Consider the following 64556-nt stretch of genomic DNA (forward strand, 5'->3'; position numbering starts at 1 on the left):
GACAATGTCACAAAAAGGAAGGTCTGGCAACTAGGTTCTGATCTCCAGCGTGGAAGAGTTAGTCCCTGAACTTGCACCATTAGAAGTGGGTATTTTTAAGAAGTCGAGTTCTAGTCTCAATTAGCCCCCTACCTCTGAGGAAGATACCAAGGATCTAGCTGGGCCTATAATAGCCCAGGTCAGGGGAGGTGACTGAGGAGGCTCTAAATATAAGCTGATACAGAGCCTCTAGACACATTCTGATGGGGGTGGGGGATGATCATCAAATACATCCCTGCTGACCTCTTCCACGCTCTTGACTGGTAGAAGAGTTGAGAAATAAGACAAAGGAACCAGACAGGTGAAGACAGAACCTCAGCTTGATTACTGAAAACGCAAAATTAAACATGGGGCTTGAGCTATGGCCACATATGGCCCCTAATGTGCCGCCCCAACACTCCAGAAGGAGCAAGAGGTGGAGCAAAAGGCAGGAGTTACCCTTCCGGAACAGTTCTTTCCAGGGTGGGCAGCAGAGTTCATTCCATGGGGCCGGGAAGGAAACACAGATATTGGCCTTTCTGAAGCCGAGTTAATTTAGTGGACAACTTAACTGTGTATAAGGTGCCATGCTCAGCCTCACAGTGGTAAATGATGTTCGTGGAAGAAAACAGACAAGTACAATAAAACAGCATGACAAAAGCGGCATAGACACGGGTCTGGGAGCTGGAGGTAGAGGTATTCACCTCCAGCTGCAGTAGCTGAGGGTGGATGTGGTTAGAGAGCTCCCCCCACCCCCTGACTCTTCAAAGACACAGAGACCGCCTCAGGCCACGGAGATTGGAAACCACCTTCCTCTCTCTGGTTCTGTAGTATCGCCTCACCTTGCTATCACCTGGCCCAGGCTTCCATGGGAGATGCCCGGGACTGAAAGGGACCGATGCAGGGATGGGGAGGCAGAAAGCTCCAACTGCTCAGGCTCTTTCTCCGCTGATGGAAGGTCCCTGGTCTGGGGCTGCTCCCGGCTCTGAGTTGGTCTTTTTCTGAGCACAGAGAGCGTCACTGGGGGCTTCCTAGTAGTTGGCATTGAGTTTTCACCTGCTTCTCTCCACATGGCTAGAAAGAAGATAAGCTCTTTGCCCTTTCAGAGATAGAAAGGCACAGTGGAAAGAGAACAGAGTTTAGAGACAAATGACCTGAGTTCAAGTCCATCCTCAAGTTGGGTTACTGTGAGCAAGCCATTTATCCTTCCTTTGTATCTGAGCAAATGAGAAAAATAATAACATTGACTTTCAGGGGTGAGTGAGAATTTAATGAGATCATATTTATGAGAACTCTTCACAAACTATAAATGATCAGGAAATAGTAATTATTATTATTATTAAAGCATGGCTGGCTGGTTCCTCTGCTCCATGCCCCCTACCTGGGGATCTGTCCTTGATATCCAAACTACCTTCCCAACTAGCTGGGGCTCTGGGGAGATGGTGAAGCCCAGTGACCTAGGAATAACAAGACAACAGAAACCCCAGCTGGGGATTCCTCTCTGAGTTACGTGGTCTGTGTTGGCCTCGGGGCACGCAAGGACTCCAAGGGCATGTTCGTGTGCATGTGCATAAAGGTTACATAAACTGCACACAGTCTCCAGAAAATGCACACCTACAGGAACACAAACACATCAGCACAATGTGCCTGGCATGTAGCACAGAATACATGCCTAATGGATGCATAATAACTGGGAGTGAGCTGGGATAAAGGGGTAAGCAGGAGGCAAGAGATCCAGTCTTAAGTTCCCTTGCAGACCAACTAGTCGTAACCTCACCAGAGTCCCTTGCCCTCTCAGTTCCTTCTTTCTCATCTGGGAAAAGCAATAACACATTTGCCCTGCCAACCTCATAGGGCCACTGTAAGCATAAAATAAATTAGTTTCCCTTAGGACACAGAAGTCCATAGTCCTAGTTATACAATGCTACACTCTCGATGACGTGTAATAAACTTCTCAAGCGGTTTTTATGGATGTGTAGGAGCACTTCGAAAAGTTAAAAGTCTAGGCAGATAGAAAGCACTATTTTTGTCTATTATTGACATGCAGACACATAAGCCATGCAATACTGTGCCCACAGAGACAATTAAAAGACCTCATGTGCATAGAGTCAGAATAATTTTAATCCTTGATTTATGACACAGCCTCATTATTGGTCCAGGTATCTCTACTCTTATTTGGCTATCAGTTATTTTTAATAATGCAAGAAGGCACCTGTGAATCCCCTGCCCAAGATAAAGACTAGGGCTTTGACAGTGAAATAACTAGGTGGTTCCTCCATCTACCTCTGTTTCCCCAGCCAAAGATAACCATTATCTTGAATGCTGTGTTCACTATTCCCTTGCTTTCCTTTTATATAGTTTTATTTCATAAGGTATAGGTGTCTGGCCTTCATAAAAGATAAAGCTGATAGTGTCTTAGAAGGGAGGTGGATAAGAGTGACATTATTAATAAGATGAGGTTAAAATAAAGAAACATCTGGTGATGATTTCAGAGTATTCTCTACATTCTCATGGGGATGATGGTGATGATGATGACGGTGGTGGTAGTGGTGATTGGGTGTTTAGTGTGTGCTTACCCTCCATCTGTATCATCTCATTTAAATCTCATGAAAATCTGTGGCAGATTTCTAGTTATTTGAGCAAATACCCATTTCCCCCTCTTCGATAGTAAAGAGCTTTCAGTATTTAGCTAAGCGCATGCCTGCCCTGAGTCAAAATTACATTTCCCAGCCTCCATTATGGCAGGTAGTGTTCATGAGATTAAGTTCTAGCCAATGACTTATAAATGAAAGGGATCGAAGGGAAGTTGTAGGTCCTCCTCCCTCTTCTCCTGTTTTCACTCCCCTGATGGCTGGAATGAAAATTTAATGGCTGGGGCTTGAGGAGCCGTCTTGGGTCATGAAGTAGAGGCCATAGGGTGAGGAAAACAGAACAAAAGAATCAAAGCAGCCTATGCCCTGGTGAGCATGCATCCATCATATCAGCCCTAAACCACTGACCCAGTCTTTTATATAAAAGAGTAGTAAATGTCCTTCTTGTTACAGTCACCGATGTACTAGGTTTTCTGTCATTCACAACCAACCTTAACTCTTAGTTATCTCAACTATTATACAGCCCTATGAGTATGTACTGTTATTCTCATTTATTTGTTTTATAAGAGAGGAAACTGAGTCCTAGAGAAATTAAATAACTTTCCTAGGGTCACAGAGTTCGCAAAGGACAGAACCCAGGTCTTTCTGAGCTGAAGTCCATGGTCATATCCCCCAGTCTAAACCCTGAGCAAATATATACCCACACATCCTTCTTGTTTTCAGAAATGTAGTATCTGCCATTTCTGGGCAGGAATGACCCAAAGAGCTATGGGCGACCGTTTCCATTTTAGATAAACTTTAAACCTCCCACATCTCAGTTTCGTTCCACCTTCTAGTATAGGTCTGTGTTAATTTGCATAGCTGGGTTATATTATGGGATAAACCATGACTCCACGGCAGTCTCTCTTCTCCGAGCTTCCCCACCCTGCCTTCACACCATCAGGGAGTAAATACCTCCGATTTTACTATGATGTGATATTATAAATGGATGACAGAGGATAGGAATCTATGGAGGTGGGTTTCTTGGAAATGTTCAGATTGCATGCTCTTGATAAGATAGGATCATCCATAGGCTGCTAGATATGCATATGCACACAGATAAACTAGACTTTGTATCTAATGCTAGTATGGCAAAAAAAAAAAAAAAAGAATATTGCAGAAGGGAGCATGATTCACAGGAAAAGGTCTGTCCACTGAAAACTCACCCTTGGGAAGAAAAACAACTTGGGGCCTAGGGAGAGATAAGCAGTCTTCATGTCATAGGCTGGTAGTTCTTTGATAAAATGAGAGTCTTCAATGTGAGGATGACATATACATAAGAATCATTAGTCACAAAAATTTCTGAAATCTCTGAAAGTGCTAAGAGTTGATCCATGGAAAGACATTCTGCCTGAAGCAAGTGATGCCAACAATGTCCTATTGAAGGCTTCCCAGAGGGGAAGAAATGCTCTGCTCTCTTACCCCCCAATGCCCTTGTCTGTACCCCAAACTTTGACGGTTTAATGCTACAGCAGGGAGCAGCTACAGGGGAGGAGAGGAATGGGAATGGAGAGAGAAAGAAGGAAGTATCCAACAGGGAATAGAAACTTAGCCTCTGCACATCAACAGACACAACATGGTCCAAAGGGACTACAGATAGGGCTAATTAGGACTACAAAATACCTAATTATAATTCTGCAGCTTAGTATGGGAAATGGAGGGAAAAGAAGTAAATATTCTACCACACTCAAGACAGCCCAAGGTTGTTGTCCCTGTATTAAAAACTTTGCCCTCCAGTCAGTCTAACCTATACTGGGCATGTCAGTTGTGACTCGGATGCTCGTTCAGTCTGGAGACTGAATGGGGGAAGAGAGACAGGAAAAGGGATTTCCCATCCAGAAACACAACCAGAGTGTGCCAACCCAAAAGGGCATTTCATCTTTGCCTGGTGATCTTGTGTCCCTCGGATTTTTTTCCCTCCCTCCCTCACTTAAGATAAGTGAATGGAAGTGAGGGGGTGGGAAAGATGAAGAAGTGGTGTGTGAGCGTGTGTGCACGTCTGGAATGGGTGGTGTTTTTCTAAGGGCATAATGATCCTAGCTTCACATGAGAACATCATTTTCAGGCAGCAGAGCATGGTGGAATCAAATTCTGAGTTCAAATCCCACCTCCACCACTTTCCACTTAACGTATTAAGTACACCTCAGCACTCACATTCTATAAAGAAGGGGATGATGATTCCCTAAGTTAGATACACAGGCACCATTTTGAACTGTTCCTGGCACATAGGAATTGACCTCTATAAATGTGAGCTGTGTGATACTGCAATAAATATTCTCCTGCCAATTATCTCCTTCAATCCTCTCAACAAGGCTGCAAGTAGTATAATTTCTGCTCTTTTGATCACTGGAAACACTGATGCTCAGAAGGTTAAATAACCGGCCAGAGTCATCACACTAGAGTGGGAAGAGCTAGACCTCAGACTCATGCTGTTCCCACATATGTCAGAGTCTGTGTCCCTAAACGCTCTTGTACGTGGTCCAGCTACCTGACACCTGCCAGTTCACTTGGGAAGCCATCCCAGCCTGTGTGCATGGCTCAGGAGAAAGAAACACACTCTGCAACCTGCAATTTACTCTTATTCCCAAAAACTCTCCCTCTAAGCGAGGTAAAGACAATGAATAAAGTCATGGAATCATTCATGAGTTTGGGATCCTAGCAAGTATAAGCTTTTGAGGAAGGACCTAAATATATGAGGTATGTGTGGTATTGATACTATGTTTTGTTTTGGTTTTGCTCATTTCATGACAGAAGTAGGAGCTCATTTTTTCCCTACCTATCTTGTCAGATTGTGAAAGTTGTAATATTGTAGAGATCAAAAAGACCTATGGCAATCATCTAATTTGTCTCCTTCCTCCAGAGACCACAACTATAGTATCATAGAGGTAAGTAGGTGTGTGACCCTAAAAACTTTATACTCTCAGAACTTCCGGTGCCTCATTATAACCCTGAGAGTAAGTTTTTCCTTTTGTGTGACCCATATAGCACATGCTACAGGCAAGTCCCTATCATTCCTGGATGCTCACTCACTGGTGCCAGCAAGGCATCTCCCCATGGCACCAGACAGACAGCCAGAGGCCCCCTCCAGTAGAGCGGCAGGTGCAGGGGAAACTTGGATATGCTGCAAGACATGAGTTGGCATGTGGGTCAGCCTGACCTGCCTGCAGGTGCCCATCCCCCACCATCAACTTTGTGCTCCCCTATCAATAAACATGGGCTGGGCACCAATTAGTGCCAAGTACCAGGCCAGGCATGAGAATGCCCAGAGGCCCCTGACAGGCCTTGAGAAGTTTCATATGTATACAAATAGGGTGATGGTTATATATGCTCATAACATAAAACATATAATTTTACCTTTTTTAAAGATTTTATTTATTTATTTGAGAGAGAGAGAGAGAGCATGAAGGGGGGAGGGTCAGAGGGAGAAGCAGGCTCCCTGCCGAGCAGGGAGCCCGATGCAGGGCTCGATCCCGGGACTCCAGGATCATGACCTGAGCCGAAGGCGGTCGCTTAACCAACTGAACCACCCAGGCGCCCCCATAATTTTACCATTTTTAAGTGTACAGTTCCTTGGCATTAAGAAGCTTCACATGCAATCATCATCACCACCCATCTCCAGAACTTTGTCTTTGTTCTTTTGTGACTGGCTTATTTCCCTGAGCATAACGTCTTTGAGGTTCATCCATGTGGTAGACTGGGGGAGAATTTCCTTCTTTGTCGAAGGCTGTGGTGTATGTATACATCAACGAATGCACTTACCACCTTCTGTTTCTCCCTTACCCCCTCAGTGGACACTTGTTGGCTTCCATACTTTGGCCATTGTGAATAACGCTGCCATGAACATGCGTGTCCTAATGTCTGTTGGAGCCTCTGCTTTCCATTCTTTGAGGTCTAGTCCCAGAAGTGGAATTGCTGGATCATATGATGATTCTGTTTTCATTTTTTTAAAGAACTGCCTCCTGCACTGTTTCCATGGCAGCTACATCCTTCCACATCCCCACCAGCAGTGCCCAGGGTTCTTATTTTTCTCCATATAACTAACGCTCGTTAATTTCTAGGGCTTGTGGGTTTGGCTTTGGTGTTGGTAATAGCCCTCCTAACAGGTGTACCCTTGAAATGGTTTCAGTGTGGTGCTCCTGAGCTTGTGAACAGGACAGATTCATCCAGAAAGTCCTCACTGAGGACGTGACATTTGACTTAGGCATCTAAAGATGGGCAAGTGGGGCGCCCGAGTGGCTCAGTCATTAAGCGTCTGCCTTCGGCTCAGGTCATGATCCCAGGGTCCTGGGATCGAGCCCCACATCGGGCTCCCTGCTCTGCGGGAAGCCTGCTTCTCCCTCTGCCCCTCCCCCTGCTTGTGTTCCCTCTCTCGCTGTCTCTCTCTCTCTGTCAAATAAATAAATAAAATCTTAAAAAAAATAATAAAATAAAATAAAGATGGGCAAGAAAAATCTCTGGGCAGAAGAGGAAAACCGCATAGGAGAAAGAGGAACCAAGTCATTCAAGTCATTCGACTTGAATGGAAAAAAACAAGAAATCACAGGGCCCATTTAGAAGCAGCAGGTGGTTGGGGCACCTGGGTGGCTTAGTCTGTTAAGCATCTGACTCTTGATCTTAGCTCAGGTCTTGATCTCAGGGTTGTGAGTTCAAGCCCCGTGGGTTCAAGCCCAGCGTGGGGGTCTACTTTTAAAAAAGAGGAGAGGAAAGGAAAGGAAAGGAAAAGAAAAGAAAAGAAGCAGGGGGTCAGCATGGACTGGAATATAACATGTGCACAGGAAAGTGTCAACATGTGAGGTGGGAGGCAGATACAAAGGCTAGAAATTCCACTAAGGCTTTGGACGCGGGAAACTAGGGAGCCATTACTAATGTATGTAAAAGTGCTATGCAAATTTCAACACATTATATGAATGTAAGGATTGAGAACAAAAAGGAGAGAAATGTTTTTAAAGAAACAAATGCACTAAGACTAATACACAATACCTGGAAAATGGAAGTGGCCTCTGGCATCTGCCAGAGAAGACACTGGGTTAGCAGGGTGCTGGCACCGGCCCATCCGCTCCCCGTCGGCTCCCAGGTACCAAGGTAACAGGTAACAGGACAAATGGCCTGCTCCCCCCCCCCCCACTGAACTCCCCAGGTGGTGGAGGCGCTCTTCCAGGCCTGGAGGGGTCACAGGAGGGACGTCCTTCTTCCTCCTGGACCAGGGCACTTGGTAATGTTTCTCCTTCCAGTGCAACATTCCAAGTCATTCAAACACTCGGAAAATCTCAAACCTGAGCAGCCACCTGCCTCTGACAGCCCCTTCTAAGCCTGGAGTCGGATCCAAATCAGGTCTCCCTGATGCAGTTGTCTGTCTCACATCCTTACCATCCCTTCTGCCATGAGGACAGGATCGAGGGACTCTTCTCTATAACTCAACATACAGGAGATTAACAAACTCACGCTTTTTTTTTTTTTGGAACCTTTAATACATTCACATGGAACAAAATGCAAAAGCCCAAAAAGACATATAGTAAATTGCTCCCTCCCGTCCTAAGCCCTCGGCTACCCAGTTGTCTGTCCCAGTTTCTTGTGTAGCCTTCTAGAGGTATTGAAGGCAGTCCAACCTCCTACCTAGACACTAGCAGGGACTGCGTTTGGCCTCAATCCTGGCACAGCAGATCCTAAACTCCAAAGTCATGGTTTTCAGAGGAAAGCATGGGACCAGCCGTGCCACCTGCAGTCAGAAGGCCCCGGGTGGCTTGTGGGCCAGCCCAACCTCCACAGTAACCTTCCTCCTTGGGTTTCCAGGATCAAGCCGTCCTCCCTGGAGCGTGAGGCTTCTCCTGGCCTCAGTGAGGGAAGAAGAGTACAATTCCTCATGCAGGGGTCAGGGGATGACAGCCAAGGGGGGGAGTTGGGTATAGGAGTATGGAAGCGGATGGGACAAATCTTGACAAAGGAGAGACAGAGACAGGTGTCCCCTGGATGTGAGTGTGAGCCAGAATACCAGGACCTCAGTCTGCAGCGCCATTTGTCATGAAGGCCCCTGTAACTCAGAGTATGACTGCTAAAAGGGGCGTGTGAGTATCCTCCCCCTGGGCCTTCCCCAGACAGGTCAGGGCCAAGCAGAGGTGTTTCTTCAAGTCATACAGCTGCCTTACTGGGCCACAGAGCTCCCGCCTGCGTCACTCCCCAGGAATCCGGTTCTTGTTTACCATGAAGAAGTGTGGTTATTACAGAGCCTAGTGGCCCTCCTCCAGCTTCCCCAGAGAGTGTGTGGAGGAGCCCAGGGCCTGGGAAGGGAGAACTGCTGAGTAGAAAGACCAGCAGACTTCCTGTGGTTCTGCCCCTCCCAGGGCTCCCTCACCAAGACAAGTCAGAGAAGAGCTTGGCAGGACTCTGGGGGCCTTCCTTGGCAGAGACATCTGGGACCTATCTTCTACAAAGTTGGGAAAAGAAAGAGCAGGGGAGCTGAAGAAGTAAATGAAGGCCAACAGGTGAGGAGCAGGGTGAAGGACCCAGGAAGAATTGGAATCCATGTGACACCACCTACTGTGTGCTCTACCCTGTGTTAAGAAATAACAGCATCCTGGGGAGGGAGTGAAGCCTCGGAGGAGATTTAGGTTCTGCAAACTTTCCATCCCTAGTGACTTGCCCAATGCATGTCACAGAATACGACACTGATATTTTTGCTGGATGGATGGAATAGAGGATGGCAGATGGTGCACAGAGAAAGACAAAATCATGACAAAGGTTCCCATTTATTGAGTGCTTAGTATGTTCCTGATCAGGGTTCTAAGTGCTTCCCGCGTGTTAATTCGATCAATTCCCACAACAGGCCTGTAAGGTGGGTGTTACTAATATCCTTCCAGGGGCCCAGACAAGGAAATTGAGGCCCAGTGAATTTTAGAGACTTAAAGAAAGGGCTGGAATGAGGGTTTGAACACAGGAAGCTAGGACCCAACACTGTCTTCTTCGGTTCCACAGTCTCCGACAGGGAGCAGGACCAGCTGGAGAGGGACCATCCACAGAGAGACAACTGTCACAGCTGGGGTCTAGAGCTCTAGCCTAGAGTTTTCTGAGCCTATCAGTTACCCTGCTGGGACCTCGTTGACATCTCTACCCCTGGGGGGGCTCCACTGGGTCCGTATTAAATCTTAAGGAGACTAAGATGGTTAATGGTTTTCCCAAACCCAAATTCCAATAGTCTACTCATTTGGCTCAGGATCTTGGTACAAAAGCCATAAAATGACATGGGCCCTGGTACTAGCACAAGAGCCCAGCTTCCTGCTCACTCTGTCTCCGTTTTTGCTACCTCTCCTTGATGGATTTTCCTCATCTGTTCTCTCTGCAGTTTTCAGAACATTGTCCAAATGAGAAGGTATTTCTGAAACACCAGCTTGGTTCATTTCCTCCCCACATAGCTGTCTGCTCTTTTCTCCCCGGGAAGTTGAGCTAACAAGGTAGTAGGAAAATCAGGTCATTTTCACTATTTTTCAGAGTTTCCAGAGGCCATGGTGCTGCAAATGGAAATGTCAATGTGGGATAATTACCTTAGCCCTGATGCCCTCTTTTCTGACTACCATTTATCCACAATTGATTACTGAAAAAGACAAAGGACGTGAATAATCAGTTAAGGAGATGGAGTGTCAGGTGGCCAGGCCAGGAGAGAAAACAGGGTTCCCCTGAAGGGTGAAAGGGAAGAAAGGCCTCTGGCCCAGAGAGTGTCTCTGCCATGGGGACTAAACAGGCTGCAGGGAAAAGTGGAGGGCTCCGACCTGGCCTCAGCAGGCAAGGTGTATACAGAGGAACCAACTAATTGCTGGAGTTGTCCTTTAACATGTTCTGACAGCCATGGGAAGCTCTCTCTAGGAAATGAGGAAGGAGGTAGTAAGAAAGGCCTTGAGGATATCAACATGAAGGAGGAAGCTTCAACATTAGAATAAGGTTGAAAAATCACAAGTCCTGGAAACTAGTTATTTAGAGACAATCCTTGCAACACACACACACACACACACACACACACACACACACACACACACACGCTGGAGGTTGACAAAGCCTGAGGCAGGCCCACAGTTTTCTTTGGCTGACTTCTTCTATGCCTTTAGGTCTGGCAGAGGAGATGGGACTAGGCACTTCTCATTGACACTTTATTCAGTTTCACTTCCTGTTTCTCATACTGAAAGCATAATAATCATCATAATGATAATAATAATTCTGCAGACTTGCCTCTGCCTCCTATTTACCTAGGTAGGGCCTGCCAGAAGTGTGTGTGTAAGTGGGAGAGGGAGAGTACAGCTTATCAACTCCATCAATCAACAGCTGGGAATGGAGGCAGGCATGGGGATGGGGGTGGGGGATAGTAATTAGCAACGGAAATTATTAAACTCACTTTTTTTCCAGAAGGAGGAATCTAAGTGGGTTGGTAGCTCCCCAAATGGCTATTCTCACCATAGAGACATTTATAAATCTCTTCTCCCAAGGTCCTCCAGAAATAAATCTTCCTGAAACCTTTCCATTCTCCAATGAGCCCCAGTTAAGGAAATCCTTGTGAACCAAGGCCCAGAGAGTTTAAGCTGACCTCCTAGAGCCACACCGCAAGCAGGTCAGCAGGAAAGCTAGGACCAGCCCTGGCTGCTTCTGCATCCATTAAAAGCTTTAATCAAGAAGGGAATTTCCAGCTCTACAGGGAACTTGCAAAGTTGTTAGGAAAAACCACAACTATTTCAGCTAAGGAAGAAATGTGCAGTCCCGGCAGGCTGGAACCCTAAGACAATAAGAGAGAGTGCCCTCTTACTGAGAGCGCAGTGGGAACGTCTGAGATTGGAAGGGGTAGGAGGAACAACTTTCAGACCTTGGTCAGGAAAAGCATTCACGGAATAGAGGTGTTAGGCCAGTGGTTTAAATTTTTTGCCTCCAGTGAAGAGCTGTACTCTAAGGACAAAGCTTGAACCCCTTACAGGCTCTCAGGACTCAGACGGGAGTGGAGGGAAGTGCGGGAGGGAGCCATTATCCTGATGATGACAGTGACAGTCTTCCTTTAGGTCTTGCCCTCCCCTTGGGGATCTGCGGAGAAAGGGAGGGAGGCAGCAAGCAAGTGGTTCAAGAGTCATTTTTATATGAACAAGAAAGACAGGTAAAGGGAAAAAGGAACAAGAGAACCCCTGATTGATTGAATTTTTTTTTTTTATTTATTTGAGAGAGAGAGAATGAGAGATAGAGAGCACGAGAGGGAAGAGGGTCAGAGGGAGAAGCAGACTCCCCGCTGAGCGGGGAGCCCCATGCGGGACTCGATCCCGGGACTCCAGGATCATGACCTGAGCCGAAGGCAGTCGCTTGACCAACTGAGCCACCCAGGCGCCCGATTGATTGAATTTTTTAAAAATCACCTCCTGGAGGGCGCCCGGGTGGCTCAGTAAGTTAAGCCTCTGCCTTGACTCAGGTCATGATCCCGGGGTCCTAGGATGGAGCCCTGCATGGGGTTCCCCGCTTAATGGGGGAATCTGCCTCTCCCCCAGCTCATGCTCTCTCTCTCTCTCTCTCTCTCTCAAATAAATAAAATTTTTTTAAGATTTTTAAAAATTGTATTTATTTGACAGAGAAAGACAGCAAGAGAGGGAACACAAGCAGGGGGAGTGGGAGAGGGAGAAGCAGGCTTCCCGCAGAGCGGGGAGCCCGATGCGGGGCTCGATGCCAGGACCCCGGGATCATGACCTGAGCCGAAGGCAGCCGCTAAACCCACTGAGCCACCCAGGCGCCCCAATAAATTAAATCTTTAAAAAAAAATCACCTCCTGGCGTGTGGGTGGTTTAGTGGGTTAAGTATCTGACTTTGGCTCAAGTCATAATCTCGGGGTCTTGGGGTGGAGCCCTGAGTCGGGCTCCATGATCAACAGGGGGTCCAGTTCTCCCTCTCCCCCTCCCCCTGCCTCTCCCTCACCCCCACCCACCCCCCGCTTGTGCACACACACACTCTCTCTTTCTCTCTCAAATAAATAAATAATTAAAAAAAAATCCCCTCCCTCTCAGACGCCAGCAAAGACACACACACCACACTCTGAAGCACTAGTTACACCGAGGGTAAGAGGATTCGATGTCACACATCCATTTATTACGCTATTTATTGTTGTTGGATTTCCACCCCACCCCCCACCGCCCACCCCGAGGACAGTCATCAACCTGGGGCTGGTTGGTGAGTGACAGGTTAAAAATGTGAAAATGAAAAGTTAATTGTGACCCTGTACGTGATCGACCTCAGGCTGTCAGGTGTCGGTTCAGCACAGAGAGGGAATTATAATAATATCCAACACTTCGATAGCAAGCATGATGTGCCAGACACTGTTCTAAATACTTCACATATGTTTGCTTGCTCATTTAACACTCGCAGCAATGCTGTGAAATAGGCGATGGCATTATGACATTATTATTCCTTTTCATTTCGACCCTGGCTGTCTGGGCATCTCAGGGCAGGTAGAAAGCCTGTGTTTTTTAGCCCCTAACCTCTGCCTCTCTTCCCAGCAGCAACTACCATCGACTCAGCCCAGGCCACATAATCTGCAGGACCCAGTGCAAAATGCACACGCAGGGCTCCTTGTTCAGAACGTATTAAGATTTTCAAAAGAGCGGCAGCAGAGCGTTAGACCAAGCACAGGGTCCTCTGAGCCCAGGTCCCAGAGTGACTGCATGGGTCAAGCACCCGTAGAACCTCCCTGAAACCTGGCACACAACTGTGGTGCTGTCTTCTGTTATCCTACCCAGGGGTAGGCCTGACTCCTGAAACAAGCAAAGGGAAAAAGGAAAAACATCCTACCCCCAAATACGTTGGGTGTCTGTGTATGGCTTTGTTGAAGAAGGTATTCCACAATGAAAACAAAGATTGGTTGGTTCACACTGGATCTAGAGGATTTTTAAGATCTCTCCTAGCGCTGCCCTAGGAGATCCGTCCTTCTGCTCAGCCCCCTCCTCACATCCCGCATCAGACAGGTCGGCAGTTTTGCTGATTCAGTCCCAGCAAGGCCTCCTGTATCTTGCCCTCTTTTCCTTCCCCTCGGCTACCGGCCTGGTTTTTGCTCAGCTACAATATTCCGGTAGCTGTTAACTAGATCCCTTTCCTTCAAGCCCCATTGTTTTTAATCCTCTGGCTTTTTACATTTGGGTCTTTATTAGTTACACCTTAGGACTTCCCCTAGGCTGTACATTTCTCCAGGGTGGGTACTCCCTTCCTGGACAGCTGTGCCTTCCTCAGGAGCCCCAAGAAGAGCAGTTTGAGCCTTCTGGGTATTTCCCCCCTATCTCCTCTTTTGCATATCTCTCATTTTCTGTCAGGCCCATGGTCTGGAACACAGTTCTGCCTCTGCAACCCTCGGTCAGGAGAGCACGGCTCTTCTGCCTACATTCCAGAGGAGAACATGACATCCAAAGTCCTACCTTCTATTACAATCAAAATGTGGCCAATTAGAAGGATCAGGAAGATCTGTCTCCCAGTTGGATCAGTAGGAGCAGTTAACGATGACAAGAAGCCACGAAGAGAGCTAACGGGTGTTTTTTGCCTGAAGCTGTACATGGAGGCTTGTTTGGCCTGGTTTCAACCAGAAAGACATAGAGACCTGACTTCTTTAATTTCATTACGCATCACAAAGTAACTGTAGCTCAGGATGGTTTCAAAGAGTGATGGCTTTGACTGCTTCTTTAGGGAAGAAGCTCTAATCAAGATGCTTTACTTCACTACGTATAAAGTCTTAACTGGTACCCTGATCTCATTTAAGGACCAACATAAATTACCTTGGGACCAGAATATGGCAACCCCCCCTTGTCAGTGGGGATGCATTCAGCTGGGAAGGTACCAGCAATGGCGTCATCTGTAATAAAGCTAATAGTTTCTTAATAAGACTGAAGAGAAGTGATTTCAGGTTGTTCAGTAACTCAACAAGTACCACCAAGGATCCGGGTCGTACCATCCTCCTGCTCGGCCATCCTCAGGAGACTGTACCTCAGCCTCCAGCTCAGCTCGCCCGTCACGCTTCTTGCAAGGATGCTGCAGAAGCTCTAAGGCTCACGTCCCCAGGCAACAGGCTTCAACAGAACAAGGAAAGGGGCAGGGGTAAAACAAAGGATACAAATAAATTTTAAAGGGCTTTTCCCCCTTTCCTGGGACTATGTTACTTATCAAGGGAAAACATCTTTCCCAGAGAGCCTCAGCAGATTTCCCGTTATATCTTATCGACCAGAAGGAGATCACATGCCCATCTTAAGCCAACCACTGGACAACGGACCTGGACTCCCCAGGGTAGGAAGACAGGTACCCACCCAGGAAGAGAGGGATGGTTTTTGAGTACGTAACTGACAGCAATCGCTCCACTCCCACTCAACGCCCCCCACCCCCGTCCTGTACCGTGTGGAAATGCTCCCGGCCCTCACTCTGCCCCTGCCTACACTTGCCCAGTGTCCCCAGTACCCCCGTGTCTCCCCTTCCCTTCCCTAGCAGACTCACCGCGGGAGCCATGGGGCTGTAGAGCCTGCGTCCACTTCATCTCCTGCCTCCTCGACTCTCCCCAAGTCATGCTGGTGTCTCTGGAACCCTCCATCTCCTTCTTGCCCACGAGTTCACTCCCTCACTTTGATCTCTTCGCTGGATTTGCCGCATGAAGCCCATCCCTTCTTCCTCAGCCTCCCTCCTGACCTTGCCCTCAATGGCTCTTCTCCCCTGCCCGCCCCTGAGGTGTCTGTGTTCTCTAGGGCTCCGCCTTTGACTGTTTCCCAATCATTCCCTGCTACTTCTCAGCTAACTCTGTACTGGAACCCCCAAATCTACAAATCCAGCCCAAATATTTCTCTTGAATCCATACCCGTAGTGGACTTGCCTTACTAGGCGTTCCCAGACACCTTAAATTCACTGATTCATTATCTATGCACACACACAAACACACACACACACACACACACACACACACACACACACACACACACTGCTTCACTCCGCTGCTCAGAGAAGGTAGCACAATCCATTGGGTTGCCAAAAGCTGAAGCAGGTGGTGCTCCACGTCTCTCATCCCTGATACTCAATGACCACTTCCTGCTCGTCCCACCTCCTCTCTACCAGTTTCCTTCCTCTCTGCTTCTGTGCCACTCCCCTGCCTCACATTCACCATCTTCTATCTGGATCATGGCACCAGCTTCCTAACTGGTTTCTGGTTTTCTCTTTCCAATCCATTCTCTCAACATTGCCCCAATAATTTTTTTAATATATAAATCTGATCACATTATTCTAGAGCTTCCAAAATCTTTCAACAACTCCCCAGAGCCTAGAGAAATGGACCAAACTCCCTAGTAGAGCAGATAGGGCCCTTCAGAGGCTTGGCTCCAAAGTCATGAGCACTGTTTTTAGAAGTTTAATTTGCAGGCGTTGTGTCTGTTCAGTTGAAGAGAGGTCAAACGGTGACAGAGAAACCAGACACTATTCTCAGATACTGTTTTAAAATCTTTGTTACCAGGTTTGCAGATTTTGTAAGGCCATGTTGCTCCCAGAATCCTTGAATAAACACAATGCCCAATGAATATTTATTTAAATGGAAGTGTATTCCTTTCCTTTGGGTTTTAACTTTTCCAACTGCTTGACAGGATAGACAGAGTCATGCGGCCCATAGATGTTGGCTGGATCACTTGATTTCCACAAATTACTTCCTCTGTGGCCTCATCTGAGAATTTGGAGGTGAGAATAAAGATACTAAGTAATTGGAATGAAGGGTAGATGAAAGAAGCATTTTGGACAGTGAATGATAGGACCTGGTTACTCTTAAAAGCTGGGTGCCCATAGTAAGTTCTGTCCTCTGTCCCAGGGGAGTGTAGCCAAGTTCTTGGATTTGGAAATAGCAAAAGATGGGATAGTTTAGTATAGAGGATGAGAGGAGTTGTCTGTGTGGGTAATTGTTTATGGGGGGCGGAGGAGGAGACAAAGAGAACATATAACATTAATAAACCACAACATCCAATAAAATAGAAATTGGGCGGCTCAATTTCAGATAAAGGCAACTAATACTCCCCTTCCACCTTTTCTTAGTGTTAGAACCCCAGCTTTAAAAGGCGAAGGTCAGAGCTCAGACAACGGGGAAGCTTTTCTTTCTTAGGATCTGACAAAAAAGAGCCAATAAGAAATGCGACTGGGAGTCAAAAAAGAGGAAGTCCTTTTCAGAGATGCACCTGTGAGATTCTCTAGCCAGTGGAGGGGAGACAACTAGCATAATTGAGCTTCTACTACTCTATGGTATAGTACCTCAAAAGCATTGACTCATTCAAGCCTCATACCATAAGGTAAGAATGACTATTTGCATCTGTGGCTTAAGAGAGAAAAAAATCTAGCCACGTAGTATGGGGCAAAGGGACAAAGATCTTCCTGGCCCCAAAGCACATGCCTTGTCAACTCCCTCTGACCATGAGCAGTCAGCTAGAAAGTCTCCTCTCCCAGGAAAGTGGTTATCTTTCCAGATTCATTCATTCATTAAGCAAGTCTTAACTGAGTGACCAGGCACAGAGGTAGGCTATGGAGTGGCCGTGGTTCTGCTTTGGGGAAGGGGTATTCAAAGGATCCCTTAGAGGTCCCTTCTGGCTAGAAAGTTCAACAACTGTAGGAAACTGAAGCAGCCACAGCCCCCTTCTCTGCTGCTGTCAGTGTCTGAGCAATTCCCCGCCAGGGAAAGAGCCAGAACATGGTAACCATAACTGGTCTGACCAGGCTAGGAAGAGCAGAAGAATAGAAAGACACCGGAAGTCTGAGGGTCATATTGGACCCTGGCAGGCTCTCCCCGGTTCCCGTGTTAAAGACAGGCCCAGCATAGAGTTTCAGTTAGAGATGATGAAAAAGTTCTGGAGATGGACGGTGGTGATGGTTGCACAACAATGTGAAAGTACTTTAACATTAAGTGAATGATACACTTAAAAATGGCTAACATGGTACATTTCATATTGTACACAGCTTACCACAATAAAAAAATTTAAAGGTCCACTTAGCAAAATAAATTCTTGAAAACAATTTTTTAAAGATTTTATTTTTTTTTAAAGATTTTATTTATTTATTTGACAGAGAAAGAGCACAAGCAGGGGGGAGTGGTAGGCAGAGGGAGAAGGAGAAGCAGACTCCCCGATGAGCAGGGAACCTGACTCGGGGCTCGATCCCAAGACCTTGAGATCATGACTCATGCTGAAGGCAGACGCTCGACCAACTGAGCCACTCAGGCACCCCTAAAATTTTATTTTTAAGTAATCTCTCCACCCAACACAGGGCTCAAACTCACAACCCTGAGATCAAGAGTGGTGGGCTCCACAGATTGAGCCAGCCAGGTGCCCCTTGAAAACAATTTTGAAACACACTATGCAACACTGCTCCTAAATGTACACTTATCCAAAGCATTGACCATTGAGACCACCATTCACACAACACAGTTTATTTTCATTTTAAGCTATCCGTAGAAGGAAGGAAGGAAGGAAGGAAGGAAGGAAGGAAGGAAGGAAGGAAGGAAGGAAGGAAGGAAGGAAGGAAGGAAGGAAGGAAGGAAGAAGGAAGGAAGGAAGAAGGAAGGAAGGAAGAAGGAAAGAAACTGTAGCAAAAGCACCATTAATTTACCTGTGGAAATAGTCACAACCATAGTCAAATTGTTTCCCTGAAGGCAACAGTTGTCCTGGTTTGTTTCCTACCCATAGCATCCAGCATCTGATACCTGAAGCGTCACAGTGCACATAAAAGGAATGTTCAGTAAGGCATCTAAAAATAAATGTAAATCATAAAGCCTGTTAAGTGATGATAACAAAAGCAAAACAGGCTCAGGACCAAGTCTTTCCAGCCTGAGTGCCACAGTCACCAGGTCACTCTGACCTTCCCTGGCAGGCTGCCCTGGATGCTGGAAAAGGTGACTTCCCAACCAGATGGAAGGAGCCTGGCAGCCACGAGGGGCTGAGTCCTGAGGGGGTGTCTCAGGTCCAGGCATGAGTGACAGTGACAGCAGCTTCTGACAAGGGAGAGCACCCCAGCTCCTGGCCTTCCCAGGAGGCAGGCAGTGCCTCTGTATCTGCACATTACAGATATGGAAAGAGCAAGTTTGAATAAAGATATGCAAACAGGTAGTTTCCATTTCTCCACGGAGCAAAAAGGAAAAGTGACTCACTCGAGCTCTCATTGGAACCAGCACCAGTGCTTTTTCCACTGTAATGTGTCAATCCAGAAAACTGAAAGAAGCTCCTGGCCAGGGACCATAACTGTAGTCAGGAGAGAGAAGGAAGCTAGAGGGACTCAAGCCTGGACTAGCAGTCTCCTTCTCCTTCCCCTTTCCCTTCCCCTTCCCATTCTTTCTCCTTCCTCTTCTCCTCCTCCCCCTCCTCCCCCTCCCCCTTCCACTCCTTCCACTCCTCCCACTCCTCCTTTTTTGAGTTTTGGGGGACAAATTGCTAAGGACTAAAGTAGGGGATGAAGCCACCTCTGTGGAGCGTCATACCTATATTCACCACCAGAGGGGGCAATTGCTCCACATCGGTGGTCTCTCTGCTTGGCTGAGAAGGTGCTTTTCTAAGGTGAGAGACCCCTAAGGCCCTAAGTAAGGGTCATTCTAGCTCGCCCCTGCCCAAGTGTGGCCTGCATTTACCTAGCAAACATCACCCCGTTTTAGATAAGGGAGGCATTCAGAGATCATCTTGTCCCAGGCAGCTGGCTATTTCCCCCACTCTTAAAAGAATTCCAGAAACAGACTCTGGCACCTCGCTGGGTGGCTGTTACAGGGCTGTCGGTGTTGGCTGCTGGCTACTCACAGCCCCTGAGACAGGAGCCACGTAAGGGCAGGTTACCCCTGCTCTGGGTGAGGGCGCTTTAGCCCCTGCAAAGGGAGCCGGGGTTCCTGTCTCCTGCTTAGGAGTCCCAGGCTCCTGCTTCCATCCTTCAGGCCACCTCACAGACCCCGCCTGAGAGCAACACTTAGACCCTTGGTCTTCGAGGCCAAATCCCAGAGCCCCTTTGTGTGCCTCTTGAGCTTCTTGTTCTAAGAAGTACCCTTTGTGGGGGTGAATTTGGGCTCATGAGAAACCCCATTTAGAATCTACTCCCACCCCTCCTTGCCCCCAATGCATCTGTCTTTGCTTCATTCCATCTGCTGTCCTCAGAGGAATGGCTAATTAAATTGAAAAGAGCTGGCCTATTTTTGGTGTTTTTCAGCTAAGACCTGGAGGAATAGCCACAAAGTTTGGAAAGAACCCCAGGGAGGCTGAAAAGCCCTGGAGTTGGCTGGTTATTCTAAGATTGGCAGGTCCTAAATCCCATAGGCTGTCTGCTCCAGTTAAGGTTCCATCCCAGTCTCTGGGTCATCAAATTTGAGGATGGGGTAAACACTGGAGGAAGGGGAAATATCCTCCTGGGTGTTCTTGCTCCCTGCATCCTAGAAGAGACAAGCTCATTTATTTGGCCTTGTTTTTTTTTTTTTTTAGGGAATAACACTTGTTCTCTGGGGAAAGATGACAAGGAGTTGGGATGAGGGGGTAAGATGTTGGGGGGAGGCAGGGACGGAGCAGAGGTACAGATCCCTAGCTCAGGTTCCTTCACCTGCATTTGAACAAATATTGTGTCCTCCCAGAAGATCACTTTCTACCCAAAAAGAAACCTTGTCATGTTACTCCCTACATGAAAACATCCTTTGGTTTCTTATTTATCTGCTTAACTGATAAGTTCCAGAACTGGATCTATGATGTTCTTTTAAATTAGCCTGAACCTTTCCCACTAGATTCAATTCCTGCCATCCTGTGTGCTAGCCACCCTGCGTGTTCCCCTGCCCTTTCTCACCTCTTGCTGTTCCCACACATTTCAAGTCCTCCGCCAGGAATTTCCTTCTCTGTCTCACAAATTCTACTCACTGATGGACTCAGTCTAAGTGTTACCTCTCCGAAGGCTTTTTTTTTTTTTTTAACACTTCTAGTAACTGTCTCTGCTGTGAGTCTCTAGAACTTTAATAATCCCTCCATCATACCTGCGACCAAACACAATATAGTGATTTTTACACACATCTCTGTTCTATGTAAAATATTTGCTCCTTGAGGGCAGGGAGTGTGTTTTGATGTGGGAAACAAAGGCAGAGGAAAAATTATTAAATCTACCCCCGCCCCCAGGATCCTGTAAGTCTACTTTAACATATAAAAATCCCTTTGGAAACTTCCTTTATCTCTAAACCCCCCAAGATACATGTTGGTAATAACCCCCCCCAAGCATATGGCCCACTGATACATATCTGAAGGGTCTCATGACTAAGGTTTTATTAGACAGTAATAAATGACTTTTTCCCAACAATAGCTAGCCCCCCGCAAGGTCCTAGAAACCTTACTTCCAAAATTCCTTAGAGACTTACACTATCCCTAACTCCCTCCCAACTTGAAAGTCTATAACGGGCTGGTCCTCATGCCCCCGGTGCAGCTCCTTCAGCCCACGGCTCCTGTCCCCGTGCCTAATAAAACCACCTTTTTATATCAAAGACGTCTCAGAAATTCTTAGCCCCTGGCCTCGAGCCCTTACGTCTTCCCTACATCATGTTTTATCCATCCAGATAGCCCAAATTCCCAGCGTGGAGCCAGGCGAATTTTTATTGATGAATTGCTTGGTCAGTTAGGACATCACTCTTGGAGGTGGAGGAAACCTGTCCTCTCAAGAACCCAGCGGGGAATGGGGCGCCCGGGTGGCTCAGATGGTTGAGCGTCTGCCTTCGGCTCAGGTCACGGTCCCAGGGTCCTGGAATTGAGACCCGCATCGGGCTCCCTGCTCGGCGGGGGGCCTGCTTCTCCCTCTCCCACTCCCCCTGCTTGTGTTCCCTCTCTCGCTGTGTCTCTCTCTGTCAAATGACTAAATAAAATCATAAAAAAAAAAAAAGAAGAAGAAGAACCCAGCGGGGAAGATGGTTCAGAAAGTTCAGGCAGGCGGTTCAGAATATGATCCTTCCAAGAGGTGAGGCGAGGAGTAATGTGTGGTCAGACAACTACAGCCCGATGGCTGTCTTTGTCCATGGCCATTAGATAAAATCGCAGGGGTGGAAGAGCTGAAACTTGGCCCTGGGTGGATCCAGTTGCTAAGTGGCATTCTGTCACAGTGAAAGAAAGTGCTCCCAGCCCTTTGCCCACCTGTCTTTCAAGCCCCAGCTCACATTCCCACTTCCTCCAAGAAGGCTTCCCTGAACACTCCTGCTCCTGCCTCCCCAGCTAGAATACCAGGTTCTTTTTTTATTTTTTTAAGATTTTATTTAGTGATTTGAGAGAAAGAAGGAGCAGGGGGAGGGGCAGAGGGAGAAGCAGGCTCCCCGCTGAGCAGGGAGCCCAACACGGTCCTCGATCCCAGGACCCTGGGATCATGACCTGAGCCGAAGGCAGACGCTTGACCAACTGAGCCACCCAGGAGCCCTTAGAATACCAGGCTTTTGAGATTTTATCTTCAGTGGACAGCACAATGCTGGTGCATGTTTTGTGCCCCCAAATTGTTTATTGATACTGATGGAATTGCCTGCTCAGAGACTGTGTTGTGCATACTCTATCCCGCTGGGTCCACTCCCCACGCTTCTCCACTGTGCTCTGTGCCTTGGGAGTTTGGCTTTTTAGGATGACACCAACCAGTCTCCTCGCCCCTGACTTTCAGTTAGGTTTGGCCAATAGGAGGTGTGGGCGTAAGAGGAGATGGCAGCGTGTTCGTCCCCTTGCTTCCTCCCTGCTGGCCAGAGGTTGGCCCTGCCTGTCTTCCTCTACCAAGGGCGCTCTGTGGAGTGGCCGCCCCCTGCGGCGTCATCGGCAGCCGTACTCTCTGAAATCGCACCAACCGTTCCTTTGGCCAATGTGGCTATCCCTTGGGTGCTTCACTGTCCCTTAATAGTTTCCTGTAACCCTGCCCCAGGTTTGTAAATAGCCTCTTCATCAGACTCTCCCAATTACTCCTCTTTGAGTGGGGATTAGACACGGTGGCTTTTTTACTCCCTTGTCTAACTCCGTGCCTGTCAGGATTCTCCAGATGGTGGCTCCACACTGGTGCTTGGGAGATAAATTGGCTCAGAATCAAATTTATTTATTACATTCCAGGAACTTACATGATTCTGCATATTTCCCACTCCTCACTGATTTCTTAAATTTTCCAACCAGAGAAAATGAACCTTTGTCCCCAACCTTAGGAGTACCTTCATGGAGCTTGGAGTTCCAGAATAGTCCCTGAAATCACAAATAATCCTGCTCCCTTCCTATATGTTCAGTGTTTTTCTGAACCAGTTAGATATGTAAACATGGAGTGTTTTTGTTTGTTTGTTTGTTTATTTCTTTGGGGGGCTGTCCCAATTTCTCCCTTGAACTCAACCATTAAGTCAATAATCTTTGGGGCTGTTGAATGTGCCCCCCCGCTTCCAGTTCAGGCTCCTTGAGTTTAGGTTTCTTGGGGCTGACAGCTCCTGCTGTCTGGGCCTCCCCATTCCACAGCACCATGTCATCCTGCAGGGAGCAAGTTTTCGACCTCTTGTGATCCCTAGCCCGCCATGCAGACACCCACTGCAATGAACAGGTGCACCTGGGGCTGTACATTTTCCCTCATGATACATAGGGCCTTTTTCTCACCAGCAGGATCTGAACAAACAGGTCTCCTGGCTCAAGGTTCCCCAACTTCTCAGGAGCTCAGATCTGAATAAGGAGGGCTTTAGCTTGCTGAATCGTTTCACCTAGTTCCGGGACTTTGGTAAAAACTCTTCTCCTGGGAGCCTCTCTCTGTGTGCTGCCCTAGATTGCCTCAGGGGCCCTGAGAGCCAGATCCAAAACAGGCTGCCTAAAGGGAAACTGAGGCCTAGAGGCCTAGAGAGGGGAAGCAGCCACTGCCCTGAGTCCCTGAGTCACAGGAGAGGGTGGGTGGGGGAAGGGAGAGCAGACAGGTGTACTGCTGAAGGTCATCACATGCAGACGTTCTGAAGTGAGAGGGTTGGGGGGGCGGTGCACGCATGGGAGACAAACCTACGGGAAAGAAAAAATATGAGGGGTGTGTGTGTGTGTTTGCACGCCCACGCCCATGCGCACCCACTGGAAACAATAGCTTTGGCCACAGACTTGTTTGTGGAACTTTTGCCAGTCTTTTTCGCCTTTCAAGTCCTTTGCCTACACTGCCCTCCTGGGGGTTATCACCCTTTCCCAGTGCCAGGCCGTGGGGACTGATAGTTTTGCCTGGGGTGAAGTCTGCCAGTTGGCTCCCTCCCCGGCTTGACGTGCCCCTTCCCACTGCTTCCCCACTGCTTCTCCCCTGTCCACCCAGGCCCCATAAAGAAGAACTGGCACCTTTGCCCACGTAGCTCCTCATGCCAGATTGAGACACTTGAGTTGGGAGATTACCGGAGCTCTCTTTTTAACCAGCTTGGGCTCATGTGACTGGCTTTGGTCCAGGCGGACAGATGCGGGCCAGCCCTCCCGGCTGGGCACACAGCACTATTTATTTCCTACCGGGTTCTCTGCTGGCGAGAGCTGGTGGGGTGGGGCTTTCTCAGGGCATTTAAGCCTCAGCTGGCGCCACCGAATTGCCCCAGCCTCAGCCTTTGCCCCTTCCCCAGCCCTGTAGGTAAAAATAACCCCCATTTTGGCACCCCTGGGGAGTTGGATGAGGGCAGAGGAAGAGAGTCCCTGAGAGTGCACGGTAAACACTGCATGGGGTGGGGATGGGGTGTTGAATGGGGCACCTTCTTTTGATAGAAGCAGGGGAGAGTCTGGCTCCAAACCATGGCTCAGCTACTAACCAAAGGGACCAGGGTGTTTGGTGTCTCCAGTGTGGGGCTCAGTCTCTCACTGGGTCTGTTTGGAAGAGCCTGGGCACCATGCATTCATGATCTCTCAGAAAGGAGGCATTGCAGACAATGGGTGGTCAGTGGGGGACAAGGTCATGTTTAGTGATGAAGAGGGGCAGCCACCACAAAACTCCTTTGTTGACCTTCACCCCCACCTCTTTCTTTTTCTTTTACTTTTTTACTCCTAGGGCACTAGTGCCTGTCTACATCGTATATATCTCCCTGAATTTCAACTCTGCCTGAGCTTTGTTTAACTTCCACCAAATTTTTAGAGCAAGGACTTGTGTCTTAGTCATGTTTGGATTGCCCAGCAGGGCGCCTGGCACTCAGAACATGGGAGAGAAGAATGGAGAAGGCAGGCAGAGAGAGGGGGGCCTCTAGGGTGCCCCTGCGGAGCGGCAGCTGTGGGGGGCGGGGAAAGGGCACTCCCAGGGCTTCGGGGAGCGGGGGCCTGCTGTTGTTCCCTCCCCGGTTTCTGACTTTACCTACCGAGACTCCGCGGTCCCGGAAATCCCAGCCTTTACCCCCTCCTCCAGCCCCAGCTCCACCCAGGCTCTCCGGGCTAACGCTGCACCCTTCTCCAGGGAGGTAGCAGAAGTCAGGGCCGGGAATAAAGAAGGAACGGAGGACTTACTCTCTGAAAATGCAGCTGCCCAAGGTTGGGCTTGGAAAAGGTAGGAGGGGTGGCGTGTGTGACACTGCCGTTGGGCAAGAGCTGTCCCTGCAGGAAGACCTGCCGCGGAAGCTCCTGACCCCTATTATTTCGGCAGGATTGAGGGGAAGCCCCGGCGGTCCGCCCCTCCGCTTGGCGCCCCCAGAGAAGTCGCAAGCCTCCCGTGTTCTCACTCATGCTGCTTTGCCTGGGCGGTTCCTCTAGCGTTTTGAAGCGGAGAGTGATTTGGGGATCCAAGGAGAAGAAAGGAGCGCTTTTACCGAGATGGGACTGGAACCAGGACAGTGAAGGCCAGCTGCTCAAAAACTGCAGACCATGACCTCAGGGGGGAAGTTTCTGCATCCATCCCAAGTATTCACCTCAGTCTCAGGCTCCGCCCGGGTTTGACGATGGGACCGAAATGAACGATGTCCGAACGGCCGCCGCCGGAGAAAATAGCAAAGCTAGCCAGCAAGTTGTCGAAGGAGGTCGGCAGAGAGGGAAGAGTGGGGGGGGGGTCTCCGGTGCCTGCTCCTTCCTCCGCCCCTGGGGTTGCTCTGGAGAGTGAATTTGGGGTACAATGGGTGTTTGAAGAGGGCGTACCATAAGTCAAACCCCTGGCCTGAAATCATGCTAGAGCAACCTCAAGGGTGACCCATTCACTTACAGATTTCCACAAATTTAAAACCAGAACAGAGCGTAGATAACGGGAGTTTTCTCTAAGCCCATTGCCTCGTTTTTGTTAAATAACAAAACCTATGAGAGAGAGGTGGGCAATGCTGTGGATGCTCCCATCCCTGACAAAGGCCACCAAAGAGCTTCCCCAACCCCCACCCCCCAGCAGTTGCTCAATAAATACGTCAGGGTTGAAAGAATAAATGCACTAACAAAGGCCTGTATGGACGTGCTTCAGAAGGCAGAGATGTTTGGGCAAGGGCTCTTCATCCACCCTGGGAATGATTAAGGAATCTCTGCAGTGGTTTGGATTGGGTATCCTGGGTCTGCTCCTGCATCAGGAGCCTGTCAGCAGCCAGATGCAGAGGCAGGGCTGGGAAGCCTTTGCGAAACAAGGTCAAATTGTGTCCAGGCTCCTGCTCTAGAAAGATCAAGATCAGACCTTAGCATTGTCACAGTCAAGTTGCTGTCACTTCAGGTTTCTGTCTCTGGACTGAAATGCCTTCCTGGATAATGAAGAGCAATGGACAACACACCAAGCGCTCTCAGTGCCATTTCATTGCCTTCTCTAAGCTCTAAGTTCTGAAAAGCCCTGGCGCTGTCCTGGCTTGGGGTATACCAGATGGTGGGGAAATGTGAACAGCATGTGGAAGGCTGATAGAATTCTGCCTGGCCTATAGTTTCTCTTAATGTGCAGCTGCTTTCATGTGAGTACAGGAAGGCCCTTCTCCAGCTTTAGGCCAGGCTCCCAGAAGGCAAAAGCCTGCTCAAAAATCCAGGGGACGATTCAAGGGTGGCAGAAGGCGGTCCTTGAGCTCAGTCTTCACTGAGCTCCTGTTGCCAGCGCAAAAATGGTGCAGGGCCAGATCAGAAGCAGGCAGGAGTGAAGCTGCCCAAGGGCCGCTAAGAACTTTGTTTCCCTTTCCTTCCATGCGCTCTGTTCCCTCAGGCTTTAAGTTATTGAGTGGTACAAGGCCTTAGCCTAAGACAAACACTGAAACTTCCCAAATAAAACTGTATTCCTTGAAGCTGCCTGTTAGGATTCATCCTTAAGTTAAGCCTGGGCCCCTGAAGGCTAAATGCCAGAAATACTGATGGGAGAGCTGATGCTTAGGGCCCCTGGGAAAATGGCCACCCCTACATGGCTTCCCATTTCCCTTCTTTACAAAGGCAGGGTGTATGTCCCCTGGCTCTGGGGAACTACAAGACAGGCAGAATCTCTGCAAGGCTGTCTCTCATCCTACCCCTTTATTTCGTTTTTTGAGCACTTACTTTCTCTATCATTGTCAGCACTGATAACCCATAGTGACTGGTGCCCACTCACATTTGGCAACACTTCAGGGTATGAGACCCAGGGCCATCTGGGGAAGTCCTCAGACTTGGTTTTGAAACAATCATGAGATGCTGAAAAATTCTCAAAGCATTTCATCTTTATTTTTTAAAAAACAAACACACCCCCACTCCAAAACCAAAATAAAACAAAACAAAATCCATTGACTCATCCATGCCAAACTATACTTTCCAGAGGAAGCGTGTCAGCAGATTCAAAGGAACAATGATAGAATCCCATGATACCAAAATGATTCAAATCTGATGCTTTAGAGGCTGAAAACCTGAGCTGAAATAGTCATGGGTCACCATCTGGCCTGATTTGGGGCCGTTCTTTCTTTTTTAGCTTATTTGTGTGGTGGCAGAGGAGGTGAGACTCTTTCTAGGCAACAGGCAGGCAGGCTTCTCCTGTTATAGAAAAAGTATGACAGTCTAGGCACGACTTAGCGGTTGGTGAGCTATATTAAGAATCATATTCTCTCCTTCAAAGTCTAGACGATGTATTTGTAGCTCTGGCTTATCTCAGGGGTTATGGATCTCAGGGACCGGAGCTTTTAGTCCTTACAAGGATGGGTTCATTGTGACTCTTAAAAACTTGCCTCACTGAAATTAGCGGGCATACTTTAACAGACACTTGGAAAGGATTACCGCTAATCACATTATGGTTGAAGGCCAGGTTTGGAAGTAAATTCTTTTAAATTCCTGGGATTTAGGAAATACAGGTTGAAGATGATAGTGGGACATGTTGAACTGAGGATATTAGGAATATTATTTAAAACTGGGAGGCTGATCCTGGCAGAGGACAACTCTTCCTTGACGTGCCAATCCCTTGTCTTGTCTCATCTGTCTCCTTATTTGGAAGACTCCAGGTCGTTCATATCATGGATAGCTGCAGTTGCTATGCATATATTAAGTTTCAGCCGCTCTACAGACCAGTCATCTCCAACATGACCGAAGTCCTGGAGGAAAACATACTCTGTCACCTGGTTCAAAGGTTAAGTACTTATCCCTAATTCTCAAAGGAGAGAAGAGTGTACAGAGGCAGTCCGGATGATCGTTGCCACTTTTCCATCTTCCATGCTGAGGACATCAAACAACAGATGCATGAGAAACAACTACAAGTTTTCCATGGTTCCCTAAGGCAGGAGTATTCTGTTAGGAAAGCTCAGAAGCATTTATCAGCTCCTACCTAAAATTTAGCATTTAACTTTAATTATGCCTACTTAGGAATTAGGCAAAACAGAAAGTTTTTCAACATGACCAGCTGCTACAGATCCAAACTGTTTCACAGTGGAACTTTTTATTTAATCTCTTGTTCTGTTGTTTTTGATCATGCAATAAACCTCACTCTTTAACAGATTAAAGGTCAAAAAAATTAGGAGTATAATGACATTAGCCAGCTAACCCGTCTGTCCCAAACCCTCTTAAAACACCTAGGACTAGGAACACCTGGGTGGCTCAGTTGGTTAAGCATCAGACTCTTGATTTCAGCTCAGGTCATGATCTCAGGGTTGCGAGATTGAGGCGCTAAGCTGGGCATAGAGTCTGCTTAAGATTCCTTCTGTCCCTCTCCCCACCCCTGTCTCTCTCCCTCTCTAAAAAAAATACCAAAAAGCAAAAACCAAAGCCAACAAAAAACCCCACCGAGGACTAAAGCATGCTACTATAGTCATAAACCAGTCTTCTGGGGGAAGAGCCAGGTACACACCCTCTCCTCTTTCAGAGTCTCCAAGGGACAGAAACAGAATCTTTAAGTCATAGATAAGGTTATTTTATGGCTGCATTTTTCACTATTATCAAGATGTCAAGTGCTGGACCAGAAGGAGGTGTCCTCACATAATCCTTTTCGATTACCCTTTCTCAAAAAGGAGAGATTACAGACTGGAGATTGTGTGGGTCAATTTAAAAGAAGACAAAAGGTGAGCACATTCCTGGTACATGGAGGGAAATGAACCTCCATCACCTGCACATGATCAATAGCATTACACCTGGTTCATTTAGAGCATCACGAAGACATGGGCCTGCCCATTTGAAGCTTACATTCCAATAAAGGAGAAATCAGGATAGCATGTGATGAATGAACAGATCACTGTGAGGACAGAAGGTAGGACAGAGTATGATACGAGGAGCAGGTATTAGCTGGATTAGATCTCAAAGTCATGTTGAAAGAAAAAAATGACTGTAGGGATAAAATTAAACAAAAATTCCTACCCAACTCTTTTCACAGTGCTAATAGCAATTGGGAAACTTAGTTGATTCTGTCAATTCAAAAATCAGTAGAAGTCAACCAACTTGACCTGTTTAATTGAAATGACCAGAACAAACATGGCTAAAGAACAATTCAGTAACTGTCAGTAAGACAGCCTGAATCTCTGCACTAACTCTGATCCAATTCAGTCACTCTCTGCTACGGGCAGTGATCCAAGTGACAATTTAACAGTGGCTGATAAAAAGGGGCACTGGGTAACAGCCTCTAAAAATGACAACTTGCCCCTAAACGTGAAACCAACTCCTAAACCTCCCCAAATCCATCTGGCACAGCCAGCACGTTTTAACCAGGCCACTCTCCCCAAACCTGACTCGGCTGCTGAAGCCAGGAGTCCCAGCCAGCCTGGATGACTCTGCTCTATGTCACTCTCTAGGTTGCCAAACTTAGGCAGAAACACATCCATCCACCTTCCCAGAGCTTTCTAGAATTTGTCTGTGGTGTCACGGGTTGTCTATAGCCTGTCACTTGGCCTGGTTTCAGTAACCTAAGTCTGCTCAATGCCCAGGAACAGACCACGTGTCAACCTCAGCCACAGGTTCCCTTTTCTCCCGTCACAGATGGCGTGGGCTGACCAAGGAGATCGCTCACAACAAACACAAACATCCAGATCCTGGGCACAGGAGATGTGTTTGGGGCAGCAGTCTTTTTAACACTGTTTGCTTTAAAGAGCAGGTCTTCCACACTGATAACAACGGGCAAAACAACCTCAACACATGCTCTGCCAAGATAACGTGGGGGCTTCTTCTGCCACTTCTCTGTTAGGTAGAGAGCTTAGCAGGAGTTGGAGGGGCCTAGAGGAGGTGTGTATTCCATCGCCTTCTGTAAACCTGGAGCGAAGGAAGCGATTCAAGTCTCAAATAGTGCAGTTGTTCGGTCACCAGATGCACCAGGACATGCCCTTTTCAAGAGTCCGAGGCCTCAGTCTGAACCCTTGTGCCCGGGACCAAGGCCACGCGGTTTGCTCTCAGCTTTCACAGCCTGTGCCGTGGCAATAAGAGTGCTTCTGGGTAAGGCAGGGGTTCCTTCAGTGACATGCCCCTGGCATTTCTCTTCCTTTGGTTATGGTGTTGCCCAGCAGTCTTAGGATCTTCCAACCTTACGGAGTTTGCAGATTAAATTCTACAGTAAAAATGGAACTGGATCATCCTGAGAATGGTGTTGAAGAAAGCAATGGTCTACCTCCGAGAATCCACTCTGAGGACAGAGTTCGGGCATACTCTTGGAGCGTGAAAGTAGAGGGGAAGAAAACAGTAGCGTTGGGTTATTTAGTTACTGTACCTTCTCCGCCCTTCCAAGGAAGACATTTGGCTGGCAGTTAGCTTTACTGCAGCCCTCACTGAATCTTAGCAGAGAAAAAGAAAGGATGTTGAAGTGAAGGAAAGAGAAATGGATTACCACCGGTGTGTGGATTTTCTTATAACTGAAGTTCACCCAGAATCTGGGTAATAGTCTTTGGCTTAAATTGACAATGGGGAGATTGTGGCATGCTGAGGTGGCAGAGGGCTGGGGAGAGAGGAGGGAGGGCAGTGGGCTGCACTTAGGTTTCTCTGAGAGTGATCACTTTTATAAGGAAGAAGTCCATGGAAATACAGCAAGGAGGCTGGTCTCCAGGGTTCTGAGAAACTCGGGAACTGCAGTTTGCTTGCTGCTTCTACCTTTAACATTCATCTGGGGCAAAGCTGCTTTATGTCCCTGGGAGGCAGGGGTGCAGTGGGGTGGTAAAGTGATACATAGGACTTAGTTTTAAAACCAAGGCTTGCTAAAGTGGTAGGACATCCACAAAATGTTTTTCCCGGGAAACAAATCAGAAGCAGAAAAATCATAAAAATAACCACAACAATATAAAGTTAAAACAGCACACATCACAGGATTGAGAGAAAGAGAAATGAGTCATTGGGAAGCAGTGACACCACTTCTTCAAGTGACTAAGAGCTTCCAGAACCTTCCCCTGCCCCATATTCTGCTGAGCCCTTTCACCTGGGATGAGGTGAGAATGGCCTGCTGGGGCAAGAGGGCTAGCTTCCACTCTCACCCAGAACCATGGCCATGTCCCAAACTACCCCTCTGGAACAGAGGCTGAGGGAGATGGGAAGTGACGGGTGGTCAGGATACACTTCTCGGGGCACCTTGTATCTTGAGAGAAAGGGACTTAAACCAGGAGCAGCATACATAAGGTGTGTACATCTGATGACAGTAACGAAGATGCGCTGACCTACAAAAAGTCATTTAATGTACATTCCAGGATGGCCAACACAGGCTGGTTAGGTAATTAGCCCTTAAAGAGTTCTGTTACAGTCATATAAAAATGTTTTGCCTTGTTAAAAAAAGAAATCTAGTCTAACAAAAACATATCCACCAATGGGCTTGTATTTTTCCCCCATGTTCAGGTTTGCAAGATAATTAAAAATACAAACATATACGTCTCTGGGCACAGCACGACAGTGCTGCCAAAACTCATTAGCTAATGAGTTTTGGCAGTACACTGCACAGAGGTATACCCCCACTGGTTTCCGACAATAAGTTAGCTTTAAGCTTATTGGCTATCCCGACAACTGGAGGCAGCTTGGAACCCAATCCCTGGAAAGTGTTTGCAGGATTTACCACCCGTTTGCCTGACACCTTCTCAATGGTGACAGGCCTGGGCACAGACTTACTAATCCACGGATGTCTTAGTGCTTGAGCTGGGGTCAAACGGGCAGAGGGGTCCCAGTGAAGACACCTTTTCAAAAACTCTATAAACAAGTAGTCCTCACATCCCTTCAATGCTGTCACCCAGTCTTTGCTGCCTGGGGGACCCCGCTTTTTACCCCTACGTGAGCGACCCCCCACAAGCACAACCCTCCCATCTGCCTGAGTAGTCACAGAACAGTAGCGAGGTAGGCCCTTGGAGTTAATGAAGTACTTGGCACGTTTGGATTGCTCCAGAAGTTTCGGTGGTGGCATCCCTAGCAGCTCCATCATGCAGGCCAACTGGTCTCCTTCATCCTCTCCGGGGAAGAGAGGCTGTCCTGTTAAAAGTTCTGCAAGTATGCAGCCAAAACTCCATATGTCTATAGGTGTGCTGTAGCGGCTTCCTAAGATGATCTCTGGAGCTCTGTAGAACCGAGACTGGATATATGTGTAAAGCTTCTGGTATTCGAAACAGCTGGACCCAAAGTCAATGACCTTGGTCGCACTGCGTCCATGGTGTTTCAGGAGAATGTTTTCTGGCTTCAGGTCACAGTGAATGATCTTATTTTTGTGGAGAGCATCCAAAGATTGCAAGATGGATTGAGCAAACTTGCGAACTAACTGGACGCTAAAACCCTGAAACTTGTTTTTTTTAATTAGCTCATAAAGGTCTATGCTCAGCAATTCGAAGGCCATGCAAACATGGTTCCGGAACGTGAAACTTTCCAGCATGTGGATGACATTCATGCTACCAGTTTTGTCCTGCTTTTTAAGATGCTCCAAAATCCGGATCTCCTCAGCAGCTTGACGATGGAAGCGCTTTTCATTGCGCACCATCTTTAGGGCCACATACTGTCGAAGTTTGTGATCGTAGACCCGGGCTACCTGCCCAAAACTTCCCTTGCCAATAATTTTCAGCACCTCATATCGATAAGCTAGATGGTCGCGAGGCACGTGAATATAGGCCCCATCTGCATCATCATACCCGCCATTATTGGGACCCCCGATCACTCCATGTCTTTTTTTGGCATTTGGGCCCACGAAGTAAATTTCCGGATAATTAATGATTTCCAGCTTCTCATAAGCAGTGAGGTGGTGTTTATATTGCTTCAACGCTTGCTCTGGAGTCAGTGGTACCACTTTGGATGCTTTGGCTGAACTGCTGGGTTTTACCGCATTCGAGCTATCTGAACTTTTACCCTGAGAGGCGGTAGGAGAGCATTTTTCAGAGTCGTTGATGCCATCTGACTGAAGAGTACTGGATCTTCTGCTGCCAAATTCTTGAAACAGCTGTTCTACCTTCATCTCACCTCCATTCAGAAAGCGCTGAGTGTGATCTCTTGTTAACTGCTCAGCAGTGATCTATGGAAAAGAAAAATGAATGTAATGGTAAAGCCACCAAAAATAGGGGAAGGATGAAAGAATCCTTCCCCTGCCTGAACGACAACAAAACTGTCCAGTCACGTAGGTTACAACGACCCAAAAGTGAGATAAGTAAAGCAGGAGTCAATAGAGACTTGAGTCTCTATTGAGTATACTCCCCTGAGTATTATGGCCACCTCAACCCCTGATATATGCCTTGCTTTGTTCAGGAGAATGGTCTTCTTACCAAACCCTAAATGTGCTAAGTTCCTTCCAATAGGTCTTTCTGCTGAGAGTCTTTTCACCCCACCCACTCTGATCCTGCACTCTTTCAAGGCCCAATTCAAGTCCCTCCCTTCCATCTAGAACTACTCCAAGCCCATGCTAATTAACCTCATATCCTAACTGTAGCTTTTCAAATCTGTACCACCTGATCTGGCACTTGATTATATATGTACTGTCTCATATTGTTTACTGTTTCAGGTATCTTCCCAATTCTTAAGGGCATATATCAGAATCAAAATATGCATATTAAAGTGTTCTATAAAAAGAAAAGGAAAAGAAAAAGAAAAAAAAAAAGTGTCCCATAAATGATAAAGCACCATTAAGGGACAGAAGCAGGATTTGAACCCAGGTCTTCTGTCAGTCCAGCATCCTTCCCACAAACACCACTTGGCACCGGGTTCTCCTAGTACCTGTACTACTCTCCACTAGGGCTGAATGATGGCTGTGGCCTGGAATCAAGCAAGACTGCATTATCTACTCCCAGGTTCCCCCCTAAATGACTGAATGCTTGTAGCTCAGCTCACTGAATCACAAGAGTTCTAAGCCAGAGAGAACTTCTGAGATCCTCTGGGCCAATTCTTTATGTATCTGATGAATAACAGTGAGAATTCCAAGGCCAAGGGAGGGGTGGGGGGTGGGGGGGGATAGGATGGGAGAGGTTCTGGTAAAACTCTCCTGAAGAGACAGTGTCTCTCTTCTGTGTCTCTCACCTACACCTACACCCACTCTTCCTCAGCAAGAGCCTAGGTGATAAAGGCATATTACTCTTTTTACTTGAGTTTACTTATCATACTCCTTCAAGGAACAGTAACTCCCCAAAGAAAGCTCTACTTATTCCTCTGAGATGAAATAAAATTCTATAAAATTGGAGGAAATGAAAAGCAAAAAAGAGAAATACAAAAAATTAAACACACACACTAAGAAAAATTCAAGAGGGTGCTAGAAGGAAAGAAGACAAGGTAAAATGAAAAGGTAATGATCCAAAGTGGCCAAATCTTTAAAAAATAGAATTTTAACATAACCTAAGAAAACAGCACATGGCCTATGACCTAAATAACAATATGAAAGACAAAATATAAATAGCAGCAAAAAAAGAAAAAGATGAAAAAATTTAAGTGTTGGCAAATTTTACATACAGTTGTAGTCATACAAGAGCAGGACATTCGCGCCTGCCTGCTCCTTTCAGGTCACTTAATCAATTTAAACATTTATGGAGTCTTGTAGTTACAAAAACAGGGCAGAACATGATTGCACACAAAAGTGACACAGGCGACACAACTGTAGCCACACTTTGGCCAGCAGTGTTTAAGGGACGACATGTGGACCGCGAGAAAAATCTCTCTGATACCAGAATGGAGAACTATCACTGGTCAAGGAAATAAATCAGGCCTGCAGACAGAACCTAAATATCTTGCTAAGATGTAAATATTATGCAACATTTTTTATTATCAGTAATTAAGTCAAATGACTCTTCCTGTACTCAGGGCTGAAAAAACAGAAGGGGGTCCCATTCATCTACCCAGCCATCCATGTGCCAGTCACAGGAACCCTTGCTGTTCACTATTACAAGTGCTAAATAAAAACAACCACAAAACAGATGTTCTCAAGGAACTACAATCCAGGAGGAGATAGGGTTTGGCTGAATGAGGGAATTATAGGTAGTTTACATAATAAAAGCGAAACTTTGCATGCATCTCAGCCAGTTTTCCTTAGAATTTTTACTACCTAACTTTAATGCACCTACGTATTTACTTCAAGTGTGTTGGGGACACATGCTGAAGAAAAGAGATGTCTAACAGCCTTGGCTTAGGTTGGAGTCCTGGCTATCCTGCTTAAAAGCTGTAGGTCCTTGGGCAGGTTGCTTGACCTTTTGCCCAGTTTCTTAGCCTTAGTTTCTTTATTTATAAAATGTGAATAATACCTACTTGCAGGATGCTGTGTGAATCAAATTATAATTAATAATATATGTGAACGACCCTTACAAGCTATAAAACATTTTACAAACACTGGTAATAATTAGACAAAATTCTCAACATATTAAGGTTTAAACTAGACGCCCTCTCTTTGCCCTTTCTGTTTCTCTCTCCTCTCTGTGGGACCTCCTTCCATATCTCCAGTCTCCCTCCACCAGACATCTGGCACTACATAGGTCTCCTGCACATTGATGGCTCCACAACAGGCCCTCCTTTAGGATACATGGAAATACCTCACACACTTTCTCTCCGGCATAAAACCTGCCTTCAACTTGCTATACAATTTAAGGTGTCACCTCTCCAAGATATTGGAACTTTAATAGAAGAACAATGCCTTAACCCAAGGGAATGACTCTCTAGAAACCGTGATCATCAGTGACAAGCTGGTAAGAAAGGGATCTGAGGGTCCATCCCTGGGTATTTTACCTACTCTGCTTACATGTAAGAATGTGCTGGCTCTGGAGGTCTTCATTTCTGTTTCTGATAAAGAGAGGGGCTCAGGCACAGAACATTAATAAGAACAGATATAGAATAGAAATTTAATTTTCACAGAACTATTACAATAAAATTAAGGATGTCATTTGGATTTCCTGACTCATGGTTTTTCCTTAGAGTGAGCCTACATCTCTCGCCCTGTAAATTGAGTCTTATTTTTGCCCCCTGGAACTACATAGGAGTGTCCAAATTTCATGTAAAAGTCCTTCAATACCTAAAAGGGGCTGTCCTGCCCCCACCATTTTTCCCTGGGCTCATCATCCCATTACATCCTCTGCTTCACATGGTTGCTTACTATCCTATTCACATTCACAGCACAGGCTGCACTTCATGTCTCTCTTGAAGTGTGGCTCTCAGAACAGAACACCATGTTTCAGGTACAGTTCACTATGGATTATCAAGGCTTGAATCTCCTGTGAATCTGAAGAATTCCAGGAAGGAGTTTTTCCACACAGGGAGGGGTTCTCTTCTTAGGTTTCTTTCCTTTCCTGTACATAACTCAAATCCTGGCCTGAATCAATTATGTATCAAGACTGTTGTGCTATAAATAAAATCTTCCTCCCATTGTTCTAGTAGAGTCTACAATTTGCACGCATGTTAAAGTATAATAGTTATAGAATACTATATATTTCTAGTCTGTAGTTATAATCACAATAACCAAGCAGTATATATGACCAACTATACCAATTATTTTCTTAATTATGTCATTATACCACAGGGACAGATAATGCCAGATTAATCACGTTTTATTTAAGAATGCTTCACATACTCTGTTAATTTGGAGGGCTCTTGACATTTCAAATAGAATCCTCAACTGTGTTAGTCAAGTCTTGAAGATCTTGTTGGGAAATTCTGAGAAGGAATATACTTCTCATCCAGACATGAAACATTCCATCCTCTTTCCCTAGCTCTTGGCCCTAAATCTGCAACACAAAGCTTAACCCAATAAAAGCCTATAAGCAGATGATTTATAGTATACAATGAGAACATAAGAACATCTTGGATAAACAGTGAAGCCTAAAGGCTTTGTGAAAAGAGCAATAGGGTCTGGGGATGGAGTCATGTCATAATGAGCTATAAATGTCAACAAAAGGTCAAAGAGCATTTTTTTCAGCAAAGTTTGCAAAGACACCATTAGGTTAGAATGAAAAGCCTATGTCCCAAGGTTACTCTTTATATTATACAGGATGAAATTCATTTTGATCCTGAAACATACAATTTAATTGACGGGCTGGGAGATGATTAGCATTGGCTAACTCTAAAGTTAAAATGAACTTTTAAGTCACATGTTAATGCAACAGCCCAACTGCAAAAAAGTTTCCCACAGAGACATGCTAATTGGCAGCCAGTAATCAAGAAAACTGATGGTCAACCAGAGGAGTATGTGATTCTGGAGCTCTTAGAGGTTTTTCACATATTAAAGAAATAAGCTTGCTGAGAATGGAAAGGAAACTTACTATACTCCAGAGAACAGGGTGAAAAAAATAAATAAATAAAATAGGGTGACCAGCCTTCCAAACATATTTAGCCAATACTCTGTAATATTATTAGCCTCAGAACTAGTAAAAAGATTGATTTTAATAGCAAAAGCTGATAAAAAGTTGGGGAGGGCTATGAAAAATGCATGTAATTTTTTTTGGAATATCGAAACAATTTGAGGTCTTAGATACAGAAATGTGAAGGAGAAATTACAAATTAGTATATTCAGTTATTCAATTTGTTCATTAGGTGATAAATGCAGCAAATGTTAAAGTCACAGGATAGCTTTTCTCTATCCTGGAACTCATCCAAACCCTGTTCTCCCTACTACTCTGTGTATGCTGAGGGAATATGAATTAGTATTTTTATTACCTTAAGTAAAACAGTGTCAAAAGCTAAATGTCTGCAAGATCCAGAATGATTAAATGCATCAAAACCAAACTGTACTATTCAACTTTTATTTATGATCCATAAAGTGTTTCTCTGTAGCATACTAATAAGCTAGGACTGCATTTCTATCTGGCAGGGAAAAAAAATGGGCAGATCTATGAATTCAGGGGTATTTTGTTTCTGGTTTTTGTTAAAAATGAGTTTTTACAACACACTGTGTCATTCTATAGCAAAATAAACATTCAGCAGATAAAAGTAGCTTATTATTTTTTTCCTAATGCCATATATTTATCCCGGTGACTGAAAGGAATACTTGTGGCTCCAAATCAAAATCAGTCTGTAAAGCTAAACTTGGACCACAGCAATTGTTATTTCAAAGTCAAGAGAAACCAAAAGGAAACAAAAGAGTCTGGGTTGCCAGCGAGATGTAACTGTATCTTGGGCATTAAGTAGCACTTCCTTCTTTCCAAGACAACTAGCGAGCAAAGAACTACTTCATTTACTTACATTTAGTCTTCTGGGTAGAGGCGGTTCAGAAGGATTGCAGAGTACATTTGAACAGGGTGGGCATTTGGTTTCATCTATCATCATGAAGGTATCATAGACACCATCCCCCAGTCTAGTTGAAAGGATTACAGATAAAATCCTCATCAGTAACTGGAGTATATAAACTTGTATTTTCAAAACATTGTGTCTTTATTGCCTCACATCTGCCACAAATAACTAATACAAAAAAATGTCTACACTGCATGTTGGCACTGAATACAAACAACTGGAGTATTTGGCAAAAGAATAGAGGAAACCCAACTTTTCTTTTTTTAAAAAGGAAAGCATTTCTAGGTTTGTATTTTGAAATAATTAAAACAAGTCTTACTTTGTGAATGTTGTTAAAAAACAGGGACTATCAGGGTGCCTGGCTGGCTCAGATGGTACAGCATGTGACTCTTGATCTTGGGGTTGTGAGTTCAAGTCCCATGTTGGGTGTAGAGATTAGTTAAAAATGAAATATTAAAAAAAATAAATAAAAATAGGGACTATCAAAAGGATCTCATTTAACTTACTTGAAAAAAGAAAGACTAGTTTGAATCTGAAGCCTGAAAGCTAACCAGAACAGGAAAAGAAAGAGGAAAAAAAAAAAAGGCAAAAGTAACTATATTTTAAAAGTCAGACACTTGGATTCTAATCTCAGCTCTACCACTACCTTCTTCCTTGAGCTTGTTTTCCACATGTTATAATGGGAAGAATAGTTCCAGTCTACATGCAAGAAATAAAAGGTCTTCTTAGGGCTCTCTTCTTTTTATTATTTATTTATGCACCTACTTAACATCTATCTAACTTGTAGAAACCTACAGTGAAAAGCACAACAAATACTAAAGGGAGTCTCTAAATTACAAAATGTACTGAATTTCACTTCTTTACCCACTTCATTTTCTGGTGGATGGTGGAAGCTAAATGCTAAAGGATTAAGGACCACCTCTCTGTTCTTTAGCCCTGTGCCTCCACCACAAAAGAGGGAGAGGGTTTATTTAATCCACAAGATGGTCCTAGATAATGTATTTCATCTGCCACTAAGAACATGAATTTCCCAGTCACACACATCAGCCTTTCATTGTATCATTTTTACATAATACACTAGAAATACAATAATGATGACTGGGTTGCAGGGGAAGAATTTTTTAAAATCTTTTAAAATATGCTGAAATATTTGTTTCAATTTTTTATTTCAATATTTAAAGTTGCCTTTAGAAACGGTTTTGTAAAATTAGTTCTAGAGCTTTCTTAATTGATGTGTCATAGAAGTACAAATAATTTAAAAAGTCCACTAAAATTATTTTTTGGAATAGTCTTTTTAAAAACTAGCTCACATTCTGATAGCATTATTTACATCTTTAATGGAAACTGCTTTCTGACAACCAAAAATTCGGGATATGGCTGACTCTTCGCTGACTCTTCGCTAACAGCATGATTGTAATAAATAAAATGGGACAGGCGTTCACATTTATAGAGAAAAAGACACTGAAGACCTGCAAGTATTCCTATAAATAGGCAGAGGAAATTACCCAAAGGAAGTCTGCATGCAAATGAAGCGGGGGGGGCGGGGGGTCCCTTGTCTCCTTTTAGGTGTAAAATACAATGCAAAGTGGAGACTCTCTCAAAATAGGATCCCCAGAAAGCCCTACTCAGCACAAGCCCTAACCTGCATATCCGAAGCCAGACCGCACCCCTCACGGCAAAATCGGAGTTCAGCCCTTGGTTATCTGCTCTGAGCAACAGGGCTTCCTTGAAAGGTATTGCTCCCTGCCTCCCCCAGTTTGTTAAAAAGCCCCACAAAAAGTCCCAGCTTCTTAGAGTTCCTTACCATATCCCCGATCTAGGGCTGCTTTTCCTAACTCCGCTCTAGCCCCCTCCCCCGATCACGGTGGGCTGGGGGGGAGGGGAGCTGACTGAGGGGAAGAAGGTGGGCCGATCCCCCGGAGGCGATCAGAACACTTCCCTCATCCCTCCTGCTAGGGGCTCACTCCAACCTCAGCCCAGGCCTTCCCCGCCCCCGGACCTCGCCAGCCTGCACCCGCCGTCCACTCGGGCGCCCCCAGCCCGTTACCCTGCGGCGCCGTTACCTCCGCTGCTGGGGCGGGAGTCCGGCTCCAGGCGGCCCCGCATCCTTCCGCCCGGGCCCGCGAGCGGTGCCTCCCATCCGCTAGCTCGGGACCCCGGGGGGAGGGGCGGCGGTTGGAGGGTCCGGAGTGCAGGGTTCACCTGCGCTGGGGCGGCTGCCGCCGGGGCCGCGACGCTTCCCGGGGGAATCTCGTCGAGACACTGCAGATCCGCGCGCCTTTGCTCGCGACTCGCTTGGCCGGGAGTGGGGAGAAGAGCGACAGGGGCGGGAGGGGGAGCGGTGTGGTCGCCTAGCAACCGCGGCACGCCCCGGGAAACGCCTCTGCGCCGCTACGCGGTGACGCCTGGGGGCGGGCCCCGAAGCCTCTCCCCACTGCGAGGCGCTCGGCACCGCCACTCGCGCAGGCTCCGGGAGGTTCGGGGCGGGACGTCAGTCCGCTGTGCAGCGGGTGTTCTCTGGAAGCGAGTGAGGGGCGGGGGGCCGCTACCGCGGCGGGGAGAAAAGCCCCGACGGAGGATTTGTGAAAGTAGCAATTAGCCCCCGATTTCTGCCTCAGAAGTGCGGCCCGCCCCTCACCGTCTACTGTCCTTCAGCACGTTGTAGCCTGAACCTCTAAAACCTCCCTTGAGTATGTATTTTAAAATGAAAAATGTGTAATTTCCTTAGGCTTTCCCACGGAGGGGCTTCTCCCCGCCCCCCGCCGGAGGGTAATGAAAGCAGTAATAAAAAGGTAGGAAGCGTAATAAACTCATTTAGTGACACTGTACCAGCGCTTACGAACACTGTTTTATTTAATTTCAGCGACCACACCATAATGACATCCCCCTTTTACAGATTTAAGTAGGATCCAGAATTTAAGCTGACATTTGTCTGACTCCCCTGCCACGGGATGCCGCGGATGGTAGGGCGCAAAGAGCCATTCTACCGACGAGGAAACTGAGGCCAGGGGAGCCCTGCTTCCCCGGGATCTTCTAGTTGGCGCAGTCCGAACTAGAAGTCTTCAAATTCCCAGGCTTCCTTTGGCTGCACCAGGCCCCCTGGAAGGCTCTTCCTGTTGTTGTTTTTTTTTCCCCTGGGAATGTTTAGGGAATTTGTTTCTTCCTTTTCTGGAAAGTGAAGAAACCTCAGTAACCCTAATGTCATGCGGATTTCTATCGTTGGAACGAAAGTGAGAGGGAAGGAGGTTAAAATTGAAGAAATCAAGTGTGGCTTCCTTGTGCGTGGTATCTAATCGGATTTCCTTGAACCTACAAAACACGAGGCCAACAGACCCTCCAGGAGAGAAACAAACGTTCTCAAAATGCCGAACAGGGGCGCCACCTCGTGGGGCTTGGGGACTCATTGTCCCACAGCAGCATAGCATAGTCCATAAATCTGAAAATTTTCATCCAAGGCTCATTTCCGTGTGACTAAAAGTCATATTCCCCGTTTTCATACCTCCAAATAAAAATGTCTTTAAAGATTCAAAGGTTTTTCACTTTATATAAGAACGTGTCAGTTTGGGGAACTTTATTCTTTGTGACCAATGTTGCTTTAGCTTCTCAATGATATAAATAAAACTTCTTCCAGTTCTTAAAGTTATTCTAATTTTATAAGTAAGCTTTTGTGGGTTTTTGGACCCTCCAAGCCGCACCCTTAGCAATCCTGCTTTCAAATAGGTTTGTGTTAGGGCTCCTGTGGAAGCTTTTGTTTGAAGAGAGAGTTTCATGGCAACAAAACTTTGGACTCGATTGCTACTGAGGTCCCTTCCAGCTCTACGATTGCAAAATTCTACTGAATAATCGCTGTTCTTATTACTTGTGTGGACATCCTAGACCACTTTACTGCCCTGAACATTCGAATGGGACTTGCCCCCACAGGTTTTCTTGCCTCACTCTGAATCACTGCTTTGAGAGAAACGCATCTCCGGTTTCAGACATACCTCTGTGAGCCAACCTGAAGCATTCCTGCTTCCCTTCCTGCTCCTGAGGTAGGAAACAGAAGCTTCCTTTATCTTTAGCCTGTTCCCATGGTCAAGGAAGGAAGGAGTCCTTGGAGGTGCCGCAGCTTCCTGGATCTCTGACCTTAGTGGTCTAAATACTTTCCAATATTTCTTCAAAGAGCCCCTGTTTCATAACAGTCTGGCTGGGTTAAACACTGGGCTGGGTTAAAGTCCAACAAAGGATCTAGCAGGAGCTTCCACACCCTCTCTGAGCTGATATCTTGTGCCCTCTTGAGCAGCTTGAGCAGCTCCCACATGATTCATGTCCTTCCTTCCCCTCCAAAGCCCTGCTCAAAAGTAGTTCAAAATAGCCATTATCTTTCTCCACATAGCTAAAGCCAGATTTAGCCAACATGGATTAGCCAAACATATAAGATGCCTGCCTGACCTTTGAAGCCAGTTCCAATATATCCGCAAAATCAGGAAATTGTAACAAACAAACAAAATGGCGCTATTCCAGGGACTTCAGAAATCAATGGGACATTCAGAATGTGATCGCAGCAGTTTCAAATGCATAGAATAAGAAAATATCCTTGTGGCCATATTCACCTTCAATTTTGTGATGAGATAGCTGTCGGTAGGTTAAATTTAAAATCGTTTCATTGCTATGAATTATTCTTTACAGCATGCTATACCAATACATAATATGACATATAAATAAAAAAAATGGAATGCATTTTAAAAAATCATTTGGAGGCGTGCCTGGGTGGCTCAGTCTATTAAACAACTGCCTTCGGCTCAGGTCATGATCCCGGTGTCCTGGGATCAAGCCCCGTATTGAGCTCCTTGATCAGCAGGAAGCCTCCTTCTCCCTCTCCCCCTGCCTGCCGCTCCCCCTTCTTGTGCTCTCTCTCTGTCAAATAAATAAAATCTTTAAAAAAAATAAAAAATCATTTGGAGAGAAACTGTGAAACTCTCCCTTTCCCCCAAACTTTATTGACTTCAAATTTACCTGAGCTCCAGAAAAATGCACCTGCTATTTTTTTTTCCAGAAACACAGAAATCTAGCTCATTGAAACACTAAAATCATGTCTTATTTTTCTGGAACCCCACCAGTCTTCCTGACCAGACCCTGGAAAGGCAGTCCAGTTTTTTCCAACTCTGCATTCAGGGGAAATAAGCACATTTGCGGAGGTTAGGGCTTGGAATTAGGCAGATGCTTTGTACCCTTAACTACCCACTCCCATTACACAGCCTCTCCTGACACCTGCCCTTGAACAGGTCTCTGGCTTCAAGGCCCATGCACAGTACACACCTACAGGCCTATGGAACAATGACCCATCCCCAATCATTGGCATTGCCTCAAGAGTAAGAGAAAGCCCACCCCCAAGCCTTCTGTGGACCTGCTGCCTGTTGGGGTCCCCAAGTCCTGCTGCAATCAAGCCTTCCGAGTGTGTGTTATTGGAAGGTACTCTGGCCAAGCTGCCCAGCCTTGCCTTGGCAAGGCAGTCCATATTCCTCCAGCTCCGCTTTAAGCAGGAATGTGCACATTGTGTAGGTTAAGGCTTGGAATTAGGTAATGCTAGATATCCCCAACAGCCCTCTCTATGAACCAGCCTTGCCTGACATTGCGCTTTTCCCCATCGCTCACTACCCTGACTTGTGCCACCAGGGCATCTGTGGTCCACACCCATCAGTAGACCTTTAGTTATGGAAGCCTATGGATCTCAGGCCAGATGCAAACAACCTGAATAGCCTCTAGGATGGAGGGAGGCCACCACTCGAAAATTGTTTTGAGGTGGTAGCTTTAAACTGGCAAAGTTCAGTCCCCTTATAGACTCACTCTCTGCTGGAGTCCTGGGCATCTGCAGCAATCACAGATCCCAGGTGGCCCATTTGGACTCGCTGCCTGATGCGGTGCCTGATGACAGGGTGTGGACTAAGCATGTGCAGGTGTACAGGGATCTGGAACAGGGCAAGTGTCCTCAGAGGCTGATCATGAGAGTGGACTCTTGTGGTTACAAGGCATCTGCTAAATTCCAAGCCCTAACCTATACAAATGTGCTTATTCCCCCTGAAAGCAGAGCTGGAGGAATTGGACTGTCTTGCTTAGGATGGATGCTGTGAGCTGGCTGGAATATCCTCCAGTAACAGATACTTGGGAGCCTTGATCGCTGCAGGAGCCCGAACACCAGCAGAAAGTAAGTCCAGGTAAACACAATTGCCCATTCCAGTGGCCACCTCAGAGCAATTTCCGGTGTTGGGCTACCTCCACCTCTGCGCCTACAAAGGTGGTTGCAGATGGGTGCTAGCTACACAGGCTTAGAGAGCTTCGCCTACCCAAAGGCAGCTGATGGAACCCATATGATGTGTGCACAGTATGTGCAGGTCAGTGGTGCTGGGGACCAGGCACAGGGCAAGTGTTGGGAAGGGTCAGATGATAGCAGCAAGCTCTAGGAGGTACAGCACATCAGCCCAATTCAAGATCTACCTTCCATTATGGAAGATTCACCCCAAGGCAGAGCTGGAGTGTTCAGGCTCCTTGACAGGGTAGGTCCAGGTGGCAGGCAGGACAGGGTGTCCTATATTAGGAGATGTCTGGGAGTCTTTGTTTCTAGTAAAACCCAGCACCCCAACAGGCAGCAGGTCCACCTGGGGACTGAGTGTTGCCCATTTGCAGTTGCTACCTCAGAGCAATTATCAGAAGGCTCCCCCCACATTGCCGGAGGCTATACTGCTGGTGGCTATGCTGGTAGCTGGGGCCTGGCCACACTTCCATAGACTTGAAGGTCAGGCCTGCTCAAGTCTCGCATAGGGGTATGTACCGCGCGTGTGCAGGCAGCACAGCTCAGGGTGGAGGAGCCCCTGACCCGGGTTAGCCTCTGGAGAGGACTGGTTACTGGAGCAGGCTCTTGGGATTACAAGGTAGCTGCCGAATTCTAAGCCTTAACCTACACAATTGCACACATTCCCACTGAAGGCAGAGCTGGACTATCTGAATGGCCTTGCCAGGGCTGGATCATGCAGGCTGGTCAGGGTATCTATCATCCAAGAAGAGACACCTGGGAGCGTAGATGGTTGTAGAAGCCTGGGACCCCAGCAGATAGTAAATCCACTTGGGGACTGATGGTTGCTCATTTTAGGAGCTGACTCAGACCAGTTTCAGGAGAGTGGGTTCCCTCTATCTTTGAGGCTATGCAGGTGGTTGACGAGGGGTCCTAGCTCCACAGGCTCTGTAAGCCCCCGCTGCCCAAAGGTGGCTGATGGCATTCAGACTGTATACGTGCAGGTGGCACAGCTGGAGGTACCAGGGACCTGAACAGGGCAAGTGTGAGAGGAGCTGGGTCACAAGCTTGCTGCTAGGGTGAGGACTGGGCATGCACCAGCAACAAAGGTCAGTGTCGTCAGACATCTGGAGCACAGCAATGTGGGGCAAGGCCGGGTCATAGGAGGGGGCTGTTTGGGATACCTGGCATCTACAAATGCACACATTTCTGCTGAAGGCAGAGTTGGAAAAATGGATGGGGCAGGCTGGCTGACTGGGACATTCTCCAATAAGGGACACCTGGGAGCCTTAAATACTGGGGAGGCCTGACCCCATTACTGCCATTCAGCTTGTGGGGTTCATGCTGGACTTCCAGAGGCCCGGACGGTCCACAGCAGCCCACGGGCAGCTTCCAGGGTGAAGACTGGGCATGTGTGGGTTGCACAGGTCAAGGTAGCTAGGCAATGTCAGGTCACAGGAGGGATGTATTGGGGGTGTAAGGTGTCAGCCTAAAGTGCAAAGCCCATATACCCATTGTGAACCTTTCTCTCAAAGGCAGAGCTAGAGGTTTGGTGGGTTTTTTTTTTTTGTTTTTTTTTAAGATTTTACTTATTTATGGGGCACCTGGGTGGCTCAGTTGTTAAGCATCTGCCTTCGGCTTGGGTCAAGATCCCAGGGTCCTGAGGGTCGAACCCCACATTGGGCTCCCTGCTCTGCAGGAGGCCTGTTTCTCCATCTCCCACTCCCCCTGTTTGTGTTCCTTCTCTCGCTGTGTCTCTGTCAAATAAATAAAATCTTCTTAAAGATTTTATTTATTTATTTGGGAGAGAGTGAGTGGTGGGGGTGAGAAAGAGCGCATAAGCAGGGGAGAGGGGCAAAGGGAGAGGGAGAAGCAGACTTCCCTGCTGAGAAGGGAGCCCGGAGGTGGGGCTGATCCCAGAAACCTGGGATCATGACCAGAGCCAAAGGCAGACACTCAATTGACTGAGCCACCCAGGCATCCCCAGAGCTAGAGGTGTTTTAACTGCCTTGCAGAAGGGGCCTGGCTGGCATTATAGGCTTTTCTCCGTTTGGAGACACTCAGGGGTGCTGGTTCCTGGAGAAGGTGCAACACCATCAGGCAGTAAGTTCACGTGTGCAACTGTTGCCCACTTGTGGCTTTCAGCTCAGAGTGCTTTTTGGAAGGTGGGCTCCCTCCACAATGATAGCTATGCAAGTGGTTGGGGCCTGGCTGGAGTATCATAAACTTTAAAGGCTGGGTCTGCCCAAGGTTGACATATGGGATGGGTACTGCTCATGTGTGGGCTGCACAGGTTAGGGTAGCCCAGGACCTGGAAGAGGGCAAGTGTCAGGAGAGGCTGGGTCACAGAGAGGGCTATTGGGTGCACCTGGCCTCTGTTAATACCAAGACTGAAGCTACGCAAAGATGCGTATTCCTCCTGATCGCAGAGCTGAAAGAATCTGCACTGCTTTGCCAGGGCGGGGCTGGGTGGGTATCTAGCTGTATCCATCAAATAAGAGATACCGGGGAGCCCTGATTGCTGGAGAAGCCTGGGACCCCATCAGGCGGCCAGTCCAGATGGGGACTGACTGCCATCCATTTGCAGTGGCCGCCCCAGAGTGATTTTCAGAAGATGGGTTCCCTCTGCACTGGCGGCTCTGCACATGGTCGGGGCCTAGCCAGACTTCCACAGGTTTGGAGGGCCCGCTGGGTCTTCAGATGTGAACTGTGAATGCACAGGCAGGGCAGGTCAGGGTTGCTGAGGATCTCATCCGGGCAAGTGTCGGGAGAGGCCAGGTCACTGGGGAGGGCGCTGGGGATTACAGGGCATCGGCATAATTCAAGACCTAACCTACCCAATGCACATATTCCTGCAGAAGGCCTAACTGGAATCCTCTGTGCTGTCTTGCAGGGCTGGGTTGTGTGGGCTGGCTAGAGTAGCCTCCGGCAGGAGGCACCTGCGACCTGTGATTGCGGCAGAAGCCTGGAACCCCAGGAAACGGCGAGTACGCATGGGCACTGGCTGTGGCCAGTTAAAAGCAGCCACCTTAGAAAAATTTTCAGGGGGAAGGCCTGGAGGTCAATCAGGTGCTTGGGATTCAGCTGGAGTTCCTCAGGCCTGGAGCGCCCCCTGCAGGCCAAAGTCCGGTGCTCCAGGGCAGGCTGTACATGCGCGAACAGCGCAGGTCAGGGTAGCCAGGCCCCCGGAGGAGGGCACTATCAGGATAGGCCAGGTAACAGGAGGCGGCACTTGGGAGTACCAGGTGTTTGCCTAATTCCGAGACGGAACCTACACAAATGTGTAGGTTCCCCTTGAAGGCGGAGCTGGAGGAATCTGGACTGACTTGCCAGGGTTGGATTGTGCAGGCTGGCAGGGGTAGCCTGAAGTAAGAAACACCTGGGAGCTGGATTGTTGCGGAAGCCCCGGACCCCAACAGATGGCAAGTGCACTTGGGGACTGACTCTCACCCATTTGGCATTCCCCTTAGACCCATGTCCATTTCGAGGCCATGCGGGTGGTTCGAGACGGGCACTATCTTTATAGGTCTGAGGGCCGCAGTGCCCAAGTGTGACTGACCGAGTACGAATTGCACATACATGGGATGGCCCACCTCAGGGTTGCCAAGGACCTGAAACAAGGCAGGTGTTGGGCGAGGCTGCGTCACAAGACCAGTTTTTGGAAGGACCTGACATCTGCCAAATTCCAAGCCGTAACCTGCACAAAGGTGCCGATCCTGCTGAGGGCAGAGCTGCAGGAATCTGGACTGCTTGCCGGAGTGGGGCAGGCTCCACTGCCAGAGGCAGTAAGAGACACCTGGGGGCCCTGATTACTGGAGAAGCCTGGGACCCCACCAGGCAGCCAGTCCTAATGGCCTGTCGTCACATTAATGCTGCTTGCTGCCTCAGAATGATTATCTGGGGGGTGGGCCCTCTTCACCCTGCAGGCTTGCAGGTGGTTGGGGAACAGCCTGTCCACAGGCCTGGAGGGCACCATCTGCCGAGGACCAGCTGGCAGGGTGCTCGGACGGCCCATGCTCGGACGGCCCATGCTCGGGCCCGCAGGGCAGCGTAGCTGGGGAACGGAATCGGGGCAAGCTTCAGGAGAGGCTGAGTCAAATAGCAGGCTATTAGGGATATGTGGCATCTGCATAATTTCAAGGCTTACCCAACACAAGTGTGCATATTCCCACTCTAAGCAAAGCTGGCTGGTGGGGTACCCTCCAATAAGAGACACCTGGGAGCCTGAATTGCTGCTGAAATCTGAAATACCAACACACAGTAAGTCTACGGGGGGACTGACTGTTGCCCATTTTAGCAGCTATCTCTGATCAATTTTGGGGTAATGGGCTCCTTTTACACTTGAGGCTATGCAGGTGATAGGGAATGGGCCCTAGCTCCGTAGGGGCAGATAGCCCTGTTCACCCAAGGGTGGCTTTTGGGGTATGTACTGTGCCGGTGTGGGCCGTGCAGGTCAGGGTAGCCAGGAGTTTGTACTTAGGGAACGGGGCGAGTGTATGGAGAGGCCAAATCACAGGTTGGAGCTAGTCAGGGTACCTGGCATATGCCTAATTCCAAGGCTTAACCTACATAAAGATGGATGTTTCTCCAGAGGCCGATTTGGAGAAATCTGGACTGCCTTGCTAGCATGGGGCCAGGTGGGATGGCCGGAGTACCCTCCGATAAGAGACACCTGGGGCTTTGACTGCTGAAGACCAGGACCTTGTTAGAAAGGTCCCCCAGCCAGTCTAAATGGGGATTGACCATCACCAGCTTCAGCAGGAACCTCAGAAAGATTTTCAAAAGATGGGCTCTCTCCACAGTGGAAGTTAGCAGTAGTTCAGGACTGCTCTGAGTTCCAAGGGCTTGTAGACGGGGTCTGCCTTGAGGCTGGCTTACAAGGTGTGTACTACACATGTGTGGGACTCCCAGCTCAGGGTAGCTGAGGATCCAGAACAGAGCAAGCATCTAGAGAAGCTGGGTCACTGGAGCAGTCTCCTGGGTTACAAGGCCTCTGCCTTATTCCAAGCCCTAATTCATACAAATGAGCATCTTCCACTGACAGCAGAGCTGGAGGAAGATGGAGCAGATGGGCTGGCTAACCCGGTATCTTCCAACAGGAGACATCTGGGAGACTTGATTGTTGCCAGAGTCCAAAAGAGGAGCACACATGGGGACTGACTACTGTCACTTTATTTTTATTTTTTTATTTAAATTCAATTAGCTAACATATAGTACATCATTAGTTTTTGGTGTAGTGTTCAATGATTCATTAGTTGCGTATAACACCCAGTGCCCATCACATCACATCCCCTCCTTATTGCTCCACTATAAAGCTGCTGCCTCAGAAAGATTTTTGACGGAGGTGGGGGGGGGGAGATGATGGGTTCCCTCCACCCAGAGGCCATTCATGGGGTTATGGTTGGGTTCCAGCTGGAGTTCCACAGGCCTGGAGCGCCCCCTGCAGACCAAGATGGGCTGGCAGGGTGCTGTGCGTGCATGCGCAGGCTACGCAGGTCAGGGTAGCCAGGGACCTGGGAACGGGCAGTGCCAGGCAAGGCCAAGCCACAGGAGGGTGCTGTTAACGATAGAGAGCGATGGCCTAATGCACAAGGCCTACCTACTTTAGTGGTTTTCTCTCTGAAGGCAGAGCTGGAGGTTTTCCAACTGCTTTCCCAGGAGAGGCTGGGCCAGCAAGACGGGATATCCTCCATTAGATACCTGGGGGTGTCCCAGGTCCTAGAGACGCTGGGAACCCTCAGCCAGTAAGTTCACATGGGGACTGATTATTACCCATTTGCAGCTTTCAGCTCAGAGCAGTTTTTGGAAGGTGGGCTCCCTCCATGCTGGTGGCTTGTGCCCAGCTAGCATTTCCCAAGCTTGGTGGACTGGATCTGCCCAAGCCTGGCTTAGGGGGTGTGAACTGTGCATGTGCAGGCTGCACAGGTCAGGGAGCTGGGGACCAGGATCAGGGCAAGTGACCTGTGAGGCTGGGTCATAAGAGAGGGCTATTGAAAGTACCTGGCATCTGCCTAATTCCAAACCTTAAGCTATACAAATGGACATATTCCCCATGAAGATAGAACTGAAAAAAATCTGGACTGCCTTGCCAGGTCTGAGCAGGCTGAGATGGCTGGGGTACTGTCCAGGAAGTGACGGCTCAAAGCTGTGATTGCTGGAGAAGCCCAGGATCCGGTTAGGCAACCAGTCCAAATGGGGACAGTCTTTCACCAGTTTAAAGTTGCCTCAGGGGGCGCCTGGGTGGCTCAGTCGGTTGACCGTCTGCCTTGGGCTTAGGTCATGATGCCAGGGTCCTGGGATCGAGCCTGCATCAGGCTCCCTGCTCAGCCGGGAGCCTGCTTCTCCCTCTCCCTCTGCCTGCCGCTCTCCCTGCTTGTGCTCTTCTCTCTCTCTGTCAAATAAGTATATAAAATCTGAAAATAATAATAAAAAAAATAAACCTGCCTCAGAAAGATTTTCTGGGGCTGGACTCCTTCCACCCTGAGACCCTTGAGGTAGTTGAATTCAGGCCAGAGTTCTCCAGGCCTGGAGTGTCCCTGGCAGCCCAAGCCAGATGACAGAGCAAGTACTTCACATGTGCGGGCGGTGCAGGTCGGGGTAGCCACGGACCTGGAACAGGCAAAGTTGGGTGAGCCTGGGTCACAGGAGGAGCATTTTGGGCATACCTGGCATGTTCCTAATTCCAAGCCCTAACTGACATATGATCTGTATTCCCCCTTGAAGACAGAGCTGGAGGAATCTGGAATGCCTTACCAGGGTTCGATCAGACAGGCTGGGTGAGGCAGCTTCCCGTAAGAGACACCTGGGATCCTTGATGGCTTCAGAAAGCTAGGACCCCAGCAAACAGTAAGTACACATGGGGAATGTCACCCATTTCCATGGCTGCCTCAGAACAAGTTTTGGGAGGTAGGCTCCTTCTACCCTTGAGGCAATGCAGGAAGTTGGGGATGAGCCCTAGCTCTGCAGGCCTGGGGACCTGGCTAGCCAAGGGTGGCTGACTGGGTGCAGGCTGCTCATGCCAGGAGGCGCAGGTCAGAGGAGCCAGGGACCTGGAGCAGGGCAATGTCAGCAAGGCTGGGTTACAGGAACAGGCTATTGGATGTACCTGGCATGTGCCTAATTCCAAACTTTAACCTACACAAATGCACTTATTCCCCAATGAAGGCTGTTTTGTTTTGGGAGGCAAATAAAGCTCAGAGACTAATTTTGTCTTTGCCAACAATGTATTTAACAACGGTTCCCCATGTGAATTGCACAAGCCAGTAGCATACGAGAGAATGTCTTTTCATCAGATAATACAGAAATCACAGACTCCAAACCAATGTTAGATTAATCACACGATTGTTCCAGGCAAGGAGTCAAATATAGCTGAGGTGTATCTTTATAGGAGTTGGTACTCAGGAGAGACCGCTTAGCCAACCCAGAGCTGAGTTCTGGCTGCCGGCACAAAAAGGAAAGTCTCGTGTTGCTACAGCACGTTGCTAGGGAATGAGGACCACCGCGGTGTTGATGGATAATGGGATTTTTGCTGGGTTGCTAATATGGCTTTTGCTACCACCTGTGAAAGAATCACATTTACAGAGGTAGGAGCTAATTGCCTCCAAGGTCTTCAGGAGTTCTTTTTGATCAGCCAAGTGTAGCCTTGCCCAGACCAAACACTCTCCTTGTCCTCATGGACTCTCGGTATTTATAGTCTAATGTCCCTTTACCATAGCTGCTGCTTCATATGTTTTTAATGTAAGGCTCTAGGGGGCCCATCAGCAGCTGAGCTACTCAGTTCTCCGATGAGATGATGACATCTGACATAACTTCACCCAAAAGCAACACTCAAAGCAACTTCACTTCTAAGAACAACTTTATTTTTTGTCTTTGTTATAAACAAGTGGATTTGAAATCCTGTCAAACCAATACACCACAGTCTACCCCATGATTTCAGATCACTCACACACTAATACTAAGGGTCTAATGTCCTGTACAAATCTAAATTCACAAAAATATCAATCTACCCTGTGATTCTACATCACAATGTTAATCACAAACAGTCCTATTTGGAGAGCATTTTTCCTCTGACAAACATTCTTTTACACTGTAGTTGAATGGCCAGTTTAAACAACTATGTTCCTAATATCGATATAAGCATAACAAAGAACTCTTTAACATGGTACCATATTTAATCTCCAAACAACCAAAAGTTAAGTTTCTTGAACCACTTAGTTTAACGTCCTTGACAAATATGTTTCCAAGTGAAGATCATCTTTACAAAGCTCCAGAGGGTGCAAACTTGCACGGTACTATCAAGCAGGTGTTTAATTGCCATAACATCAGCATTCAAGGCTGCCATTATGTTAGGGAAGGCATGTGTTCGTTCCCTTTTTAATTCCTGCAAAGTTGTGTTGATTTTTATTAATCTTCCAAATGTGCCTTGACTTAGGTTTTCTAATGTATGATTTATATGTATTAGATCAGTTTGAGGAGGTTCAGTGTGAAATATTTTTCTGGCTATTTTAATAGCTCTTGATCTTTTCTTGACCTCGAATAACATCTTTTCCCCTCTACTGACACATCCATTACCTGTTGTATTTTTACACATCACATCATGTTGTGTTCCTTATTTTCCCTTTGACTCCATTAGGTTAGGGTGAAGTTTGGCTTAGAGCATGCTATCCTGGTTCAAGTTCCCACATAATATATAACCGGTTGGGGAGGCATCAAAGCCATAGTCATAAGTACTTGTTTGGTACTTGTACCATCAGGTATATCCAGAAGTCCAGCAGTAATAAGGGTATTTTCATTCCATTCCAGCAATATATCCTTAGGAACACGTTTTTCTTCCTTCATAAGGGGGTTTTCTGTGGCCAGTGGGCTCCACTCTCCCTTTTGATATTGGGAAACTGCATATCTGGGTAACCCAATGCCCTGTTTCCTCCTTTAAAGGCCAATATTCTAATTTCACCATTGCCCAAGGAATTAGAGCCATTAGGATGTGTGATACCTACTTTCCTTCTGGTTGGGTGGTTATCTCAGGTGACAAGTACTGCCTTGAGATTATAGCTGTCCTAAGACTACCCCATGTGTCAACCATTCCTAGCTGTAACATTGACAATCAACACAGAAACCTGTTTCATGTTGTTTTTTAGTAGTATTTTTAGTGTGTTCTCCAGCTGCTTTTGTGCCAAACTTCCATTGCTCTGTGTACTTTTGTGTGAAATTTATTTATGTTTTGTAATATATTGTGAATATTTCCATCTGTGTACCCAGTGATGACAAAGCTACCATTGCATGTGTGTTAAATTGAGATTGTTTGGTTTCAAAAATTGAAAATTTAATATGATTTGAGGGATTTGGGATTGAGAAAAAAATGGCTTGCCATTGTTGTTCCAGTTAAACCTACCAGTCCAACAAGGAACTGTAAGGGTTTCCTTCCTTTTAGTGAATCTGTCTTTGGCATACTTTGTAAATTGAGCATAAATGAGGATGGATAAAACTGAACACAATTAGGGTATCTGTATCTGGCTAGGAAGTCCTACATGTTAAATTTCAAAGTGTAGGCTCTCTTGTAGGGTATGACTGGGAGTGATTTTGTCAACATAGATTGCCATATTGTTAGGGTAGAAATCTGCAGTGTGAGAAAGAAGCCTGGAAAGGATATCCCAAAGGATATCCCAAAGGATAATGATATGTGATATATGCCTCATTTCCTACGTGTCCTCTATATATCATACAAGGTGTCCCTATTCTTTTAAAGTCTGGACATAATATCTGTGGATCTATTGCTCACATTGTCCATTCATACCTATTTTCTAATAGGTGAATACGGACTAAACAGTGTAAATTGGGAGTATAGTAAATGATCAATTTTTTGGCCTATTTTTATTTAAAGATATAATTGTCCATTCTGCGTATTCAGCAGCTGTTTTTTTTGTTTGTTTGTTTTACAATAAAATGCTAGCACACAAATCGGGAACTAAATCTGGGTTATTTTCAGAGTCTCCATCATGTGTCCAATGCTGCATTCAATTCAGTAAAAGTACAAAATTTAGCACCTAGTTGCATTGGTTTTAGTTTTTCACTTTAATATAAAGTTTATTAATGAGACCGATACAAACAGTTATAAATACAAAGACCACTAATCCCATGCCAGGTCTGGGCCTTCACATTTATTCATTTAAGAAGGCTTACAAAATTTAGATCTCATAACAACTTGTTAATGAATTTAAAAATTCTTTTAGGCCCCTATAAGGTAGATATTATTATGATCCTTTTTTTAAAAAATGAGAAACTGAGGCCCAAGCCAGTAAGGAGCAGAAATGAGATGGGAACCCAACATATTGGCTGCAGAGCCGACCCCCTTACCTAGTACATACATCTGCCTTTTATTTACTTGAATATTTTGACTCTACCAACTGATGTAGTTTCTTGTATATTTTTAAACTCAACAAACTGCAGTAACGACCCCAAATTTAAAAGTCTCATGTTCATTTGAATATTTAAGCCTTGACTTGAGGATCCTGGAACTGCCTTGAGGTGTCCAGGTGCAAGTGGTACCTTTTAGCAGCTTTCAAGCACTAACTGCAGGAAAAGAAAACAAATCCCAGCCTTTTATTAAGGGAGCACCCAACAGGGTCTCAACTAGAAGCACCCAGGATTTTAGACAGAATCCCATACAATTAGTGGAGTACTCTAGAGGAACAGGGTAAGTAGATCTAAGCCTCTCAGGTTTTGCCTCAAACTCTAATTCTTTTTCATGCATTATTTGTATTTTATCATAGACAGCTTTAGTTTTGAAATTATATTTCCTAAGCATTGAATGGATACAGATATTCTTTGCATATTAGTGCAACTTTCCAAAAGCTCCTTATCAGCTAATGCAATCTAATTAATGTCAAGAACCAAAAGAGACTTTTGAAAAAAGTTCTAGAGGAACAATCTCTGCAAATACATATTTTCCCCAATATTACCTGGGTTTTATAGGACCAAATACAAAAATAATATCATTACATTTGGGTCATAACACATTTCAGTTTCAGTTTTGTATTCACATTACGTTTAGTATTTAGTATTTAGATCATTCTAATTCCTGGCGATTTTGCCCTATCTCCAAAGGTCATTTTAATTCCGTTACAACAACAACAAAAACTATACTATTCAGCAAGTTACATCTTTGAGAAGTTTTGGTTATTCTACACAAAACGCCATGCCGTGCCTGCACCCTCAGATTCGCATTCTATTGTTACTGCATGGATGCCTTAGCAAGGGAACACAAAATCCTTTCATTCCTGTTATTGTTTATGTGGTCCAGTAAGGGCTGTAAATGTGGGAGACAATTTTGCTAGAATCCACATTTTACTTAAAGGCTAAACAGTCATTGGTCTTTTATGGAGAGGCCATGGCTTAAGTCCAAGGCTTAATTTCCTTTTATCCATTTCCTTCAATGTATTATATATTCTTATTTTTGGTTTTCAATACTTGTGCTAGATGTGTTTTTCTTGTATCCATCCTGCTTGTATTGACAGTTTGTTATTAATAGCTATATTTTGGAAAATTCTCAGCTGTGTTTTAGAAATTATTTCTTTGGTCCCTTCCTTTCCTTCTTTTTCTTAAGGGATGTCGAGTACATGTGTTAGATTGTTTGATGTTGTTCCATAGCTATTGGTAGTTCTCTTCTGGTTTCGTTTTGCTTTGGTTGCTTTTTGATTTTTAACCACAGTGTTTTTCTTCTTGTTGTTTGTGTTTCTAATTTCCATTCATATATTTTCAGTTTTACTGAATCATTCCTCTTTTGTTCCCAGTCTGCCTATTGAAGGAGTTCATCTTCGATACCATGTTTTTCACTTCTAATATTTCTATTTGGCTTTTTAAAAAATCACTTCCATGTCTCTGTTAAGATTACCCATTTGTCCGTGCATGTTGTCCACCTTTTCACTGGATTCTTTAAGATACTAATTATAGTTACTTTAAATTGTCTGATAGTTTCACCATCTGGGCCATCCTTTGATCTTTTTGTGTTGTCTATTCTGTCTGTTGATAATGGGTTTAGGGGAGTTGCTTTTAGTGTGTCACACATAATTTTTATTCAATGCCTATTAGGTGTGTGAAAGAATAGCAGATACCAAGGTAAATGTTACTTATACCTGGAAATAGGTATACCTTTTTCTGCCAGGCCATTAATGTGAGGGGTTGAGCCAATCTAGTCAATAGTTGAACTAGCTTTGGGTTTTGTTTTTGCTATAGGTACCATAGGCTTTAAGCTTCTTCCGGGGTGGGCTGCTACTTCCATGTTCTTACTGGGAAGTCTGGGTGGTCATGGGTTTTCTGCAGTAATTCTCCTCTACCAAACAGACCCTGTTACTCAGCATGAGATGTGAGTGGGGCAGAGGGTTCTCTTGGTTCCCCTGTTCGAGCAATAGGGGGAGGCAAGTGCTATGTATCTGAGTCTCTAAAGTGGAACTTTCTCAGCATTCCTACTCTGAGCCTGTGGTGGGCAACTTCTGCCTCTGCCTTAGTTCAGGTCTAGAGCGGCAGTGTCATAGGCACAAGGTACATGTAGCTATTTAAAATGTAATTGTAATTAATTATAATTACAAGTAATTGGAATTTAATTACAATTAAGGCTGATTCATAGAACATGCAGCTTGTGGCTCCTGTATTGGACAGCACAGTTATAAAACATTTCTGTCAGCGCAGAAAATTCCACAGCACAGGTCTAGAAGGGCAGGTGGCTGAACTTGGCCTTGTGTTAGTGGAGAGTTTGGGGTATAAGTGAGGTTGTCACTCCTCTTCTGGCAGCAGCAGACCTCTTCTACACGTCAGTGTGGGTCTTAGGCAAAAGCAGGTCCGAGAGCGCCTCCCCTTGAGTCTCTGCAGGGTGCGGGGTGTGGGCAAGCTTCTGTTCTTCCCCAGAGGCAGAGCCCTTCACCTGGGACCAGCGTGTGCACGGGGTTCCTGCCTCACCCCCGGCAGGTGATGGCTTTTGCCTCCTGACAGAGATAAGATACAAGACATGGCAGAGACTGAAGGCATTTGTTTCCTGTGTCAGGAGGGTCTGTGGCCTTGTGCTTGTTCCCTGGCAGTGGCCAGTCACCGCCTCGTGGTCACACAGGGACCAGAACACAGACGAATGCCTTCTGGTGTGCCTGTTTCACCCTGAAACCTCGTCAGGCCCCGTAGCCTGCGTCGTGACGGGGCTCTCCAGTCCTCCCCGCCTGCCCCTCATCTTTCTCACCAGCACCCATTTGTGAAAGAAGATTGAGCTCAAATTTACCTGTGCAAATAGACTGTTTTTTTCAGCATTTTTGAGGTCTGAAGGGGGCAGGTTTATGCTACTAGCTCATTGCCATCTGTGGAGTGTGTTGATTCAGAGATGTAATTTATATTGATGATATGATTTCCTCTGCCTGTGCCTTGATGGTTGTGTTTCACCCTCAATTATAATCAAATCATGGGGGTTATCTTGATTGCTGTCAGATCACTTATAAATAGAGCTAGAAACATTTAAATTAACTGGTAGGTAAGCTTAAAGTACTAGTCTAAATATAGAAAAGGACGTTTTTAAAGGAAGTAGTTAATATTTTTCTTCCTAAGTTTGCCTTTGGTGGTGTATTATTGTGTCTTGAGACCAAATTTTTCAGAAATATTCCATAGGCAAATGAAGCAACCGCCATTTTTAGAGCTGGGCTTGTAGCACCTAGATGCTACAAAACAAAATTCAGCACCTGGTTGCATTGGTCTATATGCTGGGTTATAATACCAAGAGCTGGTTAGTAGTTCGGGCCAATCTTCATCCTCCAAGTCAGTGTCTAATAGAGTTGTTGTTCAGAATCCTTGTTGCTTCTTATGGAGATTAAGGTGGAGGTGCCACTGCTTCATCAGGTTCCCTAAATATTTAGTGTCTCTACTGATAGAAGCTTTCCTAGTGAGTAGATGGTGCTGACAGTGAAGGATGGGGTGGAGACGCTGGGTTTGGTGATGCTGGTGATGTCAGTGAGTCCTCCGTTGCAGTGAGGTGACCAGGATAGTGATCCCTGGATAAGGCAGAGGATGTCCCAGACAGTTGTACGGGACCAGAAGATGGCATTCCAATTCAGAACACTGGCACAACCGCTACTGCTGGAGCTGGCAGAAGAGTATCCATGGCTGCAATGAGTGTGGTCTCCAACAGTGAGCAACAGGCAACAGAGTGCGGCCAGCAGGCAGCATGCGGCACTGACCCGCTGAGTAATCTTGATAGGGTTAAAGATGCATAGTGGATTCCTGCCTGCAAGATAAGGATAGTATCCTAGACATTTGTAATTCTTTCTTGTTGTTCTTGCCACTCAAGGATATCTATCATTATTATGTCCATTTTTGCCAACATTTCCCCAAGCACAGTCATCCTGCATCATGCTAGGCTAAATATTAGGCATCTAGTGTTAATACAGTAAAGATGGTGTTCTTCATGTCTAACATTTTTATAGAGGCATCATATTATCATCTTTAATTAGATGTAATATGGTTTTTTCTTCAGTCAGCTAGTAGGTTTTATTGGTGGCAGGTGTTATAAATTCCCCAGTACTATATATACCATTATGGCTTCTCTTAATGAATATTTTTCTTCTAATTTAGATTCTGGGGTATTGTTAATACCCTTATCTGTGTGGGTGCTTGCAATATTAATTCAATGGGCGTTGTTCCATTCTTTCTATATTTATGGTTTAGAGATCTTGCCACCTCCCAGATTGCTTTAGTCCAAGCTTTTATATCAGGATTAGTATGTTTCTGCTTGAGTAAGCCATTATACCTTTCATTTGACCCAGATGTGGTTGGCTTGTGGGTTTAAGTGGAGGTTCCACATTATGCTTTGTTCCTTAGCCCATTCTTGTATTTGCTTTCCTTTGAAGTGGGTGCCCTGATCTGAGTCTATGATGGTTGGGGTACCATAGCAAGCAATCCAGATTTCTAATGCTCTGATGGTGGATTTTTGATAATTTTTCCTGCAAAGATACAGTAATCCTATGCCTGACCATGTGTCTACAATGGTGCAGGAATATAGTTGATTCTCTGATATAGGCAAGGGTTCTTTTTGTTTTTTTAAGATTTTAATTATTTGTTAGAGAAAGAGAGAGAACACAAGCATCGGGAGCAACAGGCAGAGGGAGAGGGAGAAGCAAGCTTCCTGTTGAGCAAGGAGCCTGATGCGGGGCTCGATCCCAAGACACTGGGACCATGACCTGAGCAGAGACAGATGCTTAACTGACTGAGCCACCCAGGTTCCTCTAGGCAAGGGTTCTCTATAATCATTTGTATAATTTGGAACGGTCTGTCAGCTTTGACCTTACATAGAGTATTCGTTAGTGACCTCCAACCTTTAAACTTTCAGCAATTCCCACACTTCTTAATTTGAAATTGGAGGTATTTGGTATGTATATATGTATTTCTTGACCATGTTCTAGTGCTTTTTGTGCCAACATGACCTGTTTGATATGCACCCATGCAATGATTCAATCAATTGACATATCTTTGTGCTCAGGTTTATGTTCCATTGTCCTTCTTGTTTATGTATGGTTGTGTTTTGAATTGGTTTCCTCATTAGTCATGAATCATTGTGGTTTTTGTTAAATTTTAGGAATTTTAGCCTCTTTATTTTTGTAGTGAGTTTGTCTATCTGGTCATTAAGTTTCATTACTCAGAGTTGTCCTTCTGATGTGCAGAGACATGTGTGATGAACATGGAGATATCAGCCAGTACTATTTTCTGCCATATGTCCTTACTCCATATGTTCATATTTCTATTTTCCAGTTATTTTCCTGCCACGTTCCTGACCAAAGAGCTATTCCATTAGCTATTGCCCATGAGTCTGAAGAAAGATATATGTCATTCTGATTTTCCTTAACAGATTGTCCAATTGCCAATTTTATGGCTATTAACTCAGCATATTGTGCTGATTTTCTCTAGCCTGATTCTGACAGGGTTGGACCATCATTAGTCCTCAAGGCTGCTGCCTGCCAGCATTTTCCAGATGGTGTCATGGAGGCTGATCCATCTATAAACCAGGCATTGTTGAGTGCCATGGACCACGGCAGTCCCTGTTGCCCAACTGCTGGAGCTTGGATAGGCTCACCCCTCAGGAATTCTGGCAAGTCCACTATTGGCATATTGGAGATTTTTCTCAGTTCATACAGAAGTTGACCTTCAATCCATTTGTCTTGCTTGGAAATATACCATTTCCATGTTAGGACTTTATGGTCAGGAATAGTTTCTCTCTGTTTGTCAGGGGTCTGCTTTACCCACTCCAGTATAGACTGTTGGAGTTTAAGTATAATTAGTTTATTTTCTGTTAGTGGCTCTGTATTTTGTAGGGCTCATAGAGTGTCCAGGTGAGCCTTTAATTGGTTCATTTCTGTTTGGGGGCCACAGAAATTTCTTTTATTTTTTTTTAAGATTTTATTTATTTATTTAAGAGAGAGAGAGCCTGAGCAGGCGAAGAGGGGCAGAGGGAGATGGAGAAGCAGACTCCTCACTGAGCAGGGAACCTGATGCGGGACTTGATCCCAGGAACCTGAGATCATGACCTGAGCCAAAGGCAGATGTTCAACCAACTGAGCCACCCAGGTGCCCTGGGCCACAGGAATTTTAGTCCAAAATACAATTGGGTAATATTTGGGGTCCTGTGGTGTTTTAGTCCACAAAGACCATGTTGCAAACCCTTGTGACTGTAGGCATTCTGGTTTATCTCTAGAGTCCTCATTAGCGGTGCCAGTGAATTACAAGTTCTGACAGCATTTGTGAAATAAGAAAAGGCTTCCTCTTGAGTCTCTGTCCATCTAAACTCCTACTCTTCCTAATTATTTTATAAATGTTTTTTAATATGATCCTCATATGTGGTATGTGCTGTTTCCAATATCCAAACAATCCTATCAGTTTTGGAGCTGCTGTTTTTGTGGTACGAATGGAATGCAATCTAGCTTGTCTGTGACTGAGTCTGGTATTTTTTGCCTTCAGAAGACCTAGAAATTTTATTTTAGTGTGGGGTGCTTGGACATTACTTGGGTCAATTGTTATTCTCTGAGTGTAAGAATTCAATTAACTCTATTGTGACTCTAGTCTGTTCTTCTAAGTTATCACCATAAATAGTATGTCATCAATACAGGAAATGCTGGTTTATGTATTTGTTGTTTTCTTGAAAGTCCTGGATGTTTTGTTAGAAAGTTGTGGGCTGTTACTGGGCTGTTGTGATATTCTTGTGGTAACCTAGTAAACTGATATTGTCTGCCTTCCCATATGAGGGCAGTCATGGGTTGGTTCTCCTTATCAATTGGAATAGCAACAATATGTCAGATAAGTCTATCACCATGTAGTAAGTTCCTGATCCAGTGGTGATATTGTTTATGATAGCACCTATATCTGAATGCTCCCTCAACTGAGGGAGAGTATTTAACTTCCCATAATCTACTGTACGTCTATATTACCCATCTGACTTTAACAAGGCTAGACCGGATTATTAAATGGAGAAATAGTAATTTGTTCCTTTAGGTGTTCTTGAATTTTTTTAAATTTGTATATGTCTTATTACATCTATTCCAAGAACATTTTCTAAGTTGGGACCTATAATGCATTTAGCCTTAATGGATGGTTGTTGGTTTAGACCCTTCTCCTCAGCAGCTTCCCAGGTGAAATCTGAAACTGGACCTTGTATGCAGAGAGCAGAGAGAGAAGAGGCAGGCCACTCTGGTTGGTAGGTGACAGTTTTAGTAAGCAACGGAAATGTACATACAGTGCTTGTCTTAGGCAATAGCAAGGTGAAGGGATCCCCCCCCCCAATATCTGCCTGCCAAATCAAAGTTTATATAGACGCCTTCACTGGGTTCAATCATGTATACTGTGTGGGTCTTCTTGATACCACATCACTATCTCAAGGCTATGTCCTTGGAGAAGCCTGTAGAAACTGGAAAGTCAAGTAGAATATACATTCCGAGGACAGGGATGGGGGTGAAGACCCTCTGAGTGCCTGGGTCCAGCTCATGGGTCTATTGGCAGTCACATCTTTTTTGATGACCTTCCCAAACAGTGGTCTATTATCAATTGTTAGGAATCTATGTACTCATGTCCCTGGGATAATTTTACTCTTAATCCTTCAATTAATCCCTTTTAATTGTTAAAATTTTCTAAATTAGTTGGATATCCTTGCACTATTGTTACTTGGGACCCTGTATGTGATAATATAGTAGTATATGTTGTATTTTTTTGAAATGTATTATTTTTTTAAAGATTTCATTTATTTATATATGAGAGAAAAAGAGCATGCATAAGGGCGGAGGCAGAGGGGAGAGAGAGGGAAAAGCAGACTCCCCACTGAGCAGGGCACCTGACGCAGGGCTCGATCCCAGGATCCCAGGATCATGACCCGAGCTGAAGACAGATGCTTACTTAATGACTGAGCCACCCGAAATATATTAATTTTTAAATTTTCTTGTCTTTTTATTTTTTTAATTGAAATATAGTTGACATACAATGTTACATTAGTTTTAGGTGTACAAAATAGCGATTTGACAGCTCTATATGTCATGTCCTGCTCAGCACAAGTGTAGCTCCCATCCGTCACCATACGACGCTGTCACAACGCTACTGACTATATTCGCTATCCTACCTGTTATCCCCATGCCCTATTCATCCCATACCTGGAAGCCTGTACCTCCCACTCCCCTTAACCTACTCTGCCCATCCCTCAAACCCCCCCCCACCGCCCCGCCGGCTACTGTCAGTTTGTTCTCTGAATTTAAGGGTCTTTCTGCTTTTGTTGGCTTGTTTTTTTAGATTCCACATGTAAGTGAAATCACCCAGTACTTGTCTTTTCTGAGTTATTTCACTTAGCATAATATGTCTAGGTCCATCGAAAAAGGCAAGATCTTACTGCTTTTTTTTTAATAGTTGAGTAATATTAAGTTATATATAGAGTAACATCTTTATCTATTGATGGACACTTAGCTTGTTTCCATGTCTTTGCTTTGTAAATAATGTCGCAATAAACATAGGGGTGCAGGAATCTTTTTGAATTAATGTTTTATGTGGGTAAATACCCAGTAGTGGAATTACTGGATCATATGGTATTTCCATTTTTTTTTTCCACGTAGAGGTTTTTGTTTGAACATAGAGTTTCATTTCTCTGGAATAAATGTCCAAGAGTGCGATTGTTAGGTCGTATGGAAATTACATGTTTATTTTTTACTTATTTTTAAAATTTAAGTATAGTTAACACAATGTTACATCCAGTTTCAGTTGTATACGACTGTACAAGTTTACATATTATGCTGTGTTCACTCCAAGTGTAGCAACCATCTGTCCTGTTACATCACTATTACGGCATCATTGACTCTATTCCTTATGCTGTGCCTTTATTCCCATGACTTATTCATCCCATAACTGGGTGTATATATCTTTTCAAATTGGTGGGTTTTGTTGTGTTTTGTTTCACAGTGTTAAGGTCTTTTATTTATTTATTTTTACACTTATCATGCCATGAATGCATAGGGAATGGGTTCCAGCAGCCAGGCTCCTTTCCCTTGGTTCTCACAATGTGTTTCCATACTGGTGTCTCCAATAGTTGCCCCAATTTACATTCCCACCAACAGTGCACAAGAGTTCCTTTCTCCTCCACATCCTTTCAAATACTTGTTTCTTTTTCTTCTTTCTTTTTTTTTTTTTTAAAGATTTTATTTATTTATTTATTTATTTATTTATTTATTT

The 64556-nt window shown here is 46.0% G+C and overlaps 1 protein-coding gene and 1 long non-coding RNA gene across 4 annotated transcripts; one reads left to right on the forward strand and one right to left on the reverse strand.

Annotated features, from left to right (window-relative positions):
• Nucleotides 1-24187: 24187 nt before the first annotated feature.
• LOC141371129 (uncharacterized) lies at nt 24188-26869 on the forward strand. The gene is made up of 3 exons (XR_012375816.1): nt 24188-24287; nt 25020-25109; nt 25313-26869. It is a non-coding gene; the product is annotated as an uncharacterized lncRNA (long non-coding RNA).
• Nucleotides 26870-27174: 305 nt separating this feature from the next.
• DYRK3 (dual specificity tyrosine phosphorylation regulated kinase 3) lies at nt 27175-40879 on the reverse strand. Of its 3 annotated transcripts, none has more exons than XM_025855243.2 (3): nt 40633-40879; nt 38522-38633; nt 27175-33392 (listed from the first exon to the last, which is right to left on the reverse strand). In XM_025855243.2, exons 1-3 carry the CDS (start codon nt 40707-40709, stop codon nt 31818-31820), a joined length of 1764 nt encoding a protein of 587 aa, XP_025711028.1. In that variant the 5' UTR covers nt 40710-40879; the 3' UTR covers nt 27175-31817. The 3 variants fall into 3 exon arrangements, with proteins under 3 accessions (XP_025711028.1, XP_025711029.1, XP_073740544.1); XM_025855244.2 differs by lacking the exon at nt 40633-40879 and adding an exon at nt 40374-40626; XM_073884443.1 differs by lacking the exon at nt 38522-38633.
• Between the last annotated feature and the right edge of the window lie 23677 nt (nt 40880-64556).

Source organism: Callorhinus ursinus, unplaced genomic scaffold (genome assembly GCF_003265705.2).
Source record: "Callorhinus ursinus isolate GAN/ISIS: 27379988/994484 unplaced genomic scaffold, GSC_fseal_2.0 scaffold57, whole genome shotgun sequence".
Lineage (NCBI taxonomy): Eukaryota > Metazoa > Chordata > Mammalia > Carnivora > Otariidae > Callorhinus > Callorhinus ursinus.

Coding starts and splice junctions, on each gene's coding strand:
- DYRK3 (XM_025855243.2), bottom strand. CDS start 40,709: ATGGGAGGCACCGCTCGCGGGCCCGGGCGGAAGGATGCGGGGCCGCCT. Junction 38,634..40,632: donor CTCCCGCCCCAGCAGCGGAG/GTAACGGCGCCG, acceptor CCTTTCAACTAG/ACTGGGGGATGGTGTCTATG. Junction 33,393..38,521: donor CTCTACCCAGAAGACTAAAT/GTAAGTAAATGA, acceptor TCTTTTCCATAG/ATCACTGCTGAGCAGTTAAC.